The sequence below is a fragment of the Equus caballus genome, chromosome 21, assembly GCF_041296265.1.
Source record: "Equus caballus isolate H_3958 breed thoroughbred chromosome 21, TB-T2T, whole genome shotgun sequence".
Lineage (NCBI taxonomy): Eukaryota > Metazoa > Chordata > Mammalia > Perissodactyla > Equidae > Equus > Equus caballus.
In genome coordinates, this window is record NC_091704.1 from 32531707 (window position 1) to 32603795 (window position 72089).

At 42.3% G+C, this 72089-nt stretch overlaps 1 protein-coding gene across 1 annotated transcript; it reads right to left on the reverse strand.

Moving 5' to 3' along the window:
• Positions 1-19660: 19660 nt before the first annotated feature.
• On the reverse strand, positions 19661-46322 carry SNX18 (sorting nexin 18). The gene is made up of 2 exons (XM_005614736.4): positions 44566-46322; positions 19661-22295 (listed from the first exon to the last, which is right to left on the reverse strand). The coding sequence occupies exons 1-2, from the start codon at positions 46184-46186 to the stop codon at positions 22042-22044; spliced, it is 1875 nt and encodes a 624-aa protein (XP_005614793.2). The 5' UTR covers positions 46187-46322; the 3' UTR covers positions 19661-22041.
• Positions 46323-72089: the final 25767 nt, after the last annotated feature.

A 72089-nucleotide genomic window follows, 5' to 3' on the forward strand; every position in this document is an offset into this window, starting at 1 on the left:
CCCAGTCGCCTCCATGGAGGTGGAGGGAGTCTCAAGACACCAGGCAAGAAGTGGGTGCTAAGGTGCTCTGAGCCCCGCTGGGCCAACGTGAGATACTTTCTGAATATCCCCCAGGGCACCATCACTCTGTTTACAGCCCATATCTGTTCCTGCTAAATTTGTGATCTTATTTGTACCCACTTGTCAATCAGCAGATGCTCTGGTGGTTTAGAGTTAACTACTTATGTGGCTCTGGTTTCTGTAAAGAGATTAAGACAATTCCTTCCAGCACCTTCCTTTTGTTCTTCCCATCGCGTCACCCTGATGTTTTTGTAAGGACAAAATGAAACACCTGCAATTCCCCGGCAAGGCAGCTTGGGGCTGGGGAATGCCCCTAACCTTCCTACTTTAAAATTTGCGTGATACCCTCTGCCTGTTTCGGGTCCCCTTCTGACTGCCCTTCACAGTGTACACAGCTCTGACGGGATCCTTCACACTCCATGCAAGTCCCTGGCAGGGAATAGTTTCTGGCCCCAAGGCCCAATGGCAAGACCTTCCCTGAAGCGGAGGCAGGGAGGAGCTAATGGACTCAGAATGTTTCTAGTCCTGTTGGCAAGATCAGTCGTGGTGGAGACAGCTAACTGTCCACGAACATGAGTTCTTTCCTTCCTCCACAGTAATGAGTCCCTAGCTGGGAGACTTGGGAGGACACCTCTGTTTTCAGAGGTGTGCACCTAGGTGTGATGTGCCTAGGTCCTCAAGAAAATGTGAGAAAAAGTGTCCCACTTCCAGCCCAGCCTTTAAAACATTGCACACGTATTCCTCCACAGTTTCCCCTTCCTATGGACCTGGACCCAACTTCAAGCTCCAGATGAAAACAACATCCCATAACAGAGGGGGAAGCAGTCTGGGATTCCTGAGTGACCACGTGGAGCAGAGAAGCCCACCAACCTACTCTGGACCACTACACGAAGGAGGAATAAAATTCTGCATTCTTTATGTCACTATATTATGAGATCTCTTTGTCAGGGTGAAAAACCAAACTTCTGGAATAAGGCCCCCAATGTTTACTGCATCCAGCCTGCTGCATCCACTTTGCACCAGACAAAGCAAAAGCAGAAACAATCAAGGTGCCCTGAACTGGCTGCTTTAGGCTCATCATCTCATTTACTGCAACACAACATCTTAACGAGATACTTTTAGTATCCTACCTGTACTGGTGAGAAGACAGAGACTCAGAGAGGTGAAACAACTTGTCCAGTCTACCCCATAGGAACCAACAAAGTTGGGATTTGAACTCAGCCAGGTATGTTGGATTCTAAAGTTTGTGCTCTCACCCACTACTTTTGGAAGATTTGCCTGCTGAAAGAGAATCTGAGGATGGAGCAACCCATCCCAGCCCATGTGGCTGTTATTTCTCATTGTTCTGATTATATCCACTGGACCCCTAGAGTTTGGCTAATAAGACTGTGTCCAGGCTCCCCAGGTTTCTGACTCACGAGGCCAAAGTTCAGGCCATGGATGTAGTAAATTCACCTGGGTGAGGAAAGCCACATGGTCGAGAGACAGTCAGCCAGGATTTTCGGGGACAGCATGCACCCTTCCGCATCTCTGGGTGGGGCTGAGGAAGGGTCAGTGGGTTTTTTTTTCCTGAAATGAGAACATGTTCATTGTTTAATTTTTATAATAAAAGTATGGCTCATTCAATGAGTAAAATCTGAAACAGGATTGAATTGTATGCAGTTAAAAATAGAGCTCCATCCCTCACCCTACCCCACCCCCAACTTTCCCTCTTCACTGCGGGCAAGCCGAGGTCTCTACTGTTATCAGTTTGCAATATGACCTTCCAGCCCCCTTTTAAACAGATACATAAAGTTTTATGTACACAGTATGATATAGTTTGCAAAAAGAAGGTTACAGAATAATATCACGGACATACCTGTTTACAAACATGAAAATAACTACTCTTTCTTTTTATTGAATTGTTTTCTAGCATTCCAATTTTTGTATGTACCGTCAGTTTGATCATTAAATGCTTTGAAATGGTAAACAATGTTAAAATAAACATCATTTATAAATATCATTGTTCCAGCAATTCCTTTTTTAGTAAGCTAACTTATGGAAATACACATGTAAATGTACAAGTGGGTATATAAATTTAAATGTGTATTGATATTTACAAATTGCCCTCCAAAATATGCTATCAATTTATATTCCCATGAACAATGTTTGACTTTCTTTGTCTTCACACCATCACCAACACTGGTTATTGACAATCTTTTTTAATTTTGACAAATCTGACAATGTAAAAATTCATTATTTTAGTAGATATTTCATTAATTTTTATTGAAAATGAGCATCTTTTATCATATTTACTCACCTTTTGTATTTCTTCTTCTGTAGAGTTGTCATATATCTTTTGCCAGTTTTTTTTGAGTTATTTGTCACTTTCTTATTAAGGTGTAGGAGTCATTTATAAATATAAAATAAATGATTATTTTCAGTAATATTTTGCAAAAACTTTTTCCAAGTTTGTCATTTGTTTATCAAATTTTTTTTAGTGGTCTTGACACACATAAAAATTCAATCTTTGGAGGCCAGCCCCGTGGCCTAGTAGTTAAGTTTGCGTGCTCCACTTCAGTGGCCCAGGATTTCACCAGTTCAATTCCTGGGCACGGACATGGCGCCACTCATTAGGCCATGTTGAGGCAGCATCCCACATGCCACAACTAGAAGGACCCACAACTAAAATATACAACTATGTACTAGGGGGGATTTGGGGAGATAAAGCATAAAAAAAGATATATTGCATTTCTGGTGTTAGAATACTAAAAAAAAGATACATTGCATTTCTGGTGTTAGAATAAAAAAAAAATTCAATCTTTGGGGACCAGCCCCGTGGCCAAGTGGTTAAGTTTGCATACTCCACTTTAGTGGCCCAGGGTTTCTCAGGTTTGGATGCTGGGCATGGACATGGTGTCACTCATTAGGCCACGCTGAGGCAGCGTCCCACACGCCACAACTAGAAGGACCCAGAACTAAAATATACAACTATGTACTGAGGGGAATTGGGGAGAAAAAGCAGGAAAAAAATTCAATCTCTGGACATTCAAGGTATTCAAACTTTTCTTTTGTGAATTCTTTTATCATTTTGTGCTTAGAAGGTCTTTATTTTTTTTCTTTTCCCAACATTATAAAAGCATTCCAGCAAATTTTCTTCTTAAATGTTTATGGTTTTATTTTTTTATAAATAAATCTGATCCATAAGAACTTCTTTTGTTGTAAGAATTATAATTTGCTTTTTTTCAAAAACAGGAAGCAAATTGGCCCCAATTTATTTATGGATAATTATATCTTTTCTGCAATGATTTGAGAATCTTCTTCTGCATCTACTATATTCCCATTTAAATTCAAACTCATTCTAGACTTCAGATTCTGTTCCACTGATCTGTTTTGTCCTGCCTCAATAACATACTATTTTAATTATTGTAACTTTATAATATGGCTTAATATACAGAAGGCAAAATTTAAATTCTTTTGTTTAAGTCTTCTCTAGAGTAGCACATTTAAATTACTAGATAAAGTTTAACATCATTTTGGTAATTTCCTTCAAAAATTTACTGGGGTTTTTATTGTGTTTGTATTAAATGTAGAGATTAGGGGAAATTTGCATCTTTTTTTAATAGAGTTTACTTTAAAAAAAATTCTCTGTCTCCATTTATTCACTCTCTTTAATAGTCTTACACAATTTCATAGTTTATTTTATAGAAATGTTTAATGTTTATTCCTACATGTTCAATTTGTGCTACTGCTGTGAATAATACTTTTTTCTCTATGTTTTATAACATTATTTGAATATGAGAAAGCTGTGTAGAATTTCTTTGATAATAGATTTTTTTTCCATAACAAATATTATCTTCCAGAACAGTTAGGGAATGCAACAGAGAGTTTCAGAAAGTGATCATTAGATGTGGTGACAATATAACCGTTTATGAAAATACGAATTCATAGCAGTGAAATCTGCTTTATTTTCCATTTTGATATATTACACTCTCCATTTCTCTCAGCTAGAAACAGCTCCTGTTTTCTTATTACAGAGCACAACGTCCATTTTCATAGCATAAACACAACATTAAGGTCTAGTGACGGAGTTGCAGATGTCTCTTCTGAGACTGAACTTGTTTCAATATTCCTCTGCACGTTGAAACTTTGCATCTACAAACAGTAGAATCCTAATGCAGTCATGTGTTTAAGTAAAAGATGAGAAAGTCTCTGTGTTGTCCTTCATTCACTAAAATAAAGTAAATCTTAATTAATTGTGGCTATTTTAGAACCTATAGAGCTTCTAGATCAGAGACAGTATATTTATCTACCCACATCAATCCTTTTTCAAAAACCTATAAGAAGATCAGAAGAATTTGTGTAGTACATTACTACTGATGTAAAAAGGATGGACACATCCATATATGTGCTTACATATGTACAGAAGGTCTCTACAATGATATAGGAGAAACTGGCATCAGTGGTCGCCTCTGGGGAAGCCTGGAGGATACAGGTAAGCACCCTTACTTTCCACTGTGTACTCTTTTGTACTCCTTGAATTTTCTATCACACACAGGTATTGAACTTACAGAAAGATATTTAGAAACAGTAATATTCCATGCTAGCAATGGAGTGGTGAGAACACGATAGCAATTTTTTAATGGGGCACACATTGGTACAATTATAATTGATATGTCAGAAGCCTTAAAAAGTTCTTTTATCCACATTTCTGATTCTTCCTGCAGGATGGCCTCCTAGAAGCAGGATTATTGTGTGTGGTGGGCAGAAGAATGGTCCCTCCAAATGGTCCCCCCAAATGGTCCCCCATGTCCTAATCCCTGGGACCTGTGAGTATGTTCTGTTACCTGGCAGGAGGGAGTCAGGTTGCAGATGGAACTGAGGTTGCTAGCCAGATGACTTGGAGATGGCGAGATCATCCAGGTAGGCCCAATGTGATAACTAAGGTCCATATAAGCAAAAGAGTCGGGGCAGGAGAGTCGGTGTCAGAGTGACACAGTGTGAGAAGGATTCAACCAGCCATTGCTGGCTTTGAAGATGGAAGGGCCCATGAGCCAAGGAATGTGGGCAGCCTTCAGAAGCTGGAAAAGCCAAGGAAACACATCTTCCCCTTGAGCCTCAGAACGAATGCAGCCCTGCCAACACCTTGATTGTAGCCCAGTGAGACTCATTTTGGACTTTGGCCTCTAAAACTACAAGATAAGTCTGTGTTGCTTTAAGCCACCAAGTCTGTAGTAATCTGTTACAGCAGCAATAGGAAACACTGTGTGAAGAAGAACTCATAAGAGTCAAAATCTGGAAAGAATCTAAATGTTCATTAATAAAAGAATAGAAAATAAATGATGCTACATTTATATGAAGGAATGCTATACAACTAATAAACACTTGATTTTAAAATTTGTTAAATGTTTATGAGAAAATATTAAGTTGAAAAAAGTAGTTTAGAAACCTGTATCCGATTCTAATTATAAAAATGATACACAAATATATATGTTGTATCAGTTGGGGTTCAACTGCGGAAAAGAGAAATTAGTCAAGCTATTTCAAACAGAAAGAGAAATAGAAAAAATCAGATCCATACAGAATCATGGGGGAAACTGTAGGAGCGGGCTGTCAAGGGGCCTCCTGAGAGATCAAACCACCTGCCAGGGTTATAGCAACCTCTACCTGGATCACAGAGACTGTGGCCATGGAGAGGAGACGGTCCCTTTTCTTACTGCTCCCTCTCACAACCTCTACATTCTACTCACAGGGTATAAAGAATATTTAAATCTAACACCACATTGCTCTGCCTCCTTATTTATAGTACTTTTAGAAGACCAGCCAGAAACAAACACCAAAGAATCTATTGTCATTAGGAATGCAGGAGCCAGCACTGATGGCCTACTGGTTAAAGTTCGGCATGCTTCACTTCAGTGACCCAAGTTCAGTTCCTGGGCACAGAACCACATCACTCGTCTGTCAGTAGCCATGCTGTGGCAGCAGCTCACACAGAAGAACTAGGAGGACTTATAACTAGAATATACCACTATGTACTGGGGCTTTGGGGAGGGAAAAAGAAAAGAGAGGAAGATTGACAACAAATGTTAGCTCATGGCCAATCTTACCCAAGGGGAAAAAAAAAAGCACCAAACAACAATTAAAAACATTAAAAAAAAAAGAATGCAGGCTCTGGAGTTAGATGACCCAGATTTAAACCCAGCTCCAACTCTTCCTACCATGGCCCTCTGGCCAGTTACCTCACTCTTGGTGCCTGAGTACCTTTGTCAGTAAAGGGAAGGATATTTGTACCTACCCCACAGGGCTGTCTGAGGATCAAACGAGATCACAGAGGCCAAGCACTTAGCCAGTAGTTGGTGAAGCAGAACTGCTCCATAAAGGGTAGCGATTGTTCTTACAATACTTTCCTGTAGTTATCAGGTATTACGTATCCTGTATTAATTTTATCATCAGAAAAACAAAAACCTCATTTTAGAAAATTCCAAGCTGGATGTTAACCTTCCCAAAATAATCACAGTCTGATGAAAAAAATATAAATTTTAAAACTTCTTGCCTTGCATCAGGTTCTGTCCATAGTATATCTGCTTCCTGTTGATAAGGGGAATGATAAAGACACAGAAGCGCTATTTAAAAGTCCAGAGTCAAAAGGCCCAGAGCATTTTCACTCTCAAGGCCTTTCATTCCACATAATAAACGTCACCCTCAATTTGTTGCATAGAAAACACCCTATTTCAGCATTTGACAATGAATAAGTTTGGGAGGAAAATTTATGATATAAAAAGGAGTGAAAAAATCAGTTTTCAGTGAAGGTCAGTTTGCTAGTTTGATTATTGATTTGATCATAGAGCCGTCTAAATAAGGACTTTATAACCGATCAAACGGAAACTTCTCAGAGGCCACCCCTTTGGCAGTAGCTATTCAATACGCAGCCCGGTTCCCTCATGAGGACCACAGATTCAGGTGCCACCCTCTCTCCTTATGGGACAGGGACTCTGAGGAGTACGCTTGACAGTTTACACTTTCACATACAGGATTTGTCAGTCAGTGTGATGGTCTCCCTTTGGGATGAGCAACTCCAGATTCTGTTGCCAAAAGGAGACTATAAGTCCAGTCAGGGCTCCTTTCAGTGTCCCAAACTGCACAGGACATCTTCCAAGTGCCACACAGAGTGATTTAGTTTATAATGACAGCCATCCTTTTTAATTAATTTTAAAACCTCCAGGCTAGTATGAGTCAGGTTTTACTCCTTCCGAATCTGCCGCAGGTTTGGGGTTGGTAATACATTCACCAGAACACGGTAGCGGGTAAACCATGATTCTCGCTGAATTTCAGCACGGCGTCTTCTACGGCTTGTGCTTTTTCTGCATCGAACAACCTCATGGTCCCCGGAGAGGAACAAGCATCCAAGTACATGAACTTTAAGAGACCTAAGAACCCCAATAGGAAGAGATTTTACTTTCATTCCCAAATTCCATTACACACAAGGAAAGGAAGTAAGACTAGTAATTAGTCAGCATTCGAGATAAGGACCGAGCAGGAAATGACTTTTCATGTGATGTCATTGAGGGTCTCGTCAGAGCAGGAAGGGCAGGGCCTGTCCTTTATCCCTGACAGATCTTTCCCAGCCTCTCTGAGCGAAAGAATGGCACAGGCAGGGGCAAATTTAATAAGTTACCTCAACGTGGGTTTGCTGCTCTGTGTGACTGTGACGCAGACATTACTCTGATATTGAAAGAAAGAATGAGGAAGGAAAGAAGCCAGGTAGGAAGGGACAGAGGGAGAGGGGAAGGAGGGAGGAAGGAAGGAAAGAGTTAACATCCTAATTATTTAGTAAGATAAACCTTAATTGGAGAAACCAGGGGATGTTTCTAGGAATTTTACATCCTAGTTAAGTAATTGAGTCCTGGTGTCATTTTTAATATGGGCGTTTCTACTTGAGAGAACACCTGGGGTAGTGTTCGCAGTGTAAATCACTTTCATCTCCTCCTTTAATTATCAGGCATGAGGACATGGGAGAAAGATAAATTGCGCTCAGATCCCAGCTTGTGTGACTCTGGGCCAGTTAGTCTTTTCACCTGAAAAACAGACCAATTAATACCTACCACATAGGGCTATTGGGAGGATGAAAGGAGATGATGCATGACCGTGTCCAACACAGTTGGCACTCAATCTCTGCAGTAACTTCTTCCCATGACTGCTTAGTGGATAACTAATTGTGTTTTCAGATTTTTTTTAAAAAAATGTGGTAAAATCTACACAACATAAAATTTACCATCTCAGTCTTTTTTTTCTTTTTTTGAGGAAGATTAGCCCTGAATTAACATCCGCCACCAATCCTCCTCTTTTTGCTGAGGAAGACTGGCCCTGAGCTAACATCCGTGCCCATCTTCCTCCACTTTACATGTGGGATGCCTACCACAGCATGGCCTGCCAGGCACTGCATAGGTCCACATCCAGGATCCCAACTGGCAAACCCCGGGCCGCCGAAGCAGAACGTGCAAACTTAGCCACTGCACCACTGGGCCGGCCCCACCATCTTAGTCATTTTTAAGTGTAGTAGTATGCACTACAGTATGTAGTTTAGTAGTAAGTACATTCTCATTGGTGTGCAACCAATCTCCAGAACTCTTTTCATCTTGCAAAACTATCAGTCTGAGACTCCACACCCATTAAACAACTCCCGCTTCCTCCCTCCTCAGCCCCTGGCAACCACCGTTTTACTTTCTATCTCTATGAATTTGACTACCGGAAGTACCTCATGTAAGTGGAACTTGCCTTTTTGTGACTGGCTTATTTCAGATAACCAATTTTTTAGATTATTTTTTGAGACGACAAATTTTTACACTCAGACAAAAGTTTTGGCAACTGCATGTTATATTGCTGTATTGCATGATTACCCAATATTTAGTTAAAAATAGGAAGCTTTCCAAAATAAAAGCGATCCATTATAATGAGTTAGATCACACAAGGGGCAATGGATGGATTTCACACAAGTACAATCAATTCTCAAATCACACGTGTTGGCACTTGTGTCTTATCTCTTGTACAGCTTTGCAAATTCCTGGAGGTCAAGTAGTGCCTGGCATGCATTAAGAGTATAATAAATACTAATAGACTGATCAATAAGTTAACAAATCAATAGATTCAGATCCTATTCTATGAATTGCTAGCAGGAAAATGTTCATCACAGGGTACTTCCCTTACCGGTGCTTCTGTGTCACATCTTTACTCATCAACTGAGGGTACTTAGAGAATGAAGAATTATTGAAATATTAACCTAAGCAAAGCACAGTTTGAGAGATGAAGGGGATGAAAAACACTACATGAGTCCTTTGAAAGGCAAACCCATCAACTTCAAGATCACAGACACTTCTGTTCCCCATTAGCTTCTTCATGTCAATGTACATGTCAGATTTGTTTAGTTTTCAAATTCTGGAGTACTGACTGATTTTTAACAGTAGAAATGGCAAAGATTTAAAACATTAAAATATTCAAGACTGGTCAGGGGGAGAGAAATAGGGGCTCACATACAGTGCTGGTAGAAAAGTAAACCTTCAAGGGGGCAGTTAAAACTTTTTGTGCATTCTCTCCCCTGACCCCCACCTATACAAGTTTGTTTCGAGCTAATTTATTCTACACAGATAATCATAGAATTGTTCAAAACTGTGGTAAGCTGAATAATAGCCCCCCAAAGATGTCTGCATCCCTGTCACCAGAACCTGAGAATATATCATGTTCATGGCAGGAGGAATTAAGGTTGCAGACAGAATTAAGGTTGCTAATCGGCTGACCTTAATATAAGATGTCTCTGGATTATACCGAGTGGCCCCAATGTAATTCCAAGGGTCGTTTAAATGTGGATGAGGAAGGCAGAAGAGCCAGAGCGACTCCATGTTGCTGGCTTTAAAGACGGGAGGGAACCACAAGCCAAGGATGACAACAGCCTGTAGAAGCCTGAAAAGGCATGAAAATAGACTCTCCTCTAGAGTCTCTGCAGAGAAACGAAGCCCTGCTGACGCCGTGATTTTAGCTCAATGAAACCTATTTTGGATTTCTGACCTCCATAACTATCAGGTAACAAATTTGTGTTGTTAAGTTACCACATTCGCGAGAAATTGTTACAGCCACAATAGGAAACTAAAACAATGACTAAAGATGTTCACTGCAGCATCATTTGTGACAAAAAAATTGTAAGCAACCTAAACACCATCAATAAAAGCCTGATAAAATCTCGTGTCATTGCCATGGATGTTGAAGATTCTAGGCTTTCACCAAACAGAGCTGCTGGAGACGACCTCTCTTCCTGCTTTTGACTAGGGCTTGCCAACCAGTTAAAACAGAAGAAGGGGAAATACGGCAAAGAAATTCCAGTAATAAATTGTCCTGCTTGTAAACGCATGGCGAACAGAACACAACACTGAAGCTGTGGCACCCTGAGTCTCACAGTCCTATTTCATTCTTACAACAAACCTATAAATATACCAAGTGCCGGAAAACAGAGAAGAGAAGCGAACGACTAGAGAAGGAGGAAGAGAAGCAGGCACGAGAATTATACCAAGTGCAAGAAATGCCGAGGCCAAGGAAGCATGGGGAGCTCAGGAGCACGGGGAGGGGAACCTCACCCAGACAGGCTGGGCAGGTGGGACAGGGACAGCTGCCAGGAGGAGTAAACGCCTGAACCCAGTCCCAAAGGAGGAGTGGGATTCAGCCAGACGAACAAGACTTGGAAGGCTGTATCAGCAGAAGAAACAACTTGCAAAAGGCAGTGACATTGGCATGACATCCAATACCGATGTGTGGTGGGGTGGCCTCTGAGAAGCCCAGTAAAGGCTAAAGTGCTACACAAGGACTTTTATATAATTATCTTTTTAAGTTCTCTGAAACTCAGTTTCCCCACCTTCATAATAGAGTCATAAAACCTTCCTCACAGGAGAGGATTGAGGAATCTGCTCAGAGTCCCAGGGCCAGAAAAGGAAGACCAGCTCCTGGGAGCCCCTGCCCCATACACCTTCCTCCAGGTCGAGGCTGCTCCCCAGAGAGACCCCCCGCCCCAGGCAGACTGGAGCAGTCTTTGGTTCTTTAAAGCCCCAGTGCATTAAAAACGGAAAAAAAAATTGTGGTAGATTTTAATCATTTATATTTAACAGATCATTGCTTTTAACACAAACAAAATCCAGTGAAATAAAATGGTGCTATTCAAAATGGATTACAGATTAAACTATATTACTTTATAGTTCATTGCAGGCCCTGTGTTCTGGTAACGGAACAGAGATTTAAATGCATATGATGAACGTTTTCTTCTTTCAATCCCTTCACTGATTCTCTCTGCCTCTTTATAGGACCTCATTTAGAGAGAACCTTTGAGCCCTTGGTAAAGGAGATGCCTCGACAGCCTGCCCATGCTAGCCCCTGTTTATATGGGCTTGAAGAAAGAAAGCAAAGCTGTGCGTCAGAATCTTCTGGGAGCTTTTAAAACATACTAAAGCCTGTGCCCCTGTCTCTAAATTCTGATTCGATTGGTCTAGAGTGGGGTCCAGGCATCTTAGTTTTTAAAGTTCTCCAGGTGATGCTCATGTAAAGCCAGGGTTGAAAAAATACCATAACTGAAAGTAGGAGAGACTGAGAAAGGAATCCTTGAAAGTTTTATTAACTCATTTGCAGATGCTTGTTGAAAGACAAACAATGGTAAAAATAGATAAACAAATGGGAGCAAAAGGAAGGTGCAATAGAAAGGCTGACCAAGGACAGACAGCGGTACAGCAGAGGCACCCTGGCCCACAGGCAGAGCTCAGAGCTCACTGCGCCCCAACCATGAGGAGGAACAGGTTAAATGTTTGCACGTTAGGGAGTGGGAAGGAATCCAAAAGAATTGTGAACTGTCTGTTAAAGTTTGTGGATTCAGTTTGTAAATGTCACATGGCAACATCCTGACCAGGCAGTTATGAGGTCCCCAGGGGGCTGGAGAGGCAACTGCTGGACCCTCAACCCCTATGGTGGAGATTCCAGGCCTGGTCTGAGGTAGCCCCTATGACGACCAGGCAGACATAACCGCACTGAGAGAGAGACAAGATTCTCAGGCCACAACCAGGATGGCCAATCTACTGCTGAAATACAGATGCATGCACCCAGAACCTTGGAAGCCAATTTTCTATGTCAGAACTTTAGACAGGCTATTATACCTGCAGACAGTGGTGAGGTGGCCCCTAAGAATTTACAAATAAAATGAGTCTTCTCTGAGAGCTGACTCATAAAATCAATACTTAATAGATCAGACGACTCACTCTAAAGAGAATGAATGGCTCTGGAATAGAGCAAGATCGATTGTTAAACTATAAAGAAGTTATCGATCAAAAGGGGCAGTCAGCAGCCATGGAGGCACAGAAAACAAAGGAAGGCACTGTTCCTGTGCTTGCCAAGCTCCATACTGGGGACACGGTGCCCTGGTCAAGGGACTCCCCCCACTGTCCTCAGCCTCCCCAGCCTCCACCTCAGTGTGAGCCCATCGCGTGTGGATCATCACACAGACTCCTAACTGGTCTCCCTGCTTCTGCCTTGGCTGCCCCCAGGGAGCAGCCATAGTGACCTGTCACAGCAGCAGGCAGCTCATGCTCCTTTCTGTTCAGCCCTGCAGGGTCTCCCCATCTCACCAAGAGTAACAGCCACGGTCCTCCCCACAGCCTCCATATGGCCTCCATGACCTGATCCCCCACCTCTGGGCTTCATCTCCTCCTCCTCAGCCCTGCACCACCACTCCCCCTCCCATCTCACACTTCCTCCTGCTCTGCTTCAAACATGCCAGGTGTACTCCTGCCTCAGGGTCTTTGCACTTGCTGTTGATGCTCTGGAATGTTCTTCCCCTGGGTATCCACATGGTTCACTCTCAAGTCCTTCAGGTCTTTGCTTCAAGTTGGGAGGCCTGTCCTGACCACCTTATTTAACACAGCAAATTCTCCCACCCCTCACGACTCATGTTCCCACCCCCTTCCCCACTGCATTGTTCCCCACTGCACTTAGCACCACGGACACAGCACACCTTTCACTAATACATTGATTACTGTCTCCCTCCCTGGGATGTAAACTCAGGAGGGCAGCGATTCGGGCTGGTTTGTTCACTGCTGTGTTCCTGGTGCCCAGAACAACGCCCAGAACATAACAGGCATCGAATTAATATTTGCGAACAAATGAACGAATTCATTAATCCCAGTGTCCAGGATGTCTCTGCTGAGACAATGGCTTCAAGCTTTGAAGCTAAACGACTCAAATGTGTGCCGACACTGGGGCGACTCCCTTTTTCACAGCAACCTCTCAATGACGATTTGGTTTCCCACGGGATGAAGCAGGAGAGAATGTGCTGGTCAGAAGACATGAAGTCTGGTCTCCTTCAAAGTTTTTGTACTGAAGGAGTGAAAGAACCGACATGGCAGTTTAGTACTTTTTCATCCTATTTAGGGCTTTAGACTCCAAACAGCCTGATGGTGGTGAGTTCCCGGTCTTGACCTCTCACGAGAGCCCTCGGCCACCCACTCGGAGGCCAGCTTTCCTCGTGATTCCTGGAGCTCAGCTGGCGCCTTTGTTTCAAACTCTGCCAGTTGTATTTAGGGAGATCAAACAGCAGCAACCTGGCCTGTATTGATTTGACAGTCAAAACAACAGCCATTCACAAATGGCTGGGTAGGGCGTGATGCGAGGTCATTGTCACATTGCTGAGGCACGGATTTGAGTCCAGCGGCTCATGCACAGAAGCGGGCCTGCAGTGAACAAAGCCGGCACTGTGCCCGGCGCCAGCCTGCTCCCTCCTCCTGGGGCCGACCCCTCCGTCCTCCTGGAACTGTAATAGAGGTCTGTCTTTGTGGGAAACCGGCCTCATGGGAAGGCCACTGCTTGTGCTGGTGATGCGAACGCAGAGGGCCAGCATTTCAGCATTTCATTTCTTTCTGAAAATGCAATTTTGTGTTATTTGCAAACCTGGTGAGTGTCAAAGGTCTTCTGTTCTCCAAACCACAGTTCTCCTCTTTACCACCAGTGCTTCACAAATTGCGGGTCCCAGCAAGGTGCAAGACAGGGACCAGTCTTGTCCCCAGGGAGACTCCACACCACCTCCCCATTAGCTCAAGCATGTTCACCTGGTATTCTTGAGTGGTTGTAAAGTGATCCCACAAGCTTTGGAGTCAGGGGACCCTGGAGTCAGGTGACCTGGGTTCAAAGCCCAGCTCTGCCTCTCTCTGGCTGTGTGACCATTACTGAACATCTATAAGCCTCTGTTTCCTTGTTTATAAAATGGTTTTGTAGGGGAAGTCTGTAGATAAAATAATGTATGTAATAGCAGTTATAGTACCATACCTAGAGCATAATAAATGCTTGATAGAGTATTTGGTAAATGGTGGGAAAAAGAAATACATCTCAGCCCAGCATCTATGGGTACTCAGTTGCTAAATGCCATCACAGAAGTGATAGGAGGGCAGAGAAGGGGCAGGACACTGGGATTGGAGTATTGTGGAAGGCTTCACAGGAAAGGGAGGAAGATGGGGGGTTTGGGTTTTTTCTTTTTTGCTGAGGGAAATTCGCCTTGAACTAACATCCATGCCAATCTCCCTCTATTTTTCAGTAGGTGGGCCACCAGCACAGCATGGCTGCTAACAGAGCAGTGTAGGTCTGTGTCTGGGAACTGAACCCAGGCCACCAAAGCAGACAACACCGAACTTAACCACTAGGCCACTGGGGCTGGCCCCTGAAGGTTTTTGATTTAGAAGACTAAAGAGTAACCTGCATTATAGAAATCAACAGACTATGGTTTGGTCATATTCCCTCTTTACAGTCTACTTCACACCTTCTCATGACGCTGTTGAGCTTCAAGAGGGAATAACACAAGGAAGGCTGATTTGGTCATTTTGGCGAGTCCATTGTCCATGCAAGATTGTTCCCTCTATGCTTGTACAATTACTTCCAGGGCCCGGAGAGGCTGCCAGAGACCTCTACCCCTACTCCCCTTTTTACATCTGTTTTTTTTTTCATTGCTAGTCCCTCTGTCAATTTTAAAATTTATCTTTAGTTATTTTTATTTTTTAATAGAAAATACATTCAATCATTCAAATTCAAAAGAAATAAAAAGGTATACAATAAAAATCTCCCTCCACCCCTGTCCCCAGCCACCCAGTTCCCAGACCCCAAAGCAAACAATGTTACTTTGTTACCACTTATTTGCATGTACTTCATAATTTCTGCATAAACACACATTTATTTTTTCTTTTACTCCAAGGATAGCATATAAAATATTGTTCTGCCTTTCTCTTTTTTCCATGTAACTTTTCTTGGGAAAATTCTATATTGGTATATAAAAAGCTTCCTTGCCTTTTTTTTAATGACTGGCACAGATAGTTTTTAATCCTTCAGATAACTGTGGAATTTATCATGAGATCACTTGTCAGCATGAGTACCTAAAAGGCCAAATTTTCTTTCCGTGAATTTAGGAATAGGAGCCCTTAAGCAGCACCATTTGTCAAGAAATGCCCTTTTTTCCAGGATTAGGGGTTTCGTTTTCGGCGTAGGTATTTTGATTCAGATAAAGAACACAGGCTCACGGACCTGATGGTCTCACAGGGTTGCAGCCTTGTGCTGAATATGTCACTGGCCCCTGGCTGCTCCAGTCGGCTCACAAAGGAGTTCACAGCAGGGGCCAGGTAAAAAGTGATCGAAACTACGGACTCTGAACACCAACATGCACTCTGAAACACCATCATCGGTTTTAAGCTGAACCTGATTTGCTAAATCCTAAACTGTACTCCAAGTTTTTTTTTTTTAAAGATTTTTCTCCCCAAGGGAACTATTTTGAATAAAAAGCTAAAACTTCGCATTTTCTAAAACTATCAGGTTGAATAAAAGTAGAACCACCAAGTTGTCCAACCAAACTCACTCTACACCAATATTTTATTTGATGCAGGGCATGGTTGCTCCAAAAGCCACTCAGACATTAAACTCAGCTTCCCAGAGTGAATGCATTGGCCATCATTCAGCAACGTCTACATGTGGCATGAGGTCACGGCGGAGACACTGGACATCGAACACCACTGCCCCTCTTCGTCCTAGGCCCCAAGTACATATTTTGGAGGTGTAAAAGCAGCAGACATCAATAAAATCATTATTAATTTGGTGAACAAAAACAGAATTCTGAGCTGCCTTCTTCAGAAGTTCCTGGTAAGAGCTACAGGACAACTTCCTAAACAGGTTTGGTATTTAGCTCTTCAAGACCAAGTGGGGAGGGGAACCTTATTGAAAACGGGTTATCTCTGGAGAGCTGGGCCCCTCCCCACCCCAGCAGGAGGAATTTGGTGAGTCTGAGAAGCGGTGGAGAATTTGGCTTCTGGGCAGAATACGCAAGGATGCTGTGCAAGGGTTCTAGGAGCAGGAACCTGGAGACAGTTTGGACCCGAAGCACAGCTGATAGAGTTCTTATTAAAATCCTTCATCTCACCCCTTCTCACATAATCACAGAGGATCTTTATTGTTCTTCCTCTTGTGCATTGCGCTTGGGGCTTTTGTCTTTGGATTCTCACACTATTTCTGTGAAGGGGGTACTATATCCCATTACAGATAGAAAACTGGCTCAGAGAGATTATGTGGTCACCTAGCTCAAGGTAACACAATGATTGGGAACACTGGTATCATTCATTAAGTGTCTACTCCCGGAACTTTTATCACTTCCCAGCTTTGTTATTTAGAGAGTACTGCAAAACGGGTAAGGACTCTGCATACTGGTTAATCTAATACTCTCAAAAATTCAATAAAATCTAAGTATGCCTACCATACCACTGAGGGAACTGAAGGTCAGAAATGGGTGGTGAGTGGCCTGAGGTCATTCGGAGAGTGGAGAAGACAGGACATGACCCCTGGCTCCAAAGCATTCACTGCCTTCCTCATGACATGCCGGGTCAGCTTTCCCACAATGCTCACAGAGAACTCCAACCCCTCAGCAGTTATTAAGTCCTGACAGCCACTTCCTGGGGTGACTGAAAATTTAAAACACTAGAAAAATAAGGTCTGATGCATCTTGGAACTTCAAACTTAGAAATCATTTCCAGACAGGCTGATGGGACCCAAGCAACAGGACAGCATACATCTTGTGTGTTTCTAAGCCCCTTTGAAGGTAAGTTCATGGGGACAATTGGCCTTGCCCTTGGCAGACTTCTTGTACAAGATCACCCAAGGAAGGTGAACTGTCCTTTAAAACAGGCAGGCCACTGTGGCCATTCTGGAAGCTCTATCTCTGTCATAGGAATGATGAGATTGGGACATCCTGGGATCAGGACCAAGTAGGAGGAGCTCAAGATCTCTAGAAACGCTGTAGCCACGACTCAATCTCAGATTAACTGCCCCCAGCTCAGGGGCCTGGGACAGAGGCAGATGCTCAGCTAGGTTAGTCCAGGCTCCTGCCCCCGGAGCCCTAGCACAGCATCCTTCTGTACTGTGCCGAGAAGTCTACTCCACCACTGCTCAGACTCACCAGAGCTTACTAATGGGGAATCTCTGTTGCTCCTACCTGTGACCAAGTGGAACCTGTCACCACTAACCCCAACCCTGACCCACTGGAATTAAACACTTGACTTGTCATGAGTTCCTGTGGTTCTGCCAAGCCCTTTCTAACGGCAAATGAAAGGTGTTTCTATTTGCATGGAGGTGGGGGTTGAAAAGAAAGGGAAATGATTGGGTTTTGGTTCTTTTCCTTCTCTCCCTTCATAACACTATTGAAATGTCACACTTGGCCTTCTTTCCCATGGAGAGTAGTGCAACACACAAGCCACCGAGGACATGGTGATGGGACCACAGACTCACGTCTTTCCCAACAGAAATGAATGCAAAGAGCAGATTTCCAGAGGTTCCCTTTGCACCTTCAGGCCCAGTGCCCAAAGAATGACAGAATCCTATCGATCCAGCAGTGGGGACCTGGGAAAGGTGTTAGAGATTTCTGAAAAGCAGGGAAATGACACCCAATATAATCCAGTTTAAAAAGCAGAGGCTTGAGCCAGATCTCAATTTGAATCTCAGATCCATCCTTCAGCTTGCGTAATCTTGGCCAAAAGATACTAGACTTCTCTAATCCTTTTAACTCATCTATAAATAGGAGATGGAATCTCCAGGTTTGTTGTGAGGACTACCAGATATAGTCCATGTTAAGAGGTACCAACCACTTCCTTTCTTCCTTCACACACCCTTTAGGACAGTCTCTCCTTCCCTCAGCTGAGCCATGCCTGGGTCCAGCTTGGGTCAGGTGTCCACCACTGGCCCAAGCAAATCTATGAACTAAAAGATGGCTTGGAGACTTTAGACATATTAGAGGATGCTGAGAAAGCCAAGCCCAGAAAAAAAAGAATAAAACAGACCCATAAAGAAGCAAACAGATTACAAACCCCACACAAAGGGCAAGAATGGTTCCAGATGGGACTTTGGGCCTGTGTGGGATGCACCCATCTATGAGCCTTTATATTCTGGATTAGACTGGTTTGAGTTGGCCTCTTTCTGGCAACCAACAGAGACAGTCCCCAAACAGAGACAGTATGTGAAGTACTTTACTTAAGCACCTGCTATGACTCAGGTGCTAGACTCATGGCAGCTATTATTTCAAAACATCTCACTCGAAATTTACTGCTATGTGCTTAATAGCTACTGAAGCTACTAACATAAGCAGATACGCAGTGGGACTACCTGAACGGCTTATGGCCTTAAATTAACCAAACTAGCTATAGAGTTTCATGAACAATTTCTATGGCCACTGCAGATGGAAGCTTCGGACACAGAACATTCCCTTTGTTTTCCTGTGTAAGTCTTTCACATTAAATAAACGCCTCCTTGACTAACGGAGAAAAAATAATTATAATATTCCATTGGAGCTGAGAAATAAAGCAACCTTTGTTTATTTTTTAAAAGATAAACATGGCTGATCTGTACTAATCAGAACATTCTGAAGGAAATAAAACACTATTCAACATTTTTAGTCTACAAATAAATAATACCCTGTTTTACTTATTCTGTTAGCCAAAGAAAAGTTGGAAATGAAAAAACTGGATACTGCTTATGGATTTAAAGGTATTAGATACAGTATTTGATTCTGAAGAAATGAAGACATAAATGGAAAAAATGGCTATAGCAATTAATTTAGTAATGACATTTAAAAGTTTATACATAAACTGTACATGCTTGACTTGACAGACTAAAACATTTTTCAAGTCCTTAATTACGAGAACAGCAGCAAAACTTAAGACAACTAAAAATTGGCATTTAAGAATCTGCTGTATTGTTATGAATAAACGTTTAAGACAACTGTATCAATGAAGCCCAAGAAAATCCCAATTACTAACCTCTTCAAGCCAGCGTGCGCTGACTCTACGTTTCACTTTCGAATGTGCTCCCTTGTTCTGGGTTTAAACTGTACCTTTTCATCCAACAGCCTGAAGAGCACTGGGGTTACACTGCACGGCTGCAGAACCAGGCTCCCCGCATTACGGTCACAGCACAGAAATGACTCCCTCTGTCATTAAAACAGCAAAACCAGGCTCAAGTGCACACCTTCATGGTGTAATACATCATATATCAGAATTATAAATTACAGAAATAAAGACAAATAATGGCATGCAGGGCGTGATAGTTTATTTTTAAAAATTGTACCACACTGATCATGACGACCAGCATACACATTATGATGGCTTTTCTCTTGGGTATTAACATTGCAGTATTTTTATATACTGAAATGTTTCAATAGGACCAAGAACGTTAGAGAAATAAAGATCTTAGAAGAAAATATGGACACTAATAATTAATTTAAACCCCTCATGAATCAGTGGCATTATAATGTTATGTAGTTATGAAGAACAAAACTTCTCTTCTACATAGGCAGCATGAACTTCTACTTCCTTGTATTTTAATCTTTCGTTTTTATAACTTAAGCTACGTCCACGCTGGCTAAAGCAGAAACATACAAGACACCTCAGATAATTTCCATGCTACCATTGCACAAGTTTAGTGATTTTACTTAAAAAAAAAAAAAAAAAATCAAACCACCATCAAAATAAAGAGGCAAATAAAAGTGATTTTCAAATCATTTGAAAAGCATAGTGCTTATTTGTCCAATACAGACTTGAACTTAAATTATATGCTATAATTAATTGATCTCCAAATTTCTGTAATAAAATTAACATTTATATATATATGGGTTTTGTTTATAGAACTGTATTTCACAATCAACAAGAGAAAGTGACCTTTTAGAGAAAATATATTTGGTTACAGTTCCACGTATCTGTAGTAGAGACAAAGCCACATGATGTTAAATCTGGCTCTAGTTACCTAAGGTATAAAATTTTGATCAAAATTATGATACTCTGATCTTAAAAATTCAACCCATGTGAAATTACTTTTTAGAATAAATGTGCTGTTGACTAATCTTTTCAATAACCTTTCCTTTTCATGACTATCTGCAAACTGACCCTTTTCTTCAATCAATGTGACTCACCAAATATTTCAAACTGACCTCTTTACTTCTGTGTTACCACTTCAATACCCAGGGATTTCTGAGGCAGCATAAGTTTGACTTCATAAAAACAGTAGATACTTTAATCTTTCAGTGACAGTTTTTAAATGTGTAAACTCAAGAATCACATTATTTAGTTCAGCAACTATAAAAACATTGAGATTTTGGCATTTCAAGCCAGAATCTCTTTGTGCTTTTTAAATTAAGCTGCTTTTGAATCTTTTTGGTATTTATCAGCCATTTGTATTTCCCTTACAATAATAAAAGAGCATATTTAAAATAATTTTTAAGGTTAAATGTCCTGGGGGCTTATCAATGCTTAAAAAAAAAATTACTTTTTTCTTTCAGCATTTGGAATAGTAGAAATTGTTTCTGGTCCCTCCTTAGATCAACCAACACTACTTTTCATCACGTATAACACTGAATTTTACAGACATCCCTGAAAAGTTTTTGATTTAAGTAAACGAGTGAATCACAGTGGAGTCTCAATCAGTTAACAGTGTAGATCCATTTAAAAAAAAAAATCACACTGAATATTAAAAGAAAATCTCCAAGCTAAAAAAAAAAAAAGAAAGGAAAACCCTCCTAAGAACTAAAACCAGGTATGTGTCGTCACTGATTCTGTGCTTGTGTCCCCAACTGATTCGACTCCTCCTTCTCCGTGTTATAAGACATGTTCCTTCAAATCTCCACACCAAGTTTCCAGGACACTTGAGGGAAGAGGCTAGACTACCATCGCATCTAAGGGAGTAGAGTGGCACCGTTTTCTTCCCTGATAGACTTCATATCCAAAGATGAGCATCGAGTCTCCCTTTGCTGTGCTCACCAGCATGTATCAGGAGACAAAACTTGCTGTGCACTCTGATGACAGCTGACCCTCCCACCCCACCCCCAGCGCCACTACGAGGTTACTAGCAGTCTGTCATTGTATGCGCTGGCCTTTCACTCTTTCAATCAGAAAAGTTGTGATTACTTAAAAAGGGGAGTGGGGGGCAGGGGCGAGAAATGAAAAACCAAGAGTCTAAAGGCACAAAGTCGCATAGCTGCTCTAGTTGGAGTTTGTAAACAGAGAACAGGTTGAATTGGGGTAATCCCGATCTATGAGTAAAAGGCATCCACAGCAGGCTTTTGTCCAGCCAGCTTCTTTGAGACCCTTCATGGGTTTTGAGGTCTACAAAGTATGCACTAAAATACCCATACTTCAAAAAGCAATAAGGCAAATAGTATAATCATTATTCCAAAAGTTACAATGGTAGTGTAGGCATACATAGTATAATTTAGTTACAAATGTGGTACTGTTTCTATTATATAACCATATTAACTGTTTCTTTCCTACATAATTATATATTCAGCCGAGTTTCAGTTGAACACAAAACCATCCTTGTACCACCACTGCTAGTTGGCAAGAGCTCTTTGATAGCAGTTTTTATTCTGCTGCAGAAATTATCCTTGAATTGAAAAAAAGTCCACAATCCGATGTCCGGTCATTAAACACTATCATATTTGTGAAGAGCTTCTTCCAACTTCTGTGTCACTTTTTGGAAAAATATTATCTGTTGTTGTAAGAAATGCTGCATCTGCGATTTAAAGTCTCTTACTCGAATTTGATGGAAGTGGTGAATTTCAGCCAAAGTGGCAAAAGATATAGTGTTACAGCGATCCTGAATGCCATCAGCCTTCTGGAGCTCCATCTTCCCTTCTTCCACGTGTCGCCTACTCTCCTTCACTTTGGTAAGAGCTCCTGTAGTTAAGAAAAAATGAATTAAAAAAATATATACATGTATTCCAATGGCACAGCTACATAGTAAACAGACTCTTAGGCACTATAAATACTTGCCTAAACTATTTCGAAGTCCTTTGGAATTCAAAGGAATGACTGTAATTACTTATTTTAAAAAAAGGAATCTGGTAAAGTTTCTGAAAACATCTCCATGACTGAAATTTCACTTATCAAAACTACAGTTCACCATTGATCAAGCATCTACAGTGTGTTTCATCTCTTCCAAGTAGAGATATTATAATTAATAGATGATAAACTGCAAGGAATTGGCCCTAAAAAGGCAAATCAAGAAAACTCTACGGTTTTCACATTCTTAAGAGAAAAGGTGTGACACTATTACATATACATACATGAAAGAGAGTTATCTAAACCACAGATATAAAACAATACCCCACAGAGGATGGGAGCCCACTTCCCGAGAAAGTCTCACTGGAGAATTACTGTAGAAGACTCCAGACTAGATTCTGAAACGTGTTAGCGCCAACTCAGGTTGTGTTTTGGGAATCAGGGCATGTCCCGGAGGGGGCTTGCCAATGTCTGTGGTGTACACTTGGAGGCCACCCTCATTGGTGCTGGCCAAGCCCATGTCTTGTTGGTGATGAAGGGATGAATAATGCATGCATGCCTGCTTCTGACCCCACAGTCTATCAGGAGACCCATACTGGAGCATACGGGGCCCTGTGAAGTAAGGAGTCACCATTTTTCCTTAAGGGGCTGTAAGGAGCAGTGAGTTCTGAGTCTGCCCTAATGAGGACCTGGGAAGGAAGCTAGAGGTGCCATAGCCTCCTATCAAGAAATGTCATCACAGGATGCGTGCGGGGAAGAGGGAAGGGAACAGTCACTCAAGCAGGTGCCACATGAGGGCAAACATTCATTAAAGCGTAGTCACACGACGACGACGCAAAAGGCCGAGGATGCTGACAGACAGGAAATAAGGGATATTCGTGGCTTCTTAGAATAAGTGATGATAAAGTACAAATCACTTGATCACAGCCAGCTTGAGAATTTGGATTTCCTGACTCCATCTAACGCTCATTCTACTAAACCATGATGAAAGACAAGAGAAACATCTAGGACACCTGACTTGGCAATCTGAGAACATGATGATACTAAGGGGGGAAAAAAAGGTAGCCTGTTTAGAAGGAGGTGGGGAAGCTGAGGGACTTTGTTTCAGAAATGGTCAGTTTTAGCTAATAGTGAAATATACAAGGGAAAAAGCCCTATTTTTAAATTTCTTCAAATCTCCTACAAAATAATATAGAGTAAACCTAGTATTAAATAAAACCCTCAGAGGTCAAACAGTGTACTTTTTTTTTCAGGGGAGGGGGGCACAGTTCAAAGACCTGAGAAATTATAACCCACCAACAAATGTTAACATACATATGAATGTATGTGTATATATTTCCATCTATTTATTCTCAATGAGATCTTCAAGTGAAAAACATTAGAGCCCTGGGGCAGAGAGAACACCCCACTTCCACTTAACCCCACAGCAGGGATGTGGGGTCTGCCCCAGTAGAGAGAGGTCGTTTGCATTAACATACCTTCAGGAAGACCCCTTACCAATTCCATTACGAAGCCATCACTCTGAAAGTATGGCACTTTTTTCTACTATGGCTGATAGGACTAGTGAAGCAATAAAATCTGCCTGCTTGTAGTTTATATTAAAAAGAGAAAAAGAAAGAGTTCTCCCCCGAAAAAAGAGAAAAAAATTTCTTGTAGCAAATTTATCTTTGTTATACTTGTACAAGTTTCACAATTTATATACAAAAAAAGAAGTTGAAAAGACAAGGAGAGCATATGAGACAGAATTAAAGGAAAAATTTTTCAAAAAGATGACTGAGAAATGAAATATGATCAAAATGGTAAGAGACAAAGAGAACGAACAGGAAGTTAAGAGGGAAAAGTCTCAGGTGATTTGATGATTTTTTCATCTGATTCCGATCCAAGGTGCCCGAGCCCAGAGTGGACCAGCATCCTCCCCTGCCCAGGTTCCCAGGCATCTGCGTGGCACTTGTTGCCTGCGTCAGTAATACTCTGCAAGGATTACTGTTCTGGTTCTGAGCGCCTGGCTTTTCCGATGGAGAAGAAAGTCCACCACAGAGGAGCTCCGAACCCCGGCCCAGGGCTGTGTGAGGGTCAATGAGGTTGCAGCGTGTCAGACTGCAGATGAGATGACCATATTCTCAGAAACTACGTTCTGTTCTACACAACTGCGGACGTGCGTCTACAAAAACCAATTTAACAACGAACAATGCAGTGAAAACTTATCATATCAGCATACATTCTCGAAACTCTTGGACACAGCAGCAAAAAACAAATTTCTCTGAGGCTCAAAGACCTTTTGGCATTTAACACCTTTTTTCACGTGTACAGATGAAAGGAGCCAAGGAGAATTTAAGACTCGTTTTTTCCCCCAAGTACGAATTTATTTAGTAAATAATACTCATGTTGCTGTCTTCAAAGTCCCCAAAATGTTGGGCTCTGGGGCAAGAATTTTAATCCGTTTAACAACCATTGATGCAGGGACTAACGGGTACTGAGCACATTGCTAGAACATGGACGCGTTCAAGTCCCCGCCCTCCGTACGTTCTGGAGGAAGCCACCTCACAAAGCACACTGAGAACAGCGCACAACCGTGACACCAAGTCAAACAGGACCACAGAGCACGTAATTCCGCGTGGGAGCTGAATCTGGCTTTCTCCAAGATGACATGAGAATTGTGTCACAAGGAGAAATGCTCAGAGGACCTGCTACATGGCTGGCACTGTGCTCGGGTGGGGGTGGGGAGGAAACAGGCATATACAACTAGTTAGTGGTGGCTGCCAAAAACAGTAATAATATATGCTAGGCACTTTCCGTATACATCTCTAACGCTACTGCAGCCTCACAACGGACATTACTCCTATTTTCACAACAGGGAAGCTGAGAAAGCTTACCCAATCTCTTTGAGCCTCAAAGTCACCCGATAACCCAGTAAGAGGCGAAGATGAGATCTGAATGTGTAACTGACTAAAGCAAAGACTACAAATATTTAGATAGAAACTGGAGCCTGAACTGGCGAAAAAGCAAGGTGGGCCTAGGAGAGCAGGGGGCTGGGGGACAGAGGCCAGGCAGCAGAGCATCAGCTATTACCTCTCCTCCCCTTGCCCACCGGCCTCGCCCCCCCCCCCCACCCCACCCCCAGGCACCGCCCTTCTCCCTTCTCACTTTCCTCATGAGGTCTAAGCTTTTCTTCTGACAAGCAATTCAGAAGGCCTTGTGAGTATGTAAAAGAAACTATATAGGTTTTGAAAATTTCCCTCTGGAATCTTACTAACCTCATTCAATTTACTAATTGTGCCTGTAAAGCTTTTGACAGAAATTAAGAACTACCACCAAAAATAGTAACATGCAACCCCTTCAGGAACACATGGGCTTCGCCTCTCTTTGCTTTGGTACAGTTGGACATCCCAGCACAAAAAAAAAATCACTTTATTTCGCCAACGAGGAAGGACAGAATAAACCACGGAGGAGAGTAAGCACCCAAAAGCTAATTCCACTTGGAATTTTGGTTTAACCCACTTAATGTAATTCAAATACATTAGCATAATGATTTAGGATTGCAGTAGCAGGGAGAGAGGAGAGATAAGATAAGATAAGGGCTCAAACTATTTTTTGAGGTGGCAAGACTTACATGCCTGATACAATTAAGGACTTAGACAAAACAGCATAGGAAGGTATTAAACAGCATACTATAAAAGGACAAACTCTGCTAGAACAGTGAGTGCAAAATGAAATCAAGAAAGATTGTGGGGGCTAGCTCAATGGAGCAGTGGTTAAGTTTGGTGCTCAGCTTCAGGCGGCCTGGTGTTCATGGGTTCGGATCTGGGGCACAGACCTACACGCCATTTGTGAAAGCCACGCTGTGGCAGCATCCCACATACAAAACGGAGGAAGATTGGCACAGATGTTAGCTCAGGGTGAATCTTACTCAAGCAAAACAGAGGAAGATTGGCAACAGACGTTAGCTCAGGGCCAATCTTCCTCACCTAAAAAAAAATACCAAAAAGAAGAGATTATGTCTCCACAAAACTGTACCCATGAATTTAGAGCAAATTAAAAACCACCACCATCTCTTTTATCTGAAATGTAGCTGAAGTGATTTTCTCCCAGATCCAGCTTCAGAAGAAAGATGATTAAAGCTGATAAACAATAATAAAAGCTGATAGCAATACACTTTTTAAAAACTCCTAAGAGTTCTTGAATATACCCTGAGTTGAAGAGACAGCAGCGCAGGTCCTTCTGTAAGAGTACAAGCCACTGGCTGTTCAAGTTCAGAATGACAACCCCAAGGGCCTTCAAAATCCCAAGCCCCAAAAGAAGTTATCTATCATAAAATATTTTGAAAAGTTTTAAAATATACTATTTCCTTTAAGAAGAGAATCATTTTTAAAAAATCTTCATCTCACAACCCTCCAGTTAGTTTTTCCATATACTTTTTAACAAACAGTAAGGATTTAGCTGTTTTCTTTCTTATGAGAAAGACAAAGTCAAATTATTCAATAAGTTAATCATGGAAGTTAACTGACCAGTTTACTGCCTGGGAGTAAACAGAAAAAAAAAAAAAGACACCTTCTTAAGAGCTCCAGCTCTCCATCTGAACACATCGCAGGGTGTTTAAACACTTGGCAGCTGACAAAGAGAACCACCCTCTGGAGTTCTGGAAGCTTCTCTCTACCCCACCTCTTCCCACTGCACGTCTAAACTCTGGGTTCTCTCAAGACAAAAGCGGGAACATATTTTTCCAATAAAATATTACAAACATTGGTTAGACACAAGTGGAATAGTATTATTAGAACTAGAATTCAGGTTTTATCTCAAATGGCTGTGTTCTCATAGCCGATTTGACAATTCTCAAACTGGGAATTATCTGTCCATGTTTCTACACTTCACATATTTTCATATTTAAAATTTTACATATCCCAAGAAAGACAGAGACAGCCCAACTTTCAATCAGCTTTAGCCTCTAAAAAGTGAGAGGCCGGAGAAAGAAAACTATGGAGGCAGAGTCAGACCACTACAGACTTGGTACTTCTGGGTGAGCCTTGAAAATTCATCTGTAGCTGCTCCAGAGCTGCCACGGACCAGCCGCAGGGCTGCAGCGCAGCATTACGGCATCTTCCAAGCATTCTCTCAGCTGCGCTGTGTTTTTTTACCAAACCCAAGAGGAGTGTAAATAAAGGCTAAAAACACCGCCCAGAATCTAAAGAACAAAAGGAACGCACGTTTTTATCGTGGAATCAATACGAAAACAGGCAAAAGTTTTCAAAACCTCTACTTTTTAAGTGGCTAATTTAGGAGGACTCTGCTCTCTGCCAGCCCCCTGCCCTCATAAGTATCATATTGCCTCACTTCTTTCACAACAGAAAAGGGAAACGAAAGAATAAGGGACGGAAACCATACAATAAAGTCGAAGGCGGAAAGGGCTCACCATTGGATTAAACAAAAGACCCCATAACACTCCCAGGTGGGGCAACCCAACCGTTCAAAACCAAAGAAAATAGAAAACAGGAGTGATGAGGGGGCAAAACATTTTAAAATGGGAATGTAAGTACGTGACTATGAAATTGTTTCCTGGGCTAACAGATAGACATTGGGTAGCCGCATCTGGAACAGTACACGGGCACAGGAAGATTTTATTACGAAAAGAGAATGCAGGCAAGTATTAAACTCTGAGATTAAACGAGAAGGGGCGGACAATATAGAGCAGTATACCCTTCACAAAACAACCAATAAAGTAGTAACATTTCTAGTTCAGAAGAAAACACAACTTACTAGAAGTGGTGCAGCTCCCCAAGTTACGCAACTGAAGATCAATTCTTCAGATGTACTGGCAGCACAGGAGGGGCGTCCTTGGAAGCCATGCCGTGTGTTTCAGCCGCAGCCGTCACGGTGCTCCCGGCCAGGCAGGAGGCACCGGCCACCCTCCAGAATGCCAGGCTGAGCCCACCAGGCTGCAGTGTCCCTTCCCAGGAGGTCGGGAGGAGCACAGAGACCTCCCCTTGCAAAAATGCTCACACGCCGAGAGGGAATTTTCAGTCGAGCACTCAATCTAATTAAATTAGCTTGGCGACTTATTAGAAGTTCTCCACAGGATGGAAAGTTCGCTCAGGAACTGATAACCCTAAGACTTTATTCCAAAAGCAGGAGCAAGAACCCTGAGGACCTCCTCCTCAGCGCTCCAGTCCAGACAGGACGCCCGCCAGGGAAGGTCAAGGAGGACGGACTCTGAGGTGAGAAGGGCAGAGTTGGTGCCCAGGTTTGTTTTTCTTTTCAGTAGCTGAAAGGGCCTTAGAAAAGCTTTTGGTACAATTCTCTCAACCTCACAAATGAGAGGCTGAGTCACCGGTCCAAAGGCTCACAGCTAATTCGGCTACCATCCCCGCCTGCCTGCCACCTTCCATGTCACACTGCGCACAGGGCCTCCCCTGTAGGAGACAGCTGACCCTCTGTGCGGGACAGAACATGGATCAGTGCCTTAAGACCTGAGGTGGAGACTGACCTGCTACACCCTGTTTACTCCTTTCCACATTAGGAGTGATAAAAGGAAAACTAAACCAGTATTTTGACTTTGTTTTAGGACCTGTTGTTAACAAAATCTCCTGGACTCCTTCGGCCTTCTTAGCTGACTCTGTACATGCAAAATTCCTAACGGGGTTCATTTTTACACTTAGTGCAATTGCCCGGGCTCAAAGAAAGGCACTTTGCCCCTTGCCCATTGCCAAACCCAGTGCCACAAACTCGTGTCCTAATGCACCGCCACCCTGCTCCTACCATTTTCTTTGTATCTTACCAGTGTGGGCCATCTTGCACAGTTTTACAGCATGCTCAGGCTGGAAAGAGCAAAGCATGAAATAAGCACCACCTGGTTCATAATCCATATGTACTCAGTTTTAGAGGGATAATATTACACGTTTGCAACGAATACAAAATAATTAAAACTAAAGAATTTAATCATATGACAAGGTTCATTAACATTATAACCTTAAAGGGCTCAAACTCAAACAAACCCATTTTATAGATTAATTATGATCCAGGACGTCAGCCTCATTTTCAAAAGCACCACATTATTTACACAGCATGGCAGTAAATTATTTCCAGCAGTAAAAACTATGTAAGAAGCATTTCGATGCCATTTTGGCTTTTCTGAAAAGAGAGGTGCACAGCTCTGGTGTCATCTAGTCAATCAGCACAAGAGTGATGAACGGTACTGTCACTTCCTTCTGATTTGCAGAGAGAAGTCACTTTGCTGGCAGCTTCTGACCCAGCACAATGGTGTGAGGGGCGGGGGGGGGGGGGGGGGGGGGGGGGGGTGCCTCTCACACACCGCACTGCCTCCAGCATTTTCAGCAGGGAGAGCCCTAAACCTAGCTAAGAGGCCATCTAAGCGCCAGTTTCCCTCTTCATGCCCCTCTCTTCCCTTCTTCACGCCCCAGAGGGCTTGCTGGCTGCGCCAACCGCTCCCAACCCAACCGGGTCCAGTTTTGCACCTGAACTTTGCCTTCCTTTCCTTGACCAAATCTCTTCTTCTCAGGAAGTTTTGTCCCTCCTAAGACCAAGTATACAAAAGGCCCAGTCACTAAGCAACAGGGATCCAAAGGCTACATTTTCTCTTTAAAAAAAAGAAAAAGAAACAAGCACTTTATTTAATTTTCAAATCAGGAATGTACCAAAAACATTTAGATTTTCTGTCTTCCCAGGGCCCTGCCCCAGAAAATCAAAGCCATGGTGTGAGGGACATTACAGGAGAGACAGGCTGAAGGGCAAGAGGGACAGCTGAACAGAAGTTGCCCAAGACTGGACCAGGCCTGTTTTTCTTCATTCCCTGTGCATGTAAAATCTAACAAGCAAATGCTAATTTGGCCAACGTGGCCTACTTCGCACTTAGCCTCACATCACTGGTACCCACGCCCTCCCGGTCCCTGCCGTCCCTGCTGACTCCCCATTCACTTCTTCCCCTCCCCTTTCCTTCTTCCTTTTTGGTCTCCACCCACTTGCTGATTATTCTTTCCCCTCTCTGCTCCAATATTTACTTTTCAATTTTTTCTCTTAGTAAAACGTTTCAAAAAACAAAGGCCAACCTCCACCTAACAAAGAGAGGCAGGATGGCCGTCCACACAGGCAAAATAGTCACACATGAACATGTGCTCTGTGCAAACCTGCGCTCTGTACTTTGCATGTCTCATTTTCTTCTCTAACCCTCCCAAAGAGCAATTAGCGCTCCCATTTTCAGAGGCAGAAAGTGAAGCATTGGTAAGGTGAATAACTTTACTACAGGTGACTGGCTACAAGTGAACGGAGTCTGCCCAGCTTCCCAACTCAGGCAGCTCCCTTGTCCCTGAACCAACTGGGACTACTCGTCCATGGAGATCTCAAAGCCTCGTGGATCAGCCCCAATACACAGTGCACAACGCCAGCACACGGTCGGGCCCCCTCAGGAGCCTCGTCTCATGGATAAGCAACCCACAAACTGCCTCCAGGCCCTCAAAATCCTATTCTCACATCAAGCATACTAAGTGCGCTCCAGGCTTGGACCACATTAATAAACTCTGGAGGTGCAAACAGTTAAGACTAAACCCAAGTCAGTGAGAGCAATTTTTTTTGGTTTTTGTTGTGAGGAAGATTTGCCCTGAGCCAATCTTCCTCTGTTTTGTATGTGGGATGCTGCCACAGCATGGCCTGATGAGTGGTGTGTAGGCCTGCACCCAGGATCCAAACCTGCGAACCCTGGGCCGCCAAAGCGGAGGATGCGAACCCAATCCCTACGCCACGGGGCTGGCCCCTGAAAGCAATTTTTGAAGGGACTAAATATCCCTAAAGCCAAGAACTATCAAATTCAAAGATAAAATTAAGTTAAAATTCACTTTCAACTCATTCATAAATGACAAAGAGAACTGTTGAGTCATTTTTTAAAAAGGAGGGAAGAGGGCTGAGACAAGGATAATAAACTACAAAAGGTTGTTTGATAATAAGAAAGATCAATCATTTAAAGAATTCACGCCTCTAAGCTTGGTTTGGTCCTGAAGAGACAATAAGCAGTAGTCCGTTCTAGGTAAAAGCCTCGTTATATCCTAATTAAGCAGCCCTTACAGCTTCATTCAGCAATCACCAAGTGTGTAAGGACAGGATGACATTTACCATGAATGAAGGCATTCAGCTGAGTGTGTCACATCTTAAAACATTGGATTACTTTTCCTCACTACGCACATCCATTCATATAGCTCCCCTGGTTCCAAAAATGCAGAGGGAAACCACACGCTTCTCTCTCGTGGCTTACTTGGTAAAGCGAGCTGTTACATAAAGGTTCTTGTGTTTCAGCTTACACTGAATATTAAATATGTGATACAGTTACCAGGGTGATAGATTCAAGAGAATTCTGTAAACACAGTGTGTTTTTATTTCAGAAGAGTCTGGATACAATGGTGAAAATGTTGATCTGCCTATGGCCAAGCAAATATAAAGACTTTAAAATCTGAGAATAGGAAAAGAAGAGCGTGTATCATTTCTTAAAGATTTTATACCCACAGAATCTTAATAAAATGAGGTAGAAAGAATATCCCTGATAATCGTGAATATACAATAAAATTATTAAAAAACAACTTATTTTGTAAAATAAAATCCATATAATGGTTTAAGTTCAGAGAACACGACTGATGCCTGAGGTCTGCAGCTCATAACTCCTAATTTCCTAATCCTTTTATTCCTGATATCTGGGCATGGATATTGGTCTGTACAATTAAGGCAGCATTAGGTATGTTTGCAAGCTGCCAGCACTCTGGGTTTAGATGACCTTAGACATACAAAAAACATTTATACCAAAGAGAAGAGTGAATTTGGAAACTATCATTATTTAATCAAAGGTAAAACCTTAGTTTCTTTTTTTCTAGCAAGATAAAGGGAGACCCAAGCTAAAATCAATCTAACAGAAGCTGCTCCAGACAAGCCCCTCGACATGGGGCAGGGAGAGGGCGGAGTGGGGCTAGCTCTGGAGAACAGAAACAGGGGAGCCGTGCGCTGCACGCCCAAGGCCAGGGTCCTTGACGGCACGGATGCTTCTGAGAGCACTGCAGTTAATACTGTGGTTAGAATATTTTCTAAGAAAACATTTCTTCCTTTCAAATATTTTCCCCCAATAATGCCTAGTTTTTAACTTTAGAATTGTGACTGTAAACCCCAGTGTAACAAATTGCTACTTAGGCTATGGTGCACTAACTGGTGAGCAGCACGCATTAATCACCTTCCTTAATGCCACCGCCGTGGCCATTAGGACTGGCACCTCACATCACTTTATGATCACTAAGCTTTGCACACAATCCTTAAATCAGCTGTTTTAAACTTAAGAACACCCTCGACCCCGGGGTTTTCCTGCTTCCTCATGCTGGCAGGGACCAGGGGTCCAGTGACTATGAGTCTTTACTCTGGCTGCATGTGACTTCCTCGAATTAGATCATAATTAACCGATTACAGACAAAACAAAGCACCTAGAAACCTATCAAGATTTAAAACACACACAAAATACAAATTGCAAAATGTGAACACTTACAGATGACCCATTTAAAGATGTCTCGCTGCAGACAATGGGTGGTTTTTGTGAAAATCGCAAATGTCAATATAACTGAATACAATAAAAGGGCCAGAGAACGGGATCTCTAGGGCTCCCTTCAGCCCCATTCCTTATCTTCTCCCACTGATCCTGCTCCTCTTTCAACCCGCCTATTTCTATTACTGGCATCACCACTTCCTCTCACCCAAACTTAAAACCTCAAAGCTAACTCTAGACTCCTCAAGAGAGCCACGCCTCACCACAACCTGCCACTCTACCCGGACGGTGTCTCGAGGTCACCTGCTCCTTTCCAAATCCACCTTCGTGCCTGGTCTATCCCAACAGCCTCCTCACATCTGTGCTCAGCCAACAGGAGGAGCTTCCCAAAGCCCCGGCTGGGAGCCATGCTGCACAGGGTGAAGGACGCCTCCAAAAGCTTGCAGTTAAACTTCTGTGGCTCAGATCCTTCTGCAAAATGGGGATAATGACGTATGTGCCTCAGAAGCTCCCATGAGGTTTAAGTGGATATAAAACATGAAGCATCAGGCCCGCCACACAGTAAACCCTCAAAATACATTAGCTATTTTTATCACCATTCAGATGTCTCTCTTCGCTTCCAAACCTTTAGTGGCTGCTGACTGCCTACAGAATCAAAGCAGGCATACTACTTACTGCAACGCAGAGCACCCCAGTCTCAGGTCAAGGCAAAACGAACTCAACTCCTGGCCCTCCTTATCAGCTGTGTGATCCTGGAAATCCCCGAACTTCCCCGAGCCTCGGTTTTCACAGGCATCAAATAGGGATAACACTCTTCTGGGGGAGGTCATAGCTGTACTGGGTTGACTAGTATCCCCCAAATTCACATCCACCCGGAACCTGTGACTGTGACCTTGTCTGGAAACGGTCTTCGCACATGCCATCAGTTTAGGCGAGGTCATACTGGATGAGGGCAGGCCTTAAATCCAATATGACCAGTGTCCTTAACAGAGGAGGACAAGACGAAGAACCAGACACACAGGGAGAGCCCAGGTGAAGGTGGACGCCAAGGGTGGAGCGAGAGTCTGCAGGCCAAGGCACACCAACAACTGCTGGCAACCACCGGAAGCCGGAAGAGGCAGGGAAGGAGCCTCCGCTGAGGCCTTTGGAGGGAGTGTGGCCCTGCTGACACCTTCATTTCAGACTCCTGGTCTCCAAAACTATGAAAGAATCAATTTCTGTTGTTTTAAGCCGCCCAGTTCGTGGTAATTCGTTACAGCAGCCACAGGAAACTAATACAACAGCTAATAACGGATGCTTAAAAATATATGCCATACAAAATGGTTATTCCACGTTACACAGGAGGAAACCGAGGCAGAGAGACAGTAAGTCCATGGTCCAATGTTACCCAGAAAAGTTGGAATTCAAACCCATCTGGTTGTAGAGAACATGCTCAAAAGCACTCTGCTGTCAGACCCTCCCCTGAATGGAATCAGACCCAATATGCAACTGTCCAGAACACTGCTGCTCATACGTAAGTACTCCACAAACGGCAGCAATTACTATTACTACCCATTGTCCAACCTCTCAACCTGCTTGACCTCCAAGTCAAAGGTCAGCGAATATTTTCCTTGAGGGTCAAGTAGTAAATATTCCATGCTTTGCAGGTCAAGAGGCAAAATTTGCGCTATTATGTAGGTACTTAGACAACTGTTAAAAATGTAATCATTTAAAAACGTAAAAGCCATGCTTAGCACAAGTGCTGAGAACAAGCAGACGCCTGGGAGGGTCTGGCCCACAGGCTGCAGTCTGCAGGCCCCAGCTCCCTCTCCAAGCATCTCCATTGGCCCCACAGTCCCTGGTCTGCAGGTCATTTTACACTCCCCCCTCTCCCTTACCCCATGCCTGTTGGCAAACAGCCCCTTCCGTCTCCTCCCTCCCCTTCCATGGACACTGCCTCAGTTGAGGATTCATCATGTCTTGCCTGAATCACTGCAGACGTTTCCCATCTTGCCCCACCCTGAGTCTCCCTTTACACCTTTACTCCTATCCACTCCCCAGGGTTAATTAGCCCCTCCTCTGTCCTACTTCAGATCGTGGCACACGCCTATGACTGTATGTGTCACACTGTATGGTGATAGCTACTCACCTGTCAGTCTCGGTCACTGACCTGAGCACCAGGTATGCAGTGTATCTATTATTATATGCTTATCGAACCATCCTAAAGCATTTCCAAGATCAAGAATGCACTCTCCATCTATGTTCCTCCAAAAGTCAAAATATGACCATCTTTCAAAGAGGAAAACCAAATGCTACCCACCCAAGCCTCTAAGGCAAACGACAGTATCTCTTCGTCCTCTGGACCCCCATGCACTCTCTTACTCTCAGCACCAGGTTAATCCTACCTTTTATTTCAATTCTCTCCACACACATCCTACCTCCCTTATGGAACTGGAAGTGTGAAGATGAGGGCAGGGATGTACTGCTCAACACGTAAGCCCAGTGTTGTGTGTACCCATGTCATTCAACAAGGTGAACGCACTCTGTCTGGATCTTATGCTCTGAATTAAGCAAAAGGAACCCCAGTAAAAGTATTATAATGAAAGCCTAAAAAGAGGAAAGAAGTGTATATATACAAGTTTAAACACTAAGAATCAATATGAACTGAAATCATGAGGTACACAATATTGATTTTTCTGGCACATAAAGCATTTTCAAATTTCCTCTCCTCATGCCAACGAATTCTGGAAAGTCACTTCACAGATATATAAGTCTAAGACTTTTAAATCACTCACATGCTAATTAATGACTTCACCCATGAAATATATCCAGATCCTATCTTTATTTCCTGTACAGTTTTAAACTCTATTATCGTCATCATGTAAACAGAAAAACAAAAACATTCTATAAATCACAGAAGACATCTATTTCTAAATCAACCAAGAAGTACGTACTGAGCGCCTACTTCATTACTTCAACAAGCATTCATTAAGGACTCATGTGCACGTGCAGAACAGAGGAGCTACATACCAGAGGAACATAGAAACAAGATCCGCACAGGAACCAAGAACTGAGCATACCCTTCAGCATTCTATCAGCAGGATTACTTGGAAAAGGACAGGGCTCTAAGCGGGCTACTCCCAGGAGGGGAACGACATCTGAGGCTTGACTGTCTGCACACGTTTTGGGGTGGGGAGATAGAGAACAGAACGCAGGAGCCGGTCAATCTAAAAAGATCAGACTCAAGTCCTGATCACCCATCCCCACCCCCGTCCCACTCACAGCCATCCTCATCTCAGTTGATGGAAACTCCATTCTTATTGTTGGTGACTCCTCTGCTAGTGTCACTCTTAGTGACGCCTCTTTCTCTCATGTGCTACATCTGATCCCTGAGGAAAAGCTGTTGAGTCTACCTTTAAAATACATCCTGAGGGGACTCCATCATCACCATCTCCATCGTCCCCACCTGGTCGAGGCCACCATCCTCTCGTACCTGGATTAGTGGAATTCCTTCCCGTTGGCTCCTTGCTCCTACCTCTGACACTCAATCCCATCCCCCATTCTATATGCTACACAGCAACTGGGTTAAGTTCATTAAACGTCCAGTTGAACATCTTTCCTTGGCTCAAAACCCTGCAATGGCTCCCTTCTCACTTGGGCTTTTACTCCAGTCCTGAAAATGACCTACAAAGCCCTACAAATCGGACCTTCCGTGACCTCATCTCCTACTCGGATCCTCTTAGTTCCAATTCCCTGGCCTCCCTACTGTTCTCAGCCTGCCCAGGACACGCTCACCCCAATGCCTTTGCTCTAGCTGCACCCTCTGCCTGAAAAGCTGTCCTCTAGACACCGGTGTGGCTAATCCCTCACCTCCCAGGTCTCCACTTAAATGTCTCGTTCTCAGTGAGGCCCACTTTGACCATTCTTTTCAATACTTCATTCTGCCTCCCCATGCCCTCATGCCCTGCGCCACCTTTTTTTTTCCCCAACTCACACCATACTCCACCATACATTATAATTTACTTACTGGGTGTGTTTTTCCCTGGGTGTCTCCACCCTACTAGAATGTCAGCTCCACAGAGCAGCAATCTCTGTTTTGGCCGCTGACGCAACCCTAGCATCTTCAATAGTGCCTGATCTCTAGTGGGCACTTAAACATTTGTGAAATAAAATCTGGTTTACCTTTCAGAGGATCCTGTGAATAATTCTAATGATTTTAGCTCCCCCTCCTTCACCACTGTCTCCTGACCTGCTAAACAATACATAAAATTCCACCATCAGAAGAGAAAAGTTTAAATCACAGCGAGAGACAAAAAGTTCCAAGAAAAAGAGGAGGAATGACATGTGGACTAAAACTCATTCACACTAAAGTTTAACCGAGATACATATACAAGATCAATCTCAGATTGTTTCTACTTTTGGAAGAGAGACAGTATTTAAAATTCAAAGTGAAGAACAAAAGGAGGGGGACCATGCCGATTTCTTTCTTTGGTGGCCCTATCAGTTACATCCCTCATTCGGGTCAGAGAAGTTGCTCCAGCATCCCCCAGGCCGCAGCTTCAGGACACCTGGCGGCTCTCACTAGCAGGCAGGAGGCCAGGTATTGATCACTTTTGCTTTCGCAGCACCTGGCAGGCTAAGCCTGCGATACACATTTGCCGATCTAAGTATATGTGCGTGAATTTCCTTTCACATCAACTGATAAAGGATTTTCCTGCTCTTAGATTATAAAGTCACATAAGCAGACAGAACGCTACTGAAACTAGCCTGAAATAATGCCTAAATGTTCATCATATACTTAGGAGGATTTTATATTCAATATAGGAATGAAGCTATTAAAAAAAACAACCAACAAAATGGTACCTAGGAAATCATGAACCTCACATTGACAGCTGAGGAACAAAGCTTGGAAATGTTACAGTGATTTGCACAAGAACACAAGTAAGCTGGGGCGGAGCTAGCAGGAGACAATTTACACAAACCCTTCAATGTAAACAACAACAAACTGGGGCCTCCCAATAACACCCATCTTTAGTCCTCGGTCACCCTTTCTCCTGGAGGGCACACAGGACAGACAGCCGTATTAAAATACAACAGTTAGCTGCTGTACCAACGACTCCTTGGGCTTTTCTACTTTTGCCTGCAATCCTGGGCACAGGCTATCACGAAGGCACGATGGGAAGATTACTGGAGTTGTCTTTTAAAGGGGAGTGCCTCTCATTTTAAAAGAACCTTTCTACTTTTCAAAATTAAGTATTTAGGGAGTAGCTACTGAGAACCATGACATGTCATCCTCCTGATGACCTTGTGAGGAAGCGTTCCCACTCTGCCAACCAGAAAACCGAGGCTCATGGAGGTTCAAATAACTTGTTCCAAGCTCCCCTCACACCTCCGCACTGGTCCCCCAGAGTCCATGCCGGGACTCTGCACAGGGGGCTCCTGGCTTGGGACGCCCCCCTTCACTGGCAAGGCTGACTCCGCTCCCCTGTGCGACTCAGGCTGGCCCCATGTGCTCTGCGTAGCCTTGGGAGGCTCCAGCTACCTGGCACCCGGCTTCTCCGCCACTAGTCAAAGAACGCACCGAGGAGCAAACAGTCCCGTCCACCCCTCCCGCAGACGCGGATCCAGGCTGTGCCCTACAAAGGTGAGACAACCACGGGAGAGGTCTTCTGGACACAGTCTCCCCAAACAGAGCTAAGCATTACTGTGTCATTTTATTTGTGATTATCATTTAGTTAATGATATTACAGAGCTTCATAAACAGATGGCAAAATAAATCTAACTTGGTATTACGCTTTGATTTAAAAATACTGTGAGACCAAATGTTGGAAAGGTTGTGGAGAAAAAGGAACCCTCACACACTGTTGGTGGGAATGCAAACTGGTGCAGCCACTATGGAAAACAGTATGGAGATTTCTCAAAAAATTAAAAATAGAAATACTTTATGACCCAGCCATCCCACTGCTGGGTATCTATCCAAAGAACTTGAAATCAGCAATTCCAAAAGTCCCATGCACCCCTATGTTCACTGCAGCATTATTTACAATAGCCAAGACATGGAAGCAACCTAAGTGCCCATCAACTGATGACTGGATAAAAAAGATATGGTATATACACACAGACACACACACACACACACAATGGAATACTACTCAGCCACAGAAAGACAAAATTGTCCCATTCACAACAACATGGATGGACCTTGAAGGTATTATGTTAAGTGAAATAAGCCAGACAGAGAAAGACAAACTCTGTATGACTCCACTCACAGGTGAAAGTTAAACATAGAGACAAGGAAAATTGATTGGTGGTTACCAGGGGAAAGGGGGAGGGGGGGAGGGCACAAAGGGTGAAGTGGTGCACCTACAACATGACTAACAATAACGTACAACTGAAATTTCACAAGGTTGTAAACTATCATAATCTTAATAAAAAGTTAAAAAAAAAATACTGTGAGACAATGCAACAATAGATTTTCATTCGGCCTGAAGAAAAGGAACATAGTTTAAGGGAAGTGTCATGTTTGTAAGGGAACTGACATCCCCCTTCTCCTTATAAAACTTCTCGAACGTTTGGGTCCCACCATCATATTTCAAAATCCTAAGATAATCAGACAGAAACTTGTGCGGATGACATTTCTGAATAAAGAGGAAAGTCCAAAGGAGTCCAAGAGCGAGTAGGAGTGCGGGTCCCTTCCTCCTTTCAGTTCTGTGGTGATCAGCCTAACAGACCGGCTTCCTGGTGTGATGCTGAGGACTTCGTGGCTTGAAAAAGAAGCCTGGGAAGCCAGTGACGGGGTGAGGTGAGCAGCACCAGCACCGGCATGAAGCTTCATGACCAGGACTGCCCACGCCCAGTCACACTGACGTTTAACACAAGGGACTCAGGCATCTGCTTCAGAGGCCCCAGAGGTAACCTTATTTTTACTAAGAAAATACAGATTGAGCCAACAGTTAAGGCTAGAACTGAAGTTTCCTTAGAAAACAGCTGGGGGTGGAAGTAGGGGAGAGGAGAAATGGGTTCAATTAAGACAGGGCCAAAACAAAAAAAGATGAATGACCTCAATTTCTAGCCCAGAGATTTCAAAATGAGGATGAGTCTGTAAACAGCCCGCTTAGTAGACCTCTGCACTGTATTCCTGGCACAGTCCTCTCAGGGCTATTTTTAGCCACAGGAGAATGGGGAGCCAGAGGGAAGGGCTTACCTTGCAGCCCTGCTGGGAGGGACTCCTGCTATCTTTAATTAATGTCTGAGGGACAGAAGACCCACCCCACACGTGGTGAAAGGAAGCACAATGGTGAAATTCTACCCGCCAGACTGAGAGGCCCATTACTGGTGTCCCATTCCTGAGGTCCTGGGGCTATTTCTTGTTGAAAGGAAGGCTCATGTGGAACGTTTACAGACGCAATGAGGTAGACTGCATATTTAATTTAAGAGGACAGAAAACAGGACAGCCTCACCGTCTAGTTCTGTCTTCCCTGCTTCACACACTCAGACTAGAGTTTACCAACAAATCATTTTTACATTTTATACCTTCTCTCTGGAATAAAGAAATTTCACTCTAAGTGTCTCCCTCCAGATATCTAGTCCATATTCATAAACAAAGGTGAAATCAGCATTTCTCATAATCTAATCTTTAGTCTCTCCCTTTCACAATACCCCCAAGAGATAAGCCTAAAGCTTTTAAACCACAAACCACAATGACTCTCTGCCATCCAGATTTAGCCTTATTAAATATCAGAGATTAATCATATCTTTAGAAACAGAACTGAATATGCTGAGCAGCTCAAAGTGAAATATGCTCTATGTTCTACCCCAAACTCACCAACATCAGCCTATAAAGGCATACTGCAGGCAGGGATGATAAAGAGGGAGAAGACAAAATGCTACCATTTCAGGAAAAGAAAATTGAGACCCGAGGCTTACAAAGCTGCCAGTGACAGACCTGTGCATGCTGCCTAGTCGAGGATCAATGAGCTGCCTATGAACAAAGAATTTAAGCGACTCCTGTTACGACAAAGCGAAATATGAATAAAATTCAAACAGATTCTGAATCCCCATTTACAGTACTGCACACTACAGCAAACTGCCTTCTTCCTCCACGCGACTCCATTAACGGAAATAGGTTTGTTTATCTAAGACTCTATTAGTTGATGCAAAAAATAGAATTACAGAATTCTCTTTTAGCTAAAGGAACCATATGGCTCTCTTCACTTTTGCAGAAAGGACTTACACTAAAACTATTATTAAGTTTAAGCAACGGTTTCAGTACTAAGTATAGTCAGAAAAATGCTAGTCCACCACATTTAAGAGTATATGAGTTTTCCACCCTCACTCTGGAGCTGGTTCCTCACCAGCCTCAAATGTCCATCCTGAGACCAGTTGCTTTTCTGAATGAGACATGAAGGCAGGCTGCAAAATGGATGGACGTCCTCACACCACAGAAATGTTACTCACTGGCTGAGTGCCTAGGAAGTCTGTAAAGGGGGGTCTAGCAAGGCCCGCTTCCCCTCCCAGTTTTTACTACATAAGCCTAGGTGGAAAGGAGGGGAATGCCATGAGATGACCAAGTAAAAAGAAAACCATGTGGAAAGTATGTGAAAAGATCATCAATTTGCTGAAGAAACTTATGGCAGGACTGACAAACTACGGCCAACTGTCCAATAGAACCTTTAGCACTGATGGAAATGTTCTCTATCTCTGATGTCCAGTATGGTGGCCGCAAGCCAAGAAGCACTGGAAATAGAGCTAATACGACTGAGGAACTAAATTTTTAAATTTTATTTCATTTTAGTTAACTTAAATTTAAATAGCCACATGGGGCTCACAGACCCAACACTGAGTAGCACAGGTCTAGAACTCTGGGAAAGCTGATCACAGCAGTCTCCCGGATAAGAAAAAACCCGAAGAGCCCAACGTTCCTGTCCTTTCCTCCAGGAATTAAGGGAAAAAATTTAATTAACTTGCCTTCGTAACTGCTTTGTAATTAAAAAGCCCTTTCTAATCATTTTGTCTCATCTGAATGTGGACCTCTTAATATGAGAACACGCAAAATGCAGAAGTAGTGGAACTGCTTTCCTCTTATTGTAAACAATGAATCGTTAAGAGGTGAAATTAATTATTTTGAATTTTAAAATTTCTCCCTAAGTTGAAATATAAACTTTGGACCAAATACAACAAAAATATCGTTTAAATTGCTTAAAGATTTTTCATTCTTTCTTTCTTTTTTGGTTGTCCTCTCAAAAGGCACAGTAAGACCTTTGATGTGGTTACGCTTTGAGACCTTGGAGGAAAAAAAACCTGTAAACAAAATCCCCAAGTGCTCAGACTGAAAAAGATTCATTCCAATAGCAACTGTGTAGTTAAGGGGGAGTGGAGGGTGAGCTGCTCTTTATAACCACAAGTTCTGAACATCCAGGACATATTCAAAAAGCTTTATTCAGCCTGGCTTATGATATTCATCTCATCTTTATTCCTCAAAATCACCAACGCTAGCATCCCTGATAACCTCCGGTTGTAAGCGAATGCTTTTAGCCTTCTGCCTCGCACAGGATAGCTTTCAGTGGCAGTACATTCTAAACACATGTCACCTAGGGACACGGCTCCCTTTACGTTACACACCAGGGCTCCAGTAGAAACAAACTATATTGTTCTTTCCAAAGTTCCTACAGATTATGTTGAGTGCCCTTGAATCTGTTTAAACAACATAAAATTGGTATCAGTTTTAATGAAGGAAGTTTCTCAAATCTCAAGCAATAGGAGACAATTTTAGTTCTAGGATTAAAAAAAATAAACTACATGACTTAGATACAGAGACTACTGAGGTAAACTCAAAATAGACCTCAAAACAAACACCACACCTTTTCTAATAAATAATTTCCACAGCAGGGCACCTGACAAGGCTGAGTGTGTGGGCCGAATGACAGTAAACCAGTGAATGAACTGATGCCACCGTGGAGCAGCCAGTCACCTGGCTGCAGGTATCTGTTCTTAGTTCCACCCTTCCAGCTATTTACTCACAATCTGCATAAACTCACAGAAATATGTGAAAAGGCAGCCAGCTTGGGTGCAGACAGATGTCACACAATTGAATTTAAATGTAAGGTCCTGCCTTAAAGTCTCAAACCATCAGTCCCACAAGCACCAGCCAAAAAGTCAAGAATTTATCTCAATTTATGCAGAAAAAGGCATAAGGAATGTAGATGCAAGTTCCATATAGGCCACAGCACTATTGTTGCTCCAATAGCTAATTCAGTCTTAGACCGCATTTACAAAACATAAAGTGCCAAGAAAGTTACATTCTCCGCTAAGATGAGTACTGCAGATGTTTGAGGGCACTGCATTTCAGCAGGGGCCATGGCCCGGTCAGTGTCTGAAGGAGCCCCCATGGTGAGTCAGAAGGCTAGTCACACACTTGGAAGGGGAAGGAGAGCAGCAGAGGGGAAGGAAGCGAGACTGCTGTCTCCAAAGGTCTGAGGGCTGACATGTGGATGAGAAAGAGACTTATTTCAGGAAACAGAATCAAGAGAGGCGAACTTTAGTTCAATACGAGGAAGAGGTCGAAGATCAGGGTTGTTCATAATGGACTGGCCCACCTGGAAAGGCAGTGAGCCCCTCCTTCCGGAAGTGCAGGCCTGACGACCCAAGGCGGTTTCCACCACAGAGGGGGGTTAAATTAGGTGACTCTCCTTCCTCCTCTCCCCCACAATGGCCAGAAGACATCCACAGGCAAGATCCCTCCCGAACTCCAACACCTCCCCATTCTCTCCCACTCAAGGCATTCCATCAGAATGCAAATTCATGAGTAATGGCAGGACACACATTACTGCCCTAATTTATAAGAAATAATATGCAAATCTGAGTGCTTTAACAAAAACTACTAACAAAACAAGCTCTGACACTGTGCAGCTTACTCACTGGGATTCCAGAAACACTGCTCTCAGACACAACACTCAGACTGCACATTCTGTATAGCTTCTCTACATCACTTTCCTACATAATATTCTTAATCTCAGTTAGTTAACAGACTCCAAACTCAAAATGACTGAGGTTAAGGAGATTTTCTTAAAACCTCCTGAATTAGAGTGAGTCTTTTCCCTCATTTTATGAACACCGCAAGCAAGAAGCCTGTGCAGGAAGTTCTTAAACTGCCCCAGCTAACACCACCAAGAGCTGATCCTGATTCCTCTACCAAACCAGGGACTGAAGGTACGGAGGGAAGACAGCAGACTTACCTTTATTTGCAGATTATCTGTTCTTCCCCATTATCTCCATAATTCCTGGAACGCATCCCTAAGCGACACTGCAGTGTTCAAATGGATGCCTAATATGGTTTGGGTCCGTTCTAATTCTACCCCAGACACAAGATTATAGATGCCAGAAACTCATTACTCAACTTTTCAAACTCTAAAATGATAGCACTGTCATGAAAGTACTCTCAGAAGCTTCTCTGAAGAGTACCCACTCCCTGTTTGGAAATACTTTGAGAAGGAAGCTACCTCCCCACGATCCACCGTGCACTCAGGGAACCTGCCTAGCTGTCCACATCCCTAATGGATCCCCGACCTGTAGAATATTAATCTGGCACAGACAACGGTATTTCTGTCAAAGTCGTCCCTTTCTGACTGTACAGCACATTCCATACCAACTCCTCTAAAGGCCAGGCTTTACCTTTCTGAACGTGGATGATGTCGGGGAAGTTGGCCAGGTGCCCCTGATACAGCGCTAACAGGTCCATGACGGGGTCCAGGTCCTGCCTGGGCTGATCGGCGAACAGTTCGCCGATGGCGTCGTAGGCATCTCCGGTGAAGGCGATGGCCTGGTTCAGGCCGGCCGAGAAGGCCTGCTGGTCCAGCTCAAAGGCCTGGCTGAGGCCGCGGAAGGACTGGCCCACCTTCTGATACTCCTTCTTGAAGCCCGTCACCTGCTTGCGCGCGAACTCGTTGGCGGTGTGGTTGAGCTGCAGCGCGCTGTCGTCCATCTTCTTGGTGAAGCACTTGAAGCCATCGATCTTGCTCTCCACCTCCTGCAGGTCGAGGGCGGCGGCGGGGGGCGTGCTCAGGGTCAGGAAGAAGTTGGCGCCCACCATCTCGTCCTTCTCGGCCTTCCTCTTGCCCTGTTTCCAGGCCTTCTCGTCGGTGCTGCTGGGGCACGTGAGGAAGTGCTGGAAGACGTCGCACTGCGCCAGCACCGGGTGGCTGGCCATGTGGTTCATCCACCAGATCAGCCCCTTCCTGCGCTTAGAGATGAAGTCCTCCTCGAAGCGGCCGGTGGCCTGCTTCTCGGGCAGGTGGGGCACCGAGATGACAGGGAACTTCTCTGCCAGGCGCGCGTACAGCCAGTCGAAGTGCTTGTAGCGCCGATGCACCGGCACCTGCGTGTGCGTGGGCACCAACTTATAGGAGATGTAGCTCTTCATGCCCTTGAACTTGGTCTGCTTGGTGGGGTCGTCGATGGTACACTGGAAGGGGTAGGGGTTCTCCTGCCACTCGGGGCCGTAGGGCCCCAGCACCACGCACAGCTTGTCCCCATCCTTCACGAAGCCCGACGCCTCGCCGAGCACGAAGGCCTCCCCGCCCGACTTGACGAACGTGGAGAAGCGGTTGAGGTTGCGGCTCACCGTGGCCGAGCTCTTGGCCCCCGACGGGTGGTGCTGCGGGGCCGCCGAGCCGCCGCGGGAGCCCAGCGACAGGTCCGAGCGCGTGGACAGGCGGTAGCGGCCGGCCACGCCGCCCCCCGACGACGAGCCGTCGAGGTCCGGGTAGGCGCCGCTGCCCAGCGCGCCGGGCTCGTCGGCCACCGTGGAGCTGTCGTCCCACTCGTCGTCCCAGTCATCGTCGCTGCCCTGGCTGGCCTGGTAGCCGCCGCCGTAGAGCTGCTGCGGAGACGGCTGCAGGGCGCCCCCGCCGTATGAGAAGCCCGCGCCCGGCGGCTGGAAGGTGCTCGGCGGCGGCGCCTGCTGCGGCTGCAGCAGCGGCTGGAAGGCGTCGGGCGGCGGCTTGAAGGAGGCGGGCGGCGCGGCGGGCAGGGGCTCGAAGCCTCCGGGCGGCACGTTGGCGTAGCGGGCAGGGGCGCCCGGGCCGCCGTCGCCCGCCGGGCCGGGCTCGGGGGCGCGGATCACCTGCACGTACGAGGCCGGGAAGAGGCCGCGGTCGCCGCGGCTGTTGACCCCCTCGAGCCAGCCCTCGATGTCCTGCTCGCTGCACAGGCTCAGCACCTCGTGCTCCCGCAGCGAGATCTCACCCGGGTTCTCCGACCTGAAGTCGTACAGCGCCCGGGCGCGCAGCGCCATGGTGCCGGCGCCCCGGGTCCGGGCCCCGCGCCCTGGCGCGCCGAGAGGAGCCCCGAAGGCGGCGCGCACTCCCGCGCCGCTCCGCTCCCTGCGCCGACTGCCGCGCTGGGCCGCCGCTGCCGCCGGCCGGGGGCGGGGCCCGCCACCTCCCACGTCCCCAGCTGCGCTAATCCACGGCCGAGAGCCGCGCGCCAGGCGAGAGCAAGCGATAGCCGAGCCGCCGCCCGCCTCCCGGTCCGACTCCGCAGCCGCCACTGCCCCCTCGTGGCCAGTGCCGAGCAGTGAGGCTCCGGGGTGAGAGCTCCGGTGCGGGTTTCTATTCAGAAGAGAATTGTCTGAGAATTTTATTAGGCTTTTAAGTTAAAAAACGTATCCTAGAAAGTAAATTAATGTTTGCATTCCTGATAAACGTTCCCACTCTGAGCGCTCACTGAATGCTCCTAGAATAACTTAACCCACGCATCTAATAAAGGATTTTCAATGAATAGTAGCGATTGCACTAAAAGGAAAAACGGGATGTCTGTGCTTGGGGCCATACGCTGATGGAGCAGCTCCCTTTCATCTCCTACCCCCTGGAGACTTTTGGCAAGAAAGGGAGGAAAATGCCAAGAGCAAAGTAAGGAAGATGCTGTGTCTGATAAATTAGGAGGCTAAAGGTGGTGTGAGAAGGGAGACACTGGAGAGTTTACAATAAAGTAAGTGGGCACGCACGGCTAGCATTTTGCACGTGTCCCTTCTCCTTCCTAAAACGTGGGTAGTGCAGTGAATGAGAGCTTAGGTTTACAAGCCAGGCTGCTGGGTTCGAATCTACCTTCTGACAGTACCTAGCTTGACCTTGATTGAGCAAGTCACTTATGGTACCTACCTCCTAGGGTTGTTGTGAGGCTTCGATAACAATGTAATCTCTATTTACAGATAAGGAAAATGAAACTGTTTCGTTTTCAAACAGTGCCACATTAATATATGGCAAACACTCTACATGGTGAGCACAGTTTAAGTGTTTGCTGTTATTGTTATTTTGGAAAGCAAAAACTCTGCCCTCCTTCATAAAGAGAATAGGGCTCCTACAATGACAATCCCAGGGTGTATGCACCAGGAGGGGTCCTCATGTTCACACCCTACTCCTAGTCTGAGATCAGTGACCACCCCTCTCTGTGCATCTCTGTCTCACTATATTTATGTTATTTTTAAGATAAGTAGATAAAAAAATCACTTTGTGAAATATTAATCAGCTCCAATCTCCCATAGTTGCCTTGTTGCACATCTTCTTTTCCTTTAGTGTATAATTTGCTGAAAGCTTTTTCTTCTCATAATCCCCTCTTACTAAGTCTAGCCTAATTATTCCTTTGAAGACACCTCTAATTGGGATTTAGCATTCACATGTGATTAATTTCAGCCTGTCCTCTGACCCTTTTTAAGCAAATCTGGGAAACGAGCCAGAAGAGTATACAGTTATTGTAAGGGCTGTGGTATTCTAAGCATCCTGCACAAAACCACCAGCCCAGAATACCAGAATTACTCCCACAGTGTTTATCCCTAATGCAAAACCTTAATTCAATTCAGCAAGCAAATTCTGAATTACAACATTTTTAGCTGAAAATTCTGGGTTAGGACAATTCTTACAGTAAGCCATAGAGGTCATTGAATTTCAATGTCAACAATTTATGTGGTCAGAAACATGAAGTCAACATTTACGAGACGTCTAGAATACAGTTTATTTTACTTATTAACTCATGAGAAGACAACCTAGAATATTTAAGAGAAATACATTTAGTTTCACTCATACTATTCAGCTGGTACTTTTTAGGTTAAAGAGCTAATTAAAGTAACATGAAACTTGCAGTGCTTCAGGCTTTGAAGCAGGGAGACTGAAAGTCTATTTCAGGCATGAAAATTCCAGTAGCTGGAGGTGATGGTGTTTACAGACGGGTTGGGCTGCTCCGTAGAAGCGGTGGTTGAGGGACTATTGGGTGTCAGAGGTTGTTTGCAGCACCAGTGCACAAGCGAGGATTCAGCTTGTAGGATCCCAGTGGAAGGCCAGGCATCAGGCTTTGTACAGGACAGGTACAGGCTATCCATGGTGCCTGGCCCTATGGCATCCAAGTGACAAGAAAAGCCTACCCTTTAAGGATCTTCGATATTTAGAAAATGTGCTCAAGTCTTAGAAACATATAACTGTTCACTCAGGGAAGTAGACACAGTAATACATTTTTTGAAGATTTCTCTAGAAAATGGAGCATACTGTTCATAATTTAGTTTATGCAGTCATCATTATAACCATCAACTATTTCTATTCCATTATGCTTTTGTAAAAACAAGTCCTTATCGGGCACTAAATGGCCCCAAACAACCATGTTTTCATACTTCTTCCATTGGTCTGAGAGGCCTTAGGTGGCCTGCCTCTCTTTCCATCCCTCACTTCCACTAGAGAGAAACCATGATGGTTTGTTTCTTATTTCCGGAACAAGTCAAGCACATTCATGCCTTGAATGTTTTTTAATATACTTTATTTTTTTAGAGCAGTTTTACGTTCATAGCAAATTTGAGCACAAAGTACAGAGATTTTCCATATACTGGCTCCCCACACACACGCGTAGCCTCCCCCACTATCAACATCCCACACCACAAAAGAGTGGTACATTTGTTACAATTGATGAACCTACATTGACAAATCATCATCATCCAAAGTTTATGTTAGGATTCACTCTTGGTGTTGTACATTCTATGGGTCTGGACAATTGTATAATGTCATGTATCTACCATTATAGTATCATACAGAATAATTTCACTGCCCTAAAACTCCTGTGTTCCACCTGTTCAGCCCTCCCTTCCCTAACCTCTGACAAAAACTGATCTTTTTACTGTCTCCATAATTTTGCCTTTTCCAGAATGTCATATAGTTGGAAGTATACAGTATGTAGCCTTTTCAGATTGACTTCTTTCACTTAGTAATATGCATTTAAGTTTCCTCCATGTATTTTCATAGCTTGGTAGCTCATTTCTTTTTAATGCTGAATAATATTCCATTGCCTGGATATACCACAGTTTGTTTATCCACTTATCTACAAAAGGAAATCTTGGTTGTTTCCCGGTTTTGGCAATTTTGAATAGAGCTGGTATAAACATCCTTGTGCAGGTTTTTGTGTAGATATAAGTTATCACCTCCTTTGGGTAAATACCAAGGAGCGTGATTACTGAATTGTATAGTAAGAGTATGTTTAGTTTTCTAAGAAGCTGCCAATGGTCTTCCAAAGTGGCTGCACCACTTTGCCTTCTCACCGGCAATGAATGGGAGTCCCTGTTGCTCCACATCCTCATTGTCATTTGGTGTTGGCAGTGATCCAGATTTTGGCCATTCTAATAAGTGTGTAGTGGTATCACATTATGGTTTTAATTTTCATTTCCCTGGTGACATATCATGTGGAGCATCTTTTTTTTTTTTTTATCAAAGTATAGTTGACATACAATACTGTATTAGTTTCAAGTGTACAACATAGACCCTTATTTATTGACATTTATTTACATTACAAAATGATCACCCTGATAAGACTAGTAACCATCTGTCATCACAGAAAGTTATCACCATATTGTTGACTGTATTCCCTATGCTGTACGTTGCATCCCCGTGGCATTTATTTTATGACTGAAAGTTTGTATCTCTTATACCCTTCACCTACTTTGCTCTTCCCCCAACCCCTCTCCCTTCTGGCAACCAGCAATTTGTTTTCTGTAACTATGAGTCTGTTTCTGTTTTGGTTTGTTTGTCCATTTGTTTTATTTTTTCTAGATTCCACATATACGTGAAATCATACAGTATTCTTCTGTCTGGCTTATTTCACTTAACGTAATACCCTCTAGATCCATCCACATTGTCACAAATGGGAGGATTTCATTTGCTTTTATGGCTGAGTAATGTTCCATTTTACATGTGTGTAGCTATAGATACATGTATATATTTACATGTATCTATATATACACACACACACATATATATCACATCTTCTCTGTCAATTCATCTAACAATGGACACTCAAGTTGCTTCCATATCTTGGCTATTGTGAATAATGCTGCAATGAACATATGGGTGCATATATCTTTTCAAATTAGTTTTTGTCGTCTTCAGATAAAATACCCAGAAGTGGTATTGCTGGATTGTATGATAGTTCTATTTTTAATTTTTTGAGAAACCTCCATACTGTTTTTAGTGGAGCATCTTTTCATGTGCTTATTTGCCATCTGTATATGTTCTTCAGTGAGGTGACTGCTAACGTCTTTGGATCATTTTTAAACTGGGTTATTTTCTTGTTGTTGAGTTTTAAGAATTTTTTGTATAACAATCTGTTTTGGATAACAGTCCTTTATCAAATGTGTCTTTTGCAAATATTGCTCCCAGTCTGTAGCTTGTCTTCTCATTCTCTTGACTTTGTCTTTCACAGAGTTTTTTGTTTTTTGGGTTTTTTAAATTTTTTTATTTTTTAAAGATTGGCGCCTGAGCTAACAACTGTTGCCAATATTTTTTTTTCTGATTTTTCTCCCCAAATCCCCCCAGCACATAGTTGTGTATTTTAGTTGTGGGTCCCTCTAGTTGTGGTATGTGGCACGCCACCTCAACGTGGCCTAATGAGCAGTGCCATGTCCACACCCAGGATCCGAACCAGCGAAACCCTGGGCCACTGAAGCAGAGCGTGCAAACTTACCCACTCAGCCACAGAGCTGGCCCCAAGAAGTTTTTAATTTTAATAAAGTCCAGCTTATCAATTATTTCTTTCATGAACAGTGCCTTTGGAGTTATATCTAGAAAATCATTACCATACCCAAGGTCACCTAGGTTTTCTCCCATGTTATCTTATTGGAGTCTTATAGTTTTGCATTTTACATTAGGGTCTCTGATACAATTTTGAGTTAATTTTTTGGAGGGTGTAAGGTCTGTGTCTAGATTCATTTTTTTGCTTGTGTAGTTGTTCCAGCATCATTTGTCAAAAAAAAACCCTGTCTTTGCTCCTTTGTCAAAGCTTGGTTGACTATATTTGTGTGACTCTATTTCTGGGCTCTCTGTTCTGTTCCATTGATCTATCTGTCTATTGTTTCACCAACACCACACTGCCTTGATTACTGAGCTTTAGAGTAAGGCTTGAAGTTGAGTAGTGTCAGTCCTCCAACTTTGTTCTTCTCCTTCAATATTGTGTTGGTCTATTCTGGGTCTTTTGCCTCTCTATATGTGCTTTAGAATCAATTTATCAATATCTACAAAATATCTTGCTGGGATTTAATTGGGATTGCACTGAATATATAGACCAAATTGGGAAGAACTGACGTCTTGACAATATTGAGTCTTCCTATCCATGAACATTGAATATCTCTCCCTTTATTTAATTGTTCTTTAATTTCAACAGAGTTTTGTTGTTTCCTCATATAGATCATGTGCATATTTTGTTAGATTTATACCTAAGTATTTCATTTTTGAGGGGTGCTAATGTAAGTGGTGTTGTGTTTTTTATTTCACTTCCACTTTTTCATTGCTGGTATATATAGAAAAGCAATTGTCTTTTGTAAAGTTAACCTTGCATCCTGCAACCTTGCTATAATCACTTATGAGTCCCAAGGTTTTTTGTTGATTCTTTTGGATTTTCCATGTAGACAACCATGTCATCTGCAAACAGAGACAGTTTTTTTCTTCCTTCTCAATCTGTAGACATTTTATTTCCTGTTCTTCTTTATTGCATTAGCTATGATTTCCAGTGTGATATTGAAAAGCAGTGAAGAGAGAGGACATCCTTGCCTTGTTCCTGATTTAGTGGGAAAGCTTCAAGCTTCTCACCATTTACTGTGATTTTAGCTGTAGGGTCGTTGTAGACATTCTTTATCAAGTTGAGGAAGTTCACCTCTATTCTTAGTTTACTGAGAGTATTTATCATAAATGGATGTTGGATTTTGTCAAATGATTTTTCTGCATCTGTTGAAATGATTGTATTATTTTTCTTCTTTAGCCTGTTGATGTGATGGATTACACTAATTGATTTTCTTTTTTAAAAAAGAAGACACTGTTGAAAATGAAATCTTATAATTGCCTTTTTTGTTTGTTTTTTGCAGGGAAAGATTTGCCCTGAGCTAACATCTATTGCCAATCTTCCTCTTTTTTTTTTCCCCCAAAGCCCCAGTGCATGGTTGTATATCCTAGTTGTAAGTCATTCTAGTTCTTCTAGGTGAGCCACCACAGCATGGCAACTGACAGATGGGTCGTGTGGTTCTGCAACCAGGAAAGGAACCCGGGCCACTGAAGCAGTGAGACTGCCAAACTTGAACCACTAGACCATCAGGGCTGGCTCTACATTAATTGATTTTCAAATGTTGAACTAGCCTGGCATATCTGGGAAATCCCACTTGGTCATTATGTGTACCTCTTTTTATGCATTGTTGGAGTCAATTTGCTAATATTTTAAGGATTTTTGCATTTATGTTCATGAGAGATATTGGTCTGTAGTTTTCTTTTCTTATGATATCTTTGTCTGGTTTTGTATTAGGGTAATGCTGGCCTCTTGGAATGAGTTAGGAAGTATTCCCCCGCTTCTATCTTCTGAAAGAGATTGTAGGGAACTAATATAATTTCTTCCTTAAATGTTTGGTAGAATTCACCAGTGAACACATCTGGGCCTAGTGCTTTTTGTTTTGGAAAGTTATTCATTGTTGACTCAATTTCTATATAGATGTAGGTCTATTCGGATTGTCTATTTCTTCTTATGTGAGTTTTGACAGATTGTGTCTTTTAAGGAATTGGTACATTTCATCTAGGCTATCATATTTGTAGGCATAGAATTGTTCATAGTATTCCTTTATTATCTATTATCCTTTTAATGTCCATGGGATCTGTAGTTATGTCCCCTCTTTCATTTCGATATTAGTAATTTGTGTCTTCTCTCTTTTTTTCTTAGTCTGGCTAGTGGTTTATTGATTTTATTGATCTTTTCAAAGCACCAGCCTTTGATTTCATTGATTTTATCCATTGATTTTCTGTTTTCTATTTCATTGATTTCTGTGCTAATTTTTTAAATTTTCTTCTGCTTACTTTGTATTTAATTTGCTCCTTTTTTTCTAGTTTCCTAAGGTGGAAGCTTCGATAATTGAGTTTAGATCTTTCTTCTTTTCTAATATATTCATTCACTGCTAAAAATTTCCCTTTTTACCACTGCTTTTACTGCATCCCACATCCCAAATTTTGATAAATTTTCTTTTCATTTTTATTTAGTCCAAATATTTTTTAATTTTTCTTGAGATTTCTTCTTTGACCCATGTGTTACTTAGAAGTGCGGTGTTTAATCTCCACATATTTGGGAGATATTCTAGATATTCTATTCATATTTCTAGCTATTTTTCTATTATTGATTTCCATTATAGTTCTATTGTGGTCTGAGATCAGACATTGTATGATTTCTGTTCTTTTAAATGTGTTAAGGTGTGTTGTATGATCCAGAATGTGGTCAATTTTGGTGAATGTTCCATATGAGCTTCAGAAACATGTGTATTCTGCTGTTGTTGGATGATGTAGTCTATACACACCCATTATATACAGTTGATTGATGGTGTTGTTGAGTTCAGCTATGTCCTTACTAATTTTCTGCCTGCTGGATCTGTCCATTTCTGATAGACAAGCGTTGAAGTCTCTAACTATAATAGTGGATTCATCTATTTCTCCTTGTAGTTCTATCAGTTGTTGCCTAACGTATCCTGACACTGTGTTTACACATACATGTTAGGAATTATTATGTCCTCCTGGAGAATGTCTTCTTCATCCCTGATAAATTCTCTTACTCTGAAGTCTGCTCTGTCTGAAATTAATATAGCTCTCTTGCTTTCTTTTGGTCAGCATTAGCATGGTATATCTTTCTCCATCCATTTACTTTTCATCTATATGTATCTGCATATTTCATATAGCTGGGTCTTGTTTTTCAATCCGCTCTGACAATCTCTATCTTTTAATCAGTGCATTCAGACCATTGATGTTCAAAGTGATTACTGATAGAGTTGCATTAATATGTGCCACATTTGTTCCTGTTTCCTATTTGTTGACTTTGTTCATTGTTTCCATTTTTGTTTTCCGTTTTTTCTGCCTTTTGTAGTTTTAATTGAGTGTTTGTGATTTCGTTTTCTCTCCTTTCTTAGCATTTTAATTAAACTTCCTTTTTAGTGGTTGCCCTAGAGTTTGCAACATACATTTACAACTAAACCAAGTCCACTTTCAAGTAACACTATATTGCATCACAGGTAGTATGAGTACCTTGTAATAACAAAATAGTACTAATTCTTCCCTCCTGTCTCTTGTATTATTGCTGTCATCCATTTGCATAAATATGTATGTGTGTATATATACATACATAAACATACATAGTCAAAGTGTTGCCATTCTTATTTGGAACAAACTGTTATCTGTTAGATCAACTAATAAGAAAAGTAAAAAGTTTTTATTTTACCTTTACTTAGTCCTTTTCCAGTACTCTTCATTTCTTTATGTAGATCTGAGTTTCTGATCTATATCATTTGCCTTCTCTCTAAAAAACTTCTTTTAACTTTTTTGTAAGGCAGGTCTACAACAAATTCTCTCAATTTTTATTTGTCTGAGAAAGTCTTTATTTCTGAGTACAGAATTCTAGTTTGGTGGTCTTTTTCTCTCGACACTTTAAATATTTCGCTCCATTCTCTTCTTGCTTGCATGGTTTCTGAGGAAGAGCAAGACATAATTCTTATCTTTGTTTCTCTATAGGTATTTTTTCCCTCTGGCTTCTTTCAGGATTTTTTCTTTACCTTTCATTTTCTGTAGAATAAAGTGATACGCCTAGGTATAGTTTGTTTTGTTTTTTGTGTTGTGTGTGTGTGTGGCATTTATCATGCTTGGTGTTCTCCGAACTTCCTGCATCTGTGGTTTGATGTCTGACATTAATTTGAGGAAATTCTCAGTCATTATTATTTCAAATATTTCTTCTATCCTTTTCTCTCTTCTCCTTCTGGTGTTCCTGTTATGTTGCATCTATTATAGTTGTCCCACAGTTCTTGCTTATTCTGTTTCGGGGTTTTTTTTCCAGTCTTTTTTTTCTGTTTGCTTTTCAGTTTTGGAGGTTTCTATTAAGATATCCTCACTCAGAGATTCTTTCTTCAGTTGTGTCCAGTTCCATCTACGATAGCCCATCTAAGGCATTCTTCATTTCTGGTACAGTGTTTTTGATCTCTAGAATTTCTTTTTAGTTCTTTTGTAGAATTTCCACCTCTCTGCTTACATTGCCCATCTATTCTTCCATGTCATCTACTTTATCTATTACAGCCCTTAACATATTAATCGTAGTCATTTTAAATTCCTGATCTGATAATTCTAACATCCCTGCCATATATGAATCTGCTTCTGATACTTGCTCTCTGTCTCTTCCAACCATGTTTTCTGCCTTTTAGTATGCCTTGTAAACGTTTTCTTGATAGCCAGGCATGATGTACTGGGTAAAAGAAACTTCTGTAAATAAGCCATTAGTAACGTGCGATAAGGTGTAGGGGGAAGGGAAGGGAAGCATTTTACAGTCCTATGATTAGGTCTCAATCTTTTAGTAAGCCTCTGCCACCGGACTGAGAGCTTCACATATGCTTCTCTGTTTTTTTCTTTCCCTTAGGTGGAACAAGATGGCTAGAGGGAGCTGGAGTTGGATATTTCCCTTCCCCCGGGGTCAGTTAGGCTCTGATAAAACCCCAGCAGGTTAGGCTCAGGTTAAATCATTTCTCCCGAGGGCAGACCTTGTTAAGAAGAACAGAATGCTCTGGCATGTTTCAAAATGGTTCGTTTTTCTCTCTCCTGAAGCACAAGGAGATTTTTCTCCAATATTCACTGTGAGAATGTGGTAGATATCCAGGAAATAAAACTCACAGAAGTTTGGGATACCCAGATGACAGGGTTCCCCTGGAGTTTTTAACTCTCCAAGTTGTCCACACTGAGCCTCCAGCAATTTATCAATCACAGTTCAGGTTTTCCTACCCCAGCACTAGTTCCTAAGGAGGTTGTTATTCTGGTAAGCTGTGATTCTCTGCACTGGGCTGCCTGCCTCTCCCATTTGGGGGCAGTGGTTTGCCCTGTGACCTCACTTCTCTTCCAGAGCTAAGAGTTGTTGATTTTTCAGTTTGTTCAGCTTTTTATTTGTTGTTAGAATAGAGTGGCGACTTCCAAGCTTCTTACATGCCAGACCAGAAACCAGAACTTGCCTTGGGTTCTTGTCTTTCCTGTTTTCTCTGCCTGGAATCCTCTCCCTCTGGAGATCTGCCATGCTGTACCTTCACTTCATTCAGAATCAGTATGGCTCCTCCATCCCTCCTTTTCCTGCCTTCGAGAAACTGGAAGTAAGATAGAGAGAGCCTTAGTCCTGCGTCGCTGACCCCAGTCAGACTCTGTGAGAGAAGAAACCTTTGTTGGGTAAGCCACTGAGTTCGCAGTTTGTTTATTGAGGCAGCTGGCTTTAACTATCCTGGCTGATACCATCTCCCTCCCTCCCATCCCCTTTCTATCATCCAGTGCTGCTTTTCTCTGTAGCACTTACTACCTAACAGAAACACATCTATATATTCATTGTCTCCTGTATTAGAATGCAAATCTTTTCAGGGAACCAAGTTTGTTCTGGGCACTGAGGATACAGCAATGAACAAAACAGACATGGTAGGCAACCAACAAATATTTGTATGATGAAAGAATAAGGGTGCTCACTTATTTGCTCCCTGGAGATCAGCTCTTGTCAGTGGCTCTTCATCTATCTGGGTCCATTTGCCTCTGTCCCCATGCTGCCACCTCTAACCAAATGTGTCCAAGGGTAACTAAATGACACTTCGCTTTAAATCAACAACCTTAAAGCTAACTCAACCACCCAGAACACCACTCCAAATTTTCTGAGACTGCTAGAAATTTAACCATTGGTTCATTTGTATTTGGCTATTTGCATAGTAGTATAAATAACATTATATATTGTACTTGAAAGCTCTTCATATAATATATCAAGTGTTATACAAATATATACACAATTTTATAAGCACTTCCATCTTTTAAAATCGTATTTTCTGCTGTATTTTCACAGCAGCTCTTCCATGAATAGAGCAGATATTATCTCCACGGTCACAAACCAGGAAACCCAACCGCAGGGGTGGGGTTCACTGCTGAGGTCAGTGGCCCAGTGGTTGCTCAGCTGTCCTGAGACCTTCTGTGGTTTGGGTCACAGATCTGCCCCCTGCTGGCTCCTCAAAACTGCTATTATTAAAGAGTACTGACCACTTTCTAGAAGCTTTGTAGCTGAGATTTGATAGAAGGGCTGGATTCAAGGACGGCGCCATGTCTGAAAGGAAGACCACTTCCTATGTCTCCGTGTCTACTTGATTTCACAGGGAGTGTAAGCCCCATGAGGGCAGGAACTCTCATCTGCTTTGTTCACTGCTGTAGGACAGCATATTAAATCAAATAAATACTTGTCAAATGACTGAATGAATGAATGAACAGATGAACCTTTCTGAACCTTAGTTTCTTAGTCTGCAGAATGGGGATAAAAATAACTCACTTCATGGGGTTGTAGCAGGATTTAATGAAGTAATAAATTTATATGGTGTCTTACAATGCTCAAAGTGTAAAAGTAATTTTAATCTAATTTTAAACATAGCCCAAATCTTAATTAAAATTGATTTTCCAAAGTGTGCAACTCATTCTTGAGATAAGAGCTCATTGACTTAGACACATTTTCATATTTGGATTTTTATGATGTTCATCTCTTTTGCAGTGGTATTTCTAGCTGAGAATGTACCACAAGTACCTAAGAAATTATCTACCACTATTGAAGAAATCCGTCTTTTTTCAGTACTGGACCCCTTTCACACACAGCTCATTCCTACTCTGAAGTCAAACCAAAGACCTGATTCAATATTCACTACCTGACAGCTCCCTTCATAAATTTTCTTACTTCTTCAAACACGTGTTTCCTAAATTAACTCAGTTATTGACTGATGAATGTGTTCTTGTAGATACATTTCCCCATTTGCTTTTGACTACCCTGTTTTGAATCGTGGTCTCTGTTTTTCTTCCCATTGTCAATATATACACAATTTCATAGTTTACAAGTCAACATTCCTCAATGTTTTGTACTAGAAGTCACAAATTGTCAAGCCAAGGCCTGAATCTGGCCTAATGTTTAGTTTGATCAGTATTTAAAATGTAGGAGATTTCTCATTCATTCAAAAATATGGAGTTCTGAATTCTTTTAGAAAAAAAAATCAGAAGGTCTGGCTACACTGGACCAACATTTCTGCATAGCAATTATTATCTTGTTTCCTTTAGACAAGGCATGGTCTTGTGAATCCACCACAGTCCTCACTATTCTTTGGTGTCTTATACCCAAGACCACCTTCCACCTCAGCCCTGTAGACACAGGAGAGTTTGTTCCTCCCACCTCTTCCAGGGCAAAAGCAATCACCCCAGTGGCATCACCATGGATATCCACATGGATGGCATCACCATCAAATCTCTCTGTACCACAGCCTTCTTCTGAGCTCCATGCTCCTTTCCAGATATGCTCTGGATATCTCTCACAGAATATCTGCTAGTCTGTCCTTCCTTCCTTCTTTGCTTGCTTCCTTCCATCAAACAGGTAGGCACCAGGATATAAAGAAGACACCTGCCTCATCTTTCAGGGAGCTGCTGGGTGCAACTGGGTGCTATGCATAGGGTGTATGCAGAAAATTATGGAGCTTAGCAGACCAAGGCGGGAAGAGGGGTGGAGTCAGGAAAGGCTTTCTGAAGCAGACAGTGCCTAATCTGATTAATTCAGGCTACGGTGGGTTGGGAAAAGGCAGAGGATGACTGTTATTCCAGGAGAGTTGATAGAAGCTAGAAACCTATTCTGCCCCCTTGGTTTGTTGTACCAATATTTGAGTGTCTGCTATGTGTGGGCCACTCACTGTGCTAGTGAAAACCAAGAGTGAAACAGTCCCATGGAACTTAGAATCAAGAGGAGCCTGGGTGACCAATGGATGGAGGGGTCATTTGCTGAGATGAGACATGCATGACAGCAGGTTTTGGCTAGGGAAGATGAGTATAGTTTTGGATGCTGAGTTTGACATGCCTACAAGATGCCCAGGTGGAAATGTGGAGCAGGCAATTGCACCAAAAGGTCTGGAACCCAGAGAGAGACAAAAGTTGCAGACATGGAGTTAGAAGTCACCAGTCGATAGATAGTAATTGAAGAGCTGTGAAATGGAAAATTACCAGAGTGAGAGAGTACAGACAAGCAATAGGAACAGTGGGCCAATGATAGATAGCCTCCTTTACTTGCTCCTTTTCCCCTGCATGCCTGAGAAGGAGAGATCAGATAGATAAAGGGAAATTTAGGAGAGTGATATCTTAGAAAATAAGAGAAAAAAAATTTCAAGGAAAAGAAAGAAAAAGTCACATCAGAAAAAGATGAAGAGCATCCATTTGGATTCAGCCAATGAGGTCATTCAACAAATTCAGCGTCCAAACCCTGCTGACTGACCCCAGATCTGCTGCCTCCTGGGTTTTCCTCCTCAGATGATGCTGTTAGCATACAGAGATGCTCCCAAGGTAGAAACTTCAGAGTTCCCCTTAAATCCTGGTGCTCCTTCCCCTCCTACCTGTATGCTGAAGTTAGCCCCTCTTCTCCATCCACTCCACCACCACCTGAGTTTGGGCTGCATTTCTTACTATAGTGGTTCATTGCAAATGCCCTCTTAGGTACCCTGTTATTTTTTACTTTCCACTTTAGCCATACGAGATTTCCCACTTCAATAGGCTACGTGCCTATCAAGACTTGGGGCCTTTACGTAGGCTGTTTTCCTCTGCCCAGAGTATCCACCTCTCTTCATCTGCTTGGCAAAACTCTTAGTCATCCTTCGAAATCCTCTTCCCCCAAGAAGCTTCCCTTGACTACTCTGACAGAATAATTTATTTCTTCCCTTGTGTTCTCAAAGCATTCTGTTCACAAGTGTTTTGTAACATCTATTTCATTGTGTTACAGATTCATTACCAATCTACCCATCTGCACCCTTTATGGATTTCAGGGTGAAAATTCCAAGAGTTTAAGATGCTGGTTTTTACAGGCTGGCGTTATCCTTGGCTCATCCCTATATTCTCTGTGGCTATCCTAATGGTGGGGATACAGAGGTACCCAAATATTTCATGTTGGAAGTAATCAAATGTGTAGTAGCTACAGGAAATATAAGCACATTATAAATATAGACATTAGCCAACTTTGGGAGAAGAATTGAAGGATACATTTTGGGATAAATGCGGTGAGTTTCAGTTCCTGGATATGGAAGTAGAAAGAATCTTCCATTTTCATCCTTAAGCTCAGAAAAGAAAACAGGCATTTCTAAAGTTAGAATGTAGGAGATCAGGAAGAGAACACAAGAGAAAGAAGAGAAAACCATCCTGTTGCTCCAGGAAACGAACCTAGCACTCTGACAGAAGCCCTTACTCCCCTCATTGCTGGTGATGGTGGCTCTCCCTGTAGCAGCTGTGTCCCTGTCTCGCTGATGAATTCTGATGAGGGCTTTATCTCATTGACATATCAAAACTCCTTTCATTCACCTTTATCTGGAGATTGCAGGAGAATCTAAAATTCAGAGAAGTAAACCAACAAGCAAACCTAAAAGAATAAACAACCAAAGAAAACCCAAGTGATCATTTGCTAAAGATCGATTTTCACAGTCTATTAACAACTCCCCTAAGACACCTACCAAAACACACTGTCTCTAAGACTAGGGAAATGGCTTGGAAGAGAAATGAATATGCACATAATAGACAGAACATTGATCACACTAAGAACTTAATCAACATAGCTTTCCAGGAGAGTACTGCCATTCACAAATTAGATTTTGTGAGGATAAAAACTATGTGCTAGTTCAGTAATCTGATTTACACGAGAGGGTACAGAGCAGACCTATTATCTAAATATGAGAGATAGATGCTTAAATGTGAGAGAGAAATTACATTTTGAGTAAGAAGTCGTTAATTCAAGTGCCTGGACGGGACAGGTAAGTAACATAAAGAGTCCTGGTGGAGGGGTGGGGTGTGGTAGGAGTTGGGGGCCTGTGGGGAGCTGAGGAGAGCCCGCCCCATCTCAAGGGGACACTGAGACTCGGTCCTGCCCCTTGTTGACCTGCCAGAATACAGGCCCTGTATTGCCATATGGCTGATATTTCTAAGAAGCCAGAAATCCTGATTTGTATGTCAAATGTCCTGATTTTTAAAACATAGTGTGAGTTAGGGGCCGGCCCAGTGGCACAGTAGTTAAGTTCGCACATTCTGCTTTGGCGCCCCAGGGTTCGCCAGTTTGGGTCCCAGGTGCGTACATGGCACCGCTTGGCAAGCCATGTTGTGGTAGGCATCCCACATATAAAGGAAGAAGGGCACGGATGTGAGCTCAGGGCCAGTCTTCCTCAGCAAAAAGAGGATTGGCAGCGGATGTTAGCTCAGCGCTAATCTTCCTCAAAAAAAAAAAAAAAAAACATACTGTGAGTCAAATAACATGTATCTAAGGGCAATATTTGCTCTGTCAGCTTCCAGTTTGCAGCACCAGTTTTGAAAGTCCAAGTTATTTCTACTTGCCTTAATGCTGGCTGGAGAAGGCAATGCTGTGTAGCATGAACTGTACTTCTCCTGCAAACGTGTAAAGGTCTTCAAGGACGTGAGGCTGTGGACACGGCAGACGTCTGCAGGAGGAACGCCCATTTCCAGTCAAGGTAGGACAATGGATTTTCCCCAGAGCAGCTGTGGAACATCTCCTCCTTTAGAGAAAAGCGCTGCTCCCTTTAAGATGACAAATGTCATTCAAATGTCCCCTGTCACAACAGGAAAAGACAGCCTGCTAGTGATTAAACATTTTCTCCATCCCATTCTGTGCATATTGACCAAACTGAGAGAAGATGTTTACAAAAATTTGAGGAGCATGGAGGAGTGGCAGAATGGATCAGACGACTTTTCAACGGCATAGATAGCACCGACATCAGCAAATTCACTTAAAGAGCTACAGAGCCACTATCTGCCATTGTCACAGTTTCCAAACTGACTCAAAAATATACCTAGAGAAGAAATTACAAAAGGAAAAAGCAAATATTGGTACTTCCTTTAATTCAGAATATTATACACACATCAGAGACACTGCCTTTTTTTTTGGAGGAAGATTTGCCCTGAGCTAACATCTGTTGCCAATCTTCCTCTATTTTATATGTTGAGCCGCTGCCGCAGCATGGTCACTGACAGATGAGTAGTGTAGGTCTGCACCCAGGAACAGAACCCAAGTGACCTAAGCAGAGTGTGCCAAACTTAACCACTAGGCCACCAGGGCTGGCCCAGAGACACTGCTTTTATATCAGATAAATTTAAAAAGTTAAGATTCCAGTAAATAAAACATTTTAAGTGAAAATGAACAACTTTCTTTTTTAGGAAATCTTGCGAATGAATTTTTTAGTAAAGAACCCTTTTAACATATGAAACAGATATGTAAAGGGTCTTTATAAATTTATGTTCCTGTGTAAAATAAATTCATGTTTCTATATAAAATAATGCTCCAGTATCTTGAGATGAGTCTAACGGTTAAATCAAGCATGCAGGAAAATTGTGACCCTGAAGTATTTCTTTAAAAGCATCATTATCCAAGGCAGCACATGAGAGGCCTGAGCTTCATGCCTTGATGGAAAGAGGCAAGATGGGTTGGGAGCTGACAGGAGACCTAACACTGCCTTTTCAGTGTCCAGAAGGAAGGGGTGTTAGAACTGCCTGGCGATGATTGTCGACATCGAGCTCTCAGGAGCAAGAGATTTTGCCTCAGTGAGATAATCAGGCTTTCCTCTACCCCAACAGACACTCAGTAGACCCATGTTAAGCCAAACTACTACGAGACACATAGGGCACGGGTTCCTACCTAGCTAAAGGGGGATGTTTCCTTTCAACCAAGTCCAAAGAAACCTCTTATCATTGTCTATTTGTGCTGCTTATCAAAATCTGGGCTCCCGTGAAATATAAGCCAAGCATGAATGGCAAGTGTGTGTGTGGTCTGGATCTGAAGCTTCCTAAGTGCAAATTCTTGGAGGAACTGCTTGCTGGGGACAGCACTGAGAAGGCCAATTTGGGGACAGTTTTGTCCTTCCATTCAATCTTCAACTGTGTCTAATGAGAAGCTATGATAGGAGAGGAAAAGACTCTCCATCTTTGGCTCAGATTGGTCCATAAATACTTTTCTGGTCTCCTGGGGCCGGGGGATAGGGGAAGAAGAAACTTGCAATAATACCAACCTTAGGAGTCATTATTACTTGGCTGAGATTTTTCAGGATGTTCCCTTTGATTTTTTCCCTCTGTTCAGAAGGTCTTAAGGACTGGCCATGCTTAATTCATCAACAACTTGACAAATATTTCTTGAACACCTGCAATGTGCCAGTAGTAGAGATAAAAATAGGATAAATCATAGGAGCCTACTGTCTGGGGATGGGGATGGGGAGAGCTGAGGCAGAGAGATATGGACACAAATGGATCATTTGATCATTTCAATACAGTGTGTTAATCATATGCATACTATATTGATATATATACAAGTGTATATATGTTAAGAATATAGACAAATAGTGCGTGTGTATTTATGTGTGTGTGTGTATATACATATGGTACGTATGTATAAAATACCAAGTGCTAATTGTACATGAAGCATTGTATTAGTCACATTACAAACATTATCACACTTAATATTCCCCTGAAAGGGTTGTTTTGAGGATTCCCAAATTATAAAGGAGGAAATTGAGACTCAGAGAATCTATGACTTTCCTAAGGTCAAGAAGCTGGTAAGTGGAGGCGTGGGACTAAAGCCAGGTCAGCCCGATGCCACGCCTCTGTTTGCAGTCACCACACTGGACTTCCTCTCACATGCAAGAGACATAAAGGAGCAGAGTACTGCCTGAGGTTTTGTTTTTTATTTTATTTTTCTTGTAAGTCTTTTGAATAGGTATTAAACTCACATGATTCAAACCTCAACAACATACAGTATGCAGTGGAAGATCTTGTTCCCATACTGTCCACTCTCTACTTCCAAGCCACTGCACTATCCCTGTCCAAAAGCAAAAACTTTTGTAGTTTCTTGTCATTATTCAAGAGTTCCCTTACACAAATGTACTTGCCCCTTATGCTCCGTTACACAAAGGAGGCACACTGTATGCATTGTTCTGGAACTTGCTTTTTTAATTTAATGATATATCTCAGAAATATTTCCATGTCAGGATATAGAGTGTCCTCATTCTTTTTTACATCATCACAACATCACATTATATGGATGTACCACAACTTATTTAAATGTTCCATTCCCCATTTGATGGACATTTCTGGGGGCTATCTTGACCGTGCTACCTTACTGAGTTCTCTTATTGCTTGCAGTAATTTTTCTATTGGTTGTGTTGGGTCTTCCTGGATTATAATATCATTTCCAGTTTTATACTTCTAATTTTCTCTTCTTGTAACATGTCGTTGGCCAGTACCAGACCTGAGTTTTTAAAGGAATAGGGCTTAGTCAAAGAGAGGTTTGGTTCCAGGTAGGAAAAACATCAAAGACACGAAGATGTAAAACATGGGTCACGTGTGATTAGAAAACCAGGCGGAAAGGAAGTGTGTCACCTGTTCCTCTGCCATAGCTTGGCTATGTCACCATGCAGTCATCAAACAGGAATATGACTTTCTAATTTTAACCAACATTGTATATTTTATTCCAATTGCATAGAAGTAAGAATTGCCATAAGTCTTAGAAAGAAATTGTTCTGCTTGCAGAAAAATTCTTTTTTTTTCTCCCTCTTCCCATCCAAATTCTCATGTCTGGTATTTTCACCGTAAGCATCTTTGCCACAGATATCTTTGCCACAAGCATTTTTGCCATAAACATTTTCACAGCATAACAAACTGGACATAAGGCAATTTTGCAATAAAAGATAAAATCACAAAAAATAAGAGGGACATTTAAAAAAGACATAATGAAACATGAAAAATGAATAAGAAAATTAAAGTCTTTAGTGCAAAATACAAAATATTTGAATACACTTAAAATGTGTGTACGTTCATGGCAATACTGGGCAAATAAATGGTTTTATTTGGGAGTTTGTATCTAAGCACTTTTCTTCGAGGTCTTTTGTTCATAGTATTATACATTTTTGTTCTGCTTGTTGATTCATCTTCTCATTTGGCATACATTGCACTTTTTCCTTTTTGCTAAAATTTCCTCATTCAGTAAGAGAAGTATCAGTTTCCAAATACCAAGACACATATTTGTAGCTAAGCTTCATACTGCATTGTGAAAGCCTTCTGCACTGTTGTTCGTTCTTGGCATATCGTCACGTGTCTGTTTCAAAGTTCTATGAGAAATGTGGAGCTAATATTTATATAATATAAAAATGAGGGTGGATGGGGCTGGCCCCGTGGCCGAGTGGTTAAGTTCGCACGCTCCGCTGCAGGCGGCCCAGTGTTTCGTTGGTTCCAATCCTGGGCGTGGACATGGCACTGCTCATCAAACCATGCTGAGGCAGCGTCCCACATGCTACAACTAGAAGGACCCACAACGAATAATATACAACTATGTACTGGGGGGCTTTGGGGAGAAAAAGGAAAAAATAATAAAAATCTTTAAAAAAAGAAAAAATAGGGGTGGAGGCCAGCCCCATGGGTGAGTGATTAAGTTCGCACGCTCTACTTCAGCAGCCCAGGGTTTCACCAGTTTGGATCCTGGGCACAGACATGGCACTGCTCATCAGGCCATGCTGAGGTGGCATCCCACATGCCCCAACTAGAAGGACCCACAGCTAAAATATACAACTATGTACTGGGGGGATTTGGGGGGGAAAAGGAGAAAGGAAAAAAATAGATTGGCAACAGTTGTTAGCTCAGGTGCCAATCTTTAAAAAAGAAAAAAAATGGGAGTACAGAGTGATGTCAGCATCATGACTGAGTGAGTTGTTCCCTTTGTCTCTCCTCTCTAAGTTACAACCAGTAGGGCATCCACTAACCAAGAAAGGACTCCCTGCACCACACACCAGAATCCCTGAGAGACCTACACATCTATACATCTGAAGGTGGGTAGACTGGACCTCCAGGAAGCAGTAGAACTAGGGGAGCAGCTCCTCCCTCTCTCCCCGTGGCAGCAATTTAAAACATGGATACCCCCAGCAGGGGCAGTGGTGCCCTGACCTGAGATTTCAAAGACCACACTGGAGCCAAAGACCAGAGGCTGCAGGAACAGCAACGGCACTTGCAACTTAGCCCCTACCCCTCTTCCAGCGTTGTCAAGTGGCACATCCATGACCTGACCCTTCAGGAAACCCAACGGTGCCAGAGACCCTGTCCCCTCTTCCTCCCCCAGAAGCAGCACCAGTCTTTTCAACAGTGAAAAGATGCTGGGGACAGCATCCAGAACATGAATACCCCCAGCAGGGGCTGTGGGCCCCTGACCCGAGGTTTCAAAAAGCACACTGGAGCCAAAGACCAGAGGCTGTGGGAGCAGCAGCAGTGCTCAGGCTCATCCCGTCCCCCTCCCCCAGCAGTGGCAGGTGGTACCTGCAACCTGAGGCTTCAGGAGCCACAGCAGAACCTGTGACTTAGTGCCCAGTGGTGGCACCCCCAACACTGGCCCTACCAGCAGTGGGGGCTGCATACAAGATTCCAGGCTCCAGGCTGTGGCAGCAACACCTATGAAACCAGTGCCTCTGACTGCAGGGCTGCCAGCATCCACAGATGACCCAGGAGCAGCAGCACAGGTGGGTGCGTGGGGCAGTAGCATCTGAGTCCATGGAGAACCCACAGAGTGCCACTGGGGGAAGACAAGATCCAGGTGGCCCTGGAAGCAGCAGAAGTGCTCACAGCCTAGTGACTTGAGTGGCAACCCCTGTGACTGCAGAGGCATCATAAGCAGCATGGCAACAGCAACCTGAGAGGCACAAGCAGCACGAGGAAGGCACTGATGATGCCTCTGGCAGAAACAGTAGAGGGTGAAAAGCATAGGCCCTCAAATACAACCAGAAGCAGCTCAGAATCAAAGTAACCAGAGCCTTACCCAAATAAGAAAGGTGTTTACTACTACAAATGTGCCTGCAGAGGATCAACTCATCAAGCACCATGAAGAACTACAGTAACATGGTAGAACAGAAAAAAAACAACAACTCTCCAGAAACCAAACTTGAAGTCATAGAAGATTGCAATCTAACTGACAGAGAATTCAAAATAGCTGTCATGAAGAAACTCAACAAGTTACAAGAAAACTCAGAAAGTCAGTTCAATGAGCTCAGGAATAAAATTAATGAACAGAAGGAGTATTTCATCAAAGAGATTAAAACTCAAAAAAAATAAAAAAACAGAAATTCTAGAGATAAAGAACACAATTAATGAAATGAAGAATAAAGCAGAAAGCATTGGAGACAGAGCAGACAATATAGAAGAGAGAATTAACAAGCTCAAAGATAGAAATGTAGAAATGGTTCATGTGGAAGAGGAGAGAGAACTAAGGTTTTTAAGAAAATGAAGAAATTCTACAGGAAATATCCAACCCTATTAGGAAAAGCAACATAAAGACAATGGGTATCCCAGAAGAAGAAGAGGGGGAGAAAGGAGTAGAGAGCTTATTCAAAGAAATAATAGCTGAGAACTTCCCAAACCTAGGGAAGGAACTAGATATATGAGTACATGAAAATAATATATCTCCTAATTATCTTAAATGCAAAAAGACCTTCTCCAAGGCATATTATATTAAAACTGTCAAAAGTCAATGACAAAGAATATTAAGGGAGGCCAGAGAGAAGAAAATAACTTACAGAAGAACACCCATCAAGCTATCAGTGGATTTCTCAGCAGTAGCTCTATAGGCTAGGAGAGAGTGGAATGATATATTTAAAACATTGAAAGACAAAAACTATCAGCCAACAATACTCTATCCAGCAAAATTATCCTTTAGATATGAAGGAGGAATGAAGGCTTTCCCAGACAAACAAAAGCTGAGGGAGTACATCACCACTAGACCTGTCTTACAAGAAGCATTGAAAGGAGCCCTCCTACCTACCTGAAACAGAAAGGCAAATTTTACAAGCTTTGAGCAAGGTGATAAAAAGACAGAATCAGAAAATTGCAATTCTATATCAGAATAGATTAATAAACAATTATAGCATAAAGGCTAAAAGGAAAGAAAGCGTCAAAAATAACTATAACCACTTCAATTTGGTAACAAACTCACAACACAAAAAGAATAATTTGTGACAACAAAAATACAGAAGGGGAAGAGAAAAAGGAAAGAACCCGCATAGGCTAATAGAGATAAGAAGCTATCAGCAGAAAAAGGACTATCTCATCTATGAGACGTTTCCTTCAAACCTTTTGATAACCACAAAACAAAAAATCAGAGCAGATTCACGAAACATAAATAAAGAGGAAACTGAGAAAATCTTCACAGAAAACCACCAAACTGAAATGGCAGGCAGAAATAGAAGGAAAAAGAAACAAAAGAAATATAGAACAACCAGAAAATAAAAGATAAAATGGCAGTACTCAGCCCTCATATATCCATAATCACTCTAAAGGTAAATAGATTGAATTCATCAATCAAAAGACATGGAGTGGCTAGATGGATTAAAAAACAAGACCCAACAATATGCAGCCTCCAGGAGTCCCACCTCAGCTCTAAAGAGTGAGGGGATGGAAGACCTCTAAACATAGGCTCAGAGTGAAGGGATGGAAGATGATACTCCAAACAAATGGCAACCAAAAGAAAGAAGGCATAACTGTACTTATCTCAGACAAAATAGACTTCAAGCCAAAAGAGACAATAAGAGACAGAGATGGATATTATATAATGATAAAAGAGATATTCCACTAAGAAGATATAACACCTATTAATATATATGCACCTAACATAGGAGCGCCAAAGCATATAAGGCAACTATTAACAGACCTAAAGGGAGAAATTGATAGCAGTACAATAATAGTAGGGGACTTTAATACTCCACTTACATCAGTGTAGAGACCATCCAGACAGAAAGTCAACAAGGAGACATTGGCCTTAAATGAAACACTAGACCAGATGGACTTAATAGACACATATAGAACAGTCCATCTAAAAGCAGTGCAATACACATTCTTCTCAAGTGCATGTAGAACATTCTCAAAGGTAGACCATATGTTGGGAAACAAAACAAGCCTCAATAAATTTAAGAAGATTGAAATGATATCAAGCATCTTTTCTGACCACACTGGTATGAAACTAGAAATGAACTACAAGAAGAAAGCTGGAAAAGTCGTGAATATGTGGAGACTAAACAACATGCTACTGAACAATCATTGGGTCAGTGAAGAAATCAAAGGGTAAATCAAAAAATACCTGGAGACAAATGGAATTGAAAACACAACATACCAAAACTTATGGGATGCGGCAAAAGTGGTACAAAGAAGGAAGTATATAGCAATACAGACCTACCTTGAAAAATAAGAAAAAAATCTCAAATAAGCTAATGCTATACCTAAGAGAACTAGAAAAAGAAGAACAAATGAACCCTAAAGTCAGTAGGAGGAAAGAAATAATAAAAAAATGAAATAGAGACTAAAAAGACAATAGAAAGGATCAGTGGAACTAAGAGTTAGTACTTTAAAAAGATAAACAAAATTGACAAACTCTTAGCTAGACTCAATAAGAAAAAAAGAAAGAAGTCTCAAATAAATAAAATCAGAAATGAAAGAGGAGAAATTATAACAGATATCACAGAAATGTGAAGGATTATAAGAGAATATTATGAAAAGCTATATGCCAACAAATTGGATAACCTAGAAGAAATAGATAAATTCTTAGAATCATATAACCTCTCAAAACTGAATCAAGAAGAAATAGAGAATTTGAATAGACCAATCACAAGTAAAGAGATTGAAACAGTAATCAAAAAACAAAAGTCTGGGACCAGATGGCTTCTCTGGTGAATTCTACCAAACATTCAAAGAAGATTTAATGCCTATCCTTTTCAAACTCTTCCAAAAAATTGAAGAAGACAGGATGCTTTCTAACTCATTTTATGAAGCCAACATCACCCTGATTCTAACAGCAGACAGGGACAATAAAAAAAAAAGGAAAATTACAGGCCAGTATGGCTGATGAACATAGATGCAAAAATCCTCAACAAAATATTAGCAAGTCGAATACAATACTTTAAAAGAATCATATACCATGATCAAGTGGGATTATTCCAGGGATGCAGAGATAGTTCAATATCCACAAATCAGTCAATATGATACACCACATTAACAAAATGAAGGATACAAATCACATGATCATCTCAGTAGATGCAGAGAAACCATTTGACATGATTTAACATCCATTTATGATAAAAACTCTCAATAAAATGGGTATAGAAGGAAAGTACCTCAACATAATAAAGGCCATATATGACAAACCCACAGCCAACATTATACTCAACAGTGAAAAACTGAAAGCTGTTCCTCTAAGAATAGGAACAAAACAAGGATGCCCACTCTTATTCGACATAGTATTGGAAGTCCTAGCCAGAGCAATTAGTCAAGGAAAAGAAATAAAAGGATCCAAAATGGAAAGGAAGAAGTAAAACTGTTTTACTTCTGCACTATTTGCAGATGACATGATTTTATATATAGAAAACCCTAAAGAATCCACCAAAAAACTACTAGAAATAATACAGTAAATTTGCAGGATACAAAATCAACATAGAAAAATCAGTTGCATTTCTATACACTTAACAATGAATTAGCAGAAAGAGAAATCGAGAATACAATCCCATCTACAATCACAATAAAAAGAATTAAATACCTAGGAATAAATTTAACCAAGGAGGTGAAAGACCTATATACTAAAAACTATAAGACATTATTGAAAGAAATTGAAGAAGACAGAAAGAAATGAAAAGATATTTCATGCTCATGGATTGGAAGAATAAACATAGTTAAAATGTACGTATCACCTAAAGCAATCTACAGATTCAATGCAATCCCAATCAGAATCCCAATGACATTCTTCACAGAAATAGAATAAAGAATCCTAAAATTTAATGGAACAACAAAAGACTCCAAATAGCCATGGAAATCCTGAGAAAAAAGAACAAAGCTGAAGGTGTCACACTCCCTGATTTCAAAATATACAACAAAGCTATAGTAATCAAAACAGCATGGGGGTCTGGCCCAGTGGCATAGTGGTTAAGTTTGCACACTCTGCTTTGGCAGCCTGGGGTTCGCATGTTCAGACCCTGGGAGCAGACCTATGCACCACTCATCAAGCCATGCTGTGGCGGTGTCCCACAGACAAAATAGAGGCAGATTGGCACAGATGTTAGCTCAGGGACAATCTTCCTCACAAAACATAAAAGCAAAAAAAACCCCAGCATGGTATTGGCAGAAAATAGACACATAAATCAGTGGAACAGAACTGAGCACCCAGAAATAAACCCACACATCTATGGATGGCTAATTTTTGACAAAGGAGCCAAGAAACTACAATGGAGAAAAGAAGTCTCCTCATTAAATGATGTTGGGAAAACTCGACATCACATGCAAAAGAATGAAAGTAGACAATTATCTTACACCATGCACAAAAATTAACTCAGGCTGGATTAAAGATTTGAATGTAAGACCTGAAACCATAAAAGTCCTAGAAGAAAACGTACGCAGTATGCTTTTCGATATTGGTCTTAGCAGTATCCTTTTGAATCTCATGTCTCCTCAGGCAAGGGAAACAAAAGAAAAAATAAACAAATGAGACTACATCAAAATAAAAAGCTTCTGCACAGCGAAGGAAACTATCAACAAACCAAAAGATAACCCACCAACTGGGATAAAATATTTGCAAATCCTATAGCCAGTAAGAGGTTA

Bases quoted from the DNA above. Each gene is read 5' to 3' on its own strand.
- SNX18 (XM_005614736.4), bottom strand. From the start codon at position 46,186: ATGGCGCTGCGCGCCCGGGCGCTGTACGACTTCAGGTCGGAGAACCCG. The intron at 22,296-44,565 runs GTAAAGCCTGGC...TCTTAACTACAG, and splicing joins CATCATCCACGTTCAGAAAG to GAGCTCTTACCAAAGTGAAG.